The sequence below is a fragment of the Helianthus annuus genome, chromosome 13 (assembly GCF_002127325.2).
Source record: "Helianthus annuus cultivar XRQ/B chromosome 13, HanXRQr2.0-SUNRISE, whole genome shotgun sequence".
NCBI classification, from domain to species: Eukaryota; Viridiplantae; Streptophyta; class Magnoliopsida; order Asterales; family Asteraceae; genus Helianthus; species Helianthus annuus.
In genome coordinates, this window is record NC_035445.2 from 116,260,746 (window position 1) to 116,332,834 (window position 72,089).

At 38.4% G+C, this 72,089-nt stretch overlaps 2 protein-coding genes across 2 annotated transcripts; both read right to left on the reverse strand.

Moving 5' to 3' along the window:
* Positions 1–26,287: 26,287 nt before the first annotated feature.
* LOC110899083 (elongation factor 2-like) lies at positions 26,288–30,119 on the reverse strand. Its single transcript, XM_022145956.2, has 4 exons — positions 29,962–30,119; positions 29,216–29,267; positions 29,014–29,101; positions 26,288–28,902 (listed from the first exon to the last, which is right to left on the reverse strand). The coding sequence occupies exons 2-4, from the start codon at positions 29,216–29,218 to the stop codon at positions 26,462–26,464; spliced, it is 2,532 nt and encodes an 843-aa protein (XP_022001648.1). The 5' UTR covers positions 29,219–29,267; positions 29,962–30,119; the 3' UTR covers positions 26,288–26,461.
* Positions 30,120–37,146: 7,027 nt separating this feature from the next.
* Positions 37,147–41,091, reverse strand: LOC110899084 (elongation factor 2). The gene is made up of 4 exons (XM_022145958.2): positions 40,959–41,091; positions 40,049–40,100; positions 39,847–39,934; positions 37,147–39,736 (listed from the first exon to the last, which is right to left on the reverse strand). The coding sequence occupies exons 2-4, from the start codon at positions 40,049–40,051 to the stop codon at positions 37,296–37,298; spliced, it is 2,532 nt and encodes an 843-aa protein (XP_022001650.1). The 5' UTR covers positions 40,052–40,100; positions 40,959–41,091; the 3' UTR covers positions 37,147–37,295.
* Positions 41,092–72,089: the final 30,998 nt, after the last annotated feature.

Below are 72,089 nucleotides of genomic sequence, written 5' to 3' on the forward strand. Positions count from 1 at the left end.
GATTGATGCTGAGGAGATGGAGTTAATGGATATAAAGTGGTGTTTGGCTAGTGTGTTGAGAAGAGCTGAGAAGTTTAAACAAATCACTGGAAGAGATGACTTTCGTGATGCAAATGTTTCTACTTTAGGCTTTGATAAATCTAAAGTTACTTGTTTTCGTTGCAGGGAAAAAGGGCATTTCAAGCGAGAATGCACAAACCGTGAAGCAAGTGGAGCTCAAAATCCTTTCGGAAACAATGATTATTATTGGAAAGCGATTTATCATCAAGTTGCTCAACAGCCGTATCAACAACAACTACAAACTTCACATGCTAGGAAAGAGATTGAAGAATCAAAGAAAGCTTGTTATGGTATAATAGATCAAGAGGATGAAAGATTGCCAGAAGGTTTTAGCTGGGACAAATATTGTCCGGATGAAAATTTCTTAAAGGCTAAAGCATTTGTTGCTCAAATCTTCGATGATTCAACTGCTGAGGAAGATAGTGTTGATGATTATTATGAAAGAAGAATGAAAGAGCACTTAAGATTACTAGCCGAGAGAGACGACAGTGATGATGAAAATGTCTGAGTGATAAAAAAGCAGGTCAAAGAAATTCCAGCTTTCAAGATTGAAAAGAAAGCTGATGTAGAAAAGGTGTCTGAGAAATGTGAAAACTGTGAAACTATGAAAAATCACAACAACGAGTTGATTCATAACATGAACAGACTGAAAGAATCATATGATGTCTTAAACAAAGCCATGAATCAATATAACGAATCAAGCAGTGAACAAGCAACAGTTATGAAGACACTCAATGGAGCGTACATGACAAAGCAGAAAGTCATCAATAATTACATTGAGATATGTGCTGAGCTTGAACAAAAATTGGAAACTCAGAGGATAGAAACTGAGAGAGTAAACAGGTTATTAAAAAGTTACTCATGTTCTTCTTATGTGATTGACAGGATTTATCCTACAGTGGAAGGCATGAAAGCGTTTGAAGAAGAGAAACGTGAAGAAAAGAATTCTGGTAAGAAACAAAGTGTCAGTTATAACAAGTGTCCACCTCCTCTTGAAAATGAATATTCTCCGCGAAATCCTAATTCAGAAAGAGTCAAAAAGGCAACCAACTTACAGTGGGAATCTGAGCATTCAGATAACTTCCTAGACAACATTGATATCACTTTCACATCATCAGACACTGATCATGAGTCCGAGTTAATAAAGAAAGTGGTCGATCAGGTGTTGGATAAAGATGAAACGGAGGAGTCAAAGTCAGAGTCAAAGCCTAAATCTGAAAATTCGAGTTCATCAGACAAATATTCGAGTTCAACAGTCAAAAAGGGAAAACGGGTTTACAATAAAGATTTTCTGTTATCACAAAATAATTTGAATGATGAAACATTCAAAGTTGCATACACTTTGAATGATTCTGACAAATTATATTCTGATGAAGAATTTCCAATAAGAGGTGCTAAAACTGAAATGATCAACAAGGTTTTCAAACTAACAGAAATTAATATTTCTGAAATAAAAGATGTAAATCTTTCTGAAAAACCTAATAAATACACCTTAAGAGTCCAACAAAGGTTAAACAAGAAAAAAGGTTACAGTTCTGGTTCGAGTTTTCAAAAGAAACCAAACCATAACGGTAATTTCAAAAAGAAAGGTTTAGGTTTTATTCCACCAGAAAATCATAAAAATGAAAAAGTTTATAAACCAAAAACTGTTTTTGTTTCGGGAACATCATCTGAAGAAGAAAAAGAGCATTTATTCAGGAAGCATACAAACAAAGAATTCCTTGCTAAGAAGCAAGAGGGGATGAAGAAGGAAGTTGATTAGAAAAAAGAGACAAGAACCTGTTACGAATGCAGAAAAGTTGGTCATATTGCTTTGAACTGTCCAAAGGCATCCAACACAAAACAGGGAGTTTCTCTTAAACTGAAAGAAAAGATGGTTGATAATGAACCACCAACCAAACAATTTAAAGTGTTCAAAAATTCAAAATTTGAGGTTGGTGAGTGTCCAAAAAGTTTTTACAGAAGAAAAGTAAATCTTAACAACCAAAAGTGGGTTGTTAAGAAATCAAACGTTAGTTCTGGCGATGAATCTGACTCGTCAAAGTCAGAAGAGCCACAAGTTGGGCTAAAAAGTGAAAATTCAGTTCCAGCCATTGGATTATGCAAACTTTCCACCATTGCGGACTGAAAATTTTAAACAAAAAGTTGGAAAAGTTGAGATTTCAAATCAATTTTTTTTCTGAAAAGAAAGAATTTGATGTTGAAAAAGCCTTTAACTCCAAAGTTCAAAATATCTTCGGTAAAATGGTTGATGGGAAGGTAAAAGGAGTAAAGGAATTTTATGAATTGAAAAAGAGTAAACCAGATGAAGATGGTTCACCCATGTTCGTATCGTCATGGGATAGAACCTATCAAGAGTAAAATCCGGACTTGCCGGAACTCCCAGGTTGGTAATTGGGGAGTATGAATCGGCATCTTTCTTGAGAAATTCACGAAAGTGATATTTCGACCTACAAGTGGTAGTATTCTTGAAAATTGTCATATTTCAATTTACAAATGATATTGTTGATAAGTGAACCTACGAGTGGTTAATCAAGGTCATTAAGTTGAACTTGATTTAACTGTCATACAAGTGGTTGAGAAAACAAAATGATGAGTTTATCCCCAGTCTTACAAGTGAAATCAATAAAACTAATTTTCCGAAAAAACCATTTTGATTAAAACAAACTTAAGTATTTTGAAATCATAATGGGAAAACAGTTTGTTGACAGGGGGAGTTCTGATTGTTTACGCCAAGTGGATGATGAATTGAAGCAATTCATATCAGTTTGTCGATTTATTTTCTACAGTTTATTTTCAAATTTTCCTTGAAAATCAAAAATTGAAACATATTTTTGATTTTAGGGAGAGTAAAAATTTAGAAATTTCGAAAATTTGAAAAAGCCAAAAACATGATAAAATCTAAAAATCCAAAAACATTGAAAAATCAAAATGAGTTTTGTTGTGAAAAAGAGGAAATGATAGTACATCAGTGGACTATCACAGCATGCTAAAGATTTGAAAAGCCTAATGTGATAAACAGTCTCACTGATGATATGCCAGTAGGTTTTTACTCATTTAGTAGATTGTTTTCGAGATATAAACCTAAATATCAAATACTTACTTATCTCGTGGGGAACATCTCTCGGATATATAGGTAACCCCTGAAATCTTGTTTGAAAGATTTTCTATTTCTGACATACTAGGTCTTTGTGCGTGATGATATCTGGGATATTATACCAGGACTTCTGATTTTGCGGGAGCAATAGCCTAGTCCTTGTATAATGCTCTGCACTGCTTTAATCATAAAGCCAACCCTCAGCATAAAAAATGATGAAACATTGAAAAATGCTAATCATGTGCTGTTGAAGAAAAGATCCCCAAATGGGACACACCTAAAGTCGAGCCATCATCTCTCTGATTGAACAGAAGTTCTAGCCTGAGCTCTCATGGTCTCGCATTACCCGTTTACAGATATCATTAGTGTACATTCACCTGTAAGGCTGAATATAGAAGACTGGATACGGGAGTATATTCTGAGGTGGGACACGCGAATAAGTTTAAGTGCTTAAAACACTAAATCTCGTATCTCGAAACAATTGAACTTTGTGTGAAAATTTAAGTGGATTAGTATACTGACAATCTAAGTGAATCGTTTAGAACTTAAAATGATTTAAGCTTAACGGTGTTAGTGATTTGTCTCATAAACTAATATGATCCTCTTACACAAACTCACAAAAATATTGTTTGTAAATATTCTTTACAGCTTTTCATTAAAAACAAAAACCCAAAAAGATTGTGTTTTAGTATAAAATTTTGAAAAAATACAAAAAGATTTTCGACAACTGATGATTGAAAAGCTGATTTTCAAAATTCCGAGTGCTAAACATGATGAACAACAGGTTTGGGAGAGTTTGTTTAGAAATGAGAAAAATGATATTCTCACATGTGGTCATCATAGATTATAAATGTAAAATCATTTTGGATGATATCTATAAATGATGGTTTTAGTTTGATTTTACAAGTGGTCTCTAAATTTGTCAAATTTTTTAAATTTATGAAATTTATTTTGAGGTAGAGTTTGTGCAGGCAGAAGCAGCCAGATTTCAATTCCTGAATATATGTAGATACAAGCCAGGTTCCAGATCCTGTAGATACGGAGAGCAAGGTTTCGATACTAGAACGAGAGCTATTCCAGACTGCGATCCCAGTTTATCGAAAGGGGGAGTCTGAAGTCATTAAAGCCAGTTTCTGATCCTGGAAATGTGTTCAAGCTAGAAGCTGCTAATGCTGAAAGAGGATAGAGCCAGGATTGAGATTCTGGGAGAGAAAGAGGAAAAGAGAGAGATAGAGAAAGATTGAGTCTTACAATGGAGAATACTTTGGAGAGAGCAAGAAGACTGATCAAGACTGAAGACTTGTCATTCTGAAGACTCGACACCAAAGACTTCGTCAACATCCAAGGGGGAGTCTGTTGGTGCAAATGTCCGTCGACTTCGTCTTGTATTGAGTCTTGTAATAGATTTGATACATCAAGTCACGTAGTATGAATGAAACGGGAAACTGAGCTGAAACAGCAACTTCACACGAACTGACCAGTTCGTGCGAAGTGGCCAGTTCGCACGACTGGTCATGGCAGTTTCAAGCAAAGTGGAATGCCTATATATAGTGGTCTTGATCATTTCATTTGTAACGTTTGGTTTCCAGTAGCGAAGCTCTGCCGAAGTGTCTCCAGCATTGTAAAACGATCTGAAATCAATACAAGAGACAATTAAAGTGATTCTAAGTGCAAATCAGCTGAAATAACTCCAATACGTCTGATTCCGCCTTTCGTATTGGACGAGATCTCTTCTGATCGACTCGTTTGGGTCATACAACGATCCTACACCCCGCGCTTATTTTATATGGCCATTACAATTAATGAGTCGGGACGCCCAAACACGTTACTGTTAACCCCCAAGTGTTTAATGTTATTCAAGCAAAATGGATTAAACCGGGTTATTACATTTATGAAAGCATTTGCCCATTTTGCAACATCTGCTCCAAGTGGCTAGTGCCATATCCCAAGTTTTATAAACAAAATATGCTAAGAGTATTTATCTTTGCTAGCTGTATAGAGTGTATTTGATTCTCGTGGCAAAGTCGTATTCAAAGGATATTAACTTAGATGCGATTATTTGGGGGACTCTATATGTAACAACCCGCGTTTTGAAGTCAAAGTCAAAGGAAGAAAAGATTGCTAATTCGATCTGTCATTCCTTGCTTAATTATTGATTGTACTCTTTGACTTGTTAATCGATACTTTAATTTATGTTACTTTAATTGTATTATGTGGAGTAAATGTAATAATCGCAGTTTAATCGCTAATCTATTTAACGCAAATATCATCGCAACTTGAATCGCATGTTCTGGATATTGTTTTATGTGTGTGTGCTATTATGTGTTACTTGTGCATGTTTATTATATGTTTGAGGTTGTTGGTGCATGTTTTGTGACAACAGCTTAATAGTTTGTTTATTTAGTCTTTGGATATTTTGTATTGGGCTTAGCAGTATTGGTTAGGGAGTTATTTAGTGTTATGGGCTTGGAGAATGGCCTGGCCCAGACCAAAGCCCATGTGCAAACCTTGTCCTATATAAACAAGGCTTGTCATTAGGGTTGAGGTTAGACATTGTACACATCAAGAGGAATTGAGGGAGAGTTAGAGAAATCTACAGAGATTGGCTGAGAGATTTCTAATGGGTCTTGAATTGATTGTAAACTTCGTGTTGGATAATCAATAGAAGACTGGATTGAAAGTGTATGGTGTTCTTGATTCTTGTTCTACTCGTTTTCTGTGAAATCTGATCTAGGGGATTCCGCACTCTAGGTTAGATCGACGATTCTGTTACGATCCGCACGGGTTAGGGGGACCTACAATTAGTATCAGAGCGTTCGGCTCTAGTTTTGCTCGGTTCAGAATCGTTTTCTGCAGAAAATCTGGGTTTTTGGACGTGTTTTTGAGGCTGTTCTTGAGTTCTGCTGCTGATTTCGGAGAAAATTCAAGCATTTCGGATCATTCCTGATCAAAAAGCTTGGATTTCGGATCATTTCTGATAAAAATCAAGAATTTCGGATCAATTTCGGATTGATAGCTTGAATTTCGGATCAAAATACTTGCTTTTCGGATCAGAAATCAAGAATTTCGGATTATTCAGCATCATTTCGGATACAGATCTTGCATTTAGGATCCATTTCGGATTAAAATCAAGCATTTCGGACCAGGACCCTTTGAATTCGGATCATTACGGATCAATAGGCTGCATTTCGGATCAGAACAAGTTGAATTTCGGATAAATCAAAAGAATTACTGATCATTTCGGATTAAGGTTGCCCATTTCGGCTTATTAAGCCTCATTTCGGATCAGCATAGTCCATTTCGGACCACAAGTTGCTCATTTCGAATCATTTCGAATAATCATTTCGGATAAAGGACCATTACGGACCAGTTTTGCTCATTTCGGAAGGGGTGGAATTTTTCCTGGCTTGCGTAAGAAAAATTTCACTGTTTCGTGTTTAGAGAACTATCCGTAACTCATCTGGACAAACCGTTTACACCGCTGGAAAATCCCGAAATAGGTTTTTGACATTATATATCATTGGAATCGTAATTTCGAGACGAATCTAATGGTATACTTTGGTAAAAACAGTTTTCGGAAAATATTTTGTACGGTTTTATCAGTTCGCTTACGGTAAAAGCTCGACAAGGACCAATAGAGAAGTTAGATTTGGATTTTGACACAGGTTACCAAAATCCATTTAAACTTGTACGCTGTGTGATGGCTAAGATGGATAATGGCAGTGATGTTAAAAATTGCCCAAAGCTTGTAAACGTCAAAAATTATGTTGACTGGAAGGAGAAGTTTGAGGCATTTGTGAAAAGAGAAGATACGAGAATGTGGAGCTGTATGATAGATGGATATGTTGCTCCTACACGTCGTGTTGAAGGAAGAGTTAAGGTGATTTCTTATGAGAAGATGGATGAATCTGAGAGACAGGTGGTTGATGCTGAGAAGAGAGCTTTAGCAGTAATCAAGAAATCCTTACCTGAAGGCATTAAGCATACCTTCAAGAACTATGGGAATTCTAGAGATCTGTGGGAAGCCTTGGAAAAACGTTATCAGATCTCATCAAAAGTAACTACTTGTGATCAAGCATTGGTAGCTGAGCTTGCAGCTGTGAAGATAGGAGAGGAAGCTGCTGAGGTAGAAGAGAAGAGGGAAGCAGATGAGGAGAATGCTGAAAAGAAGAGTGCAGAAGTTTCAAAGGGCTTGAAAGATGTGAACGGACTTACATCAAAGGTGAAGGTATCATCAGAATCTGTAAGTCATACATGTCGTAATTGCACTGAACTACAAGGTAAAGTTGACAAACTATCGGAGCAAAACAAAATTCAGTTAGCTGAGTTAGAAAAGTTGAAAGAGTTAAATGTTCTTTTGATTAAAAGAGAGTCAAACTGTTTAGAAAAACTCAAATCAAATGAAAAAGAAAAGACTAATGAGCTTTCAGAAAAGTGCACAGAATTGGCTGATTCACAAGCCAAAATTGTAGAACTTCAGGGGAAGTTAGACAATTTTGGAAATTCTTCGTTAGTCAGGACTCGAATTCAAAAAGGTTTAAAAAGGAGTAATGATAAAACAGGGGTGGGGTATACAAAAGCTTCATCTTCTGGAAATCAAGAATACTCATTTTTACCAACTGAAGATGAGCTAGCTGATTTTGTTGCCACTGCACAAGTAGTAGTGGATTCGATAGCTGTGGACTTGCCAAATAGTCCAGTTTCTTTGAAAGAATCTGTTGCGTCTAACAGTATACCTCATAAAGTGGATGAGGATACTGAAGACAAAAAGGCCAACACATTTAAAAAGGGATCAAACAAAAAGAAAAGTTATAAGAAACGATCCTGTTTTAAATGTCACAACAAAGGGCACGTGGCGAGTTGCTGTCCTTTGAAGAAAGGTAAACAAAAGGTTGATGAGGTTAAGGATGGGAATCAGGTTGGGTCAAGCAACAGTGTAAAAACAAGTTGTCAAACTAAGAAACCTGAATCTCATTCAAAACCTTCAACTTCGAAAAGATTTGATAAACCAAGAAATATTTCTCCGCAATTTAGTCATTATAATGGTAAATCAAATCGTTTTCAAAGTCAAAATAAAAGTTTTGGATATCAAAATCGATACCAGAACTCTGGAAATCGAAATTTTCAACGAAGAAACGGACATAGGGGTTTTAATAACTCAAATGTTCAACAACATCCAAAATTTTTTCAAAATTCATGGTATGGAAATGGTAGAAGAAGGTATCAAGATAAGCAATCCAAGACTCCATTGAGGAGTGATGGATATTGGATGGATGTTCCTGTATTGGATGAATTTGGAAAACCCATGACCATCAGGGCTTGGGTTCTCAAAACTAACTGAGTTGTTGAGTGAATGCAGGATGACCAAGAAGGACTGTTGATGTGTTCGACAGTGGTTATTCCTGTAAAGCATTTGAGGTGAATAGTCGGTTAACATGGGTAACGAACTATTTACTTCTGCGATTGTTTTGATTATTCTATACTTTAAACGTGAAAAACTTTTGTCAGATTTAAAGTGGGGAGTCTGTTTGTGTTTAAAATTTGTGTTTTTAAAACTTACTGCAGAAAAACAAAAATTTAGGGGGAGAAATTCCTCTAAGCCAAAAAGAGTTTAGATAGTGCGTGAGTTTAGGGGGAGTAAGTTGTAAAATTTTAAAAATGAAAAACATAAAAAAAATAGAAAATCAAAAATGAGTTTTCATGGTGTAAAAAAGAAGAAATGATAGTACATCAGCAAGTAAGACTGTCACACTAAAACTGACCTAAATTGCTTAAGTGTGATAGCAGCTTCATCATATGATGTACCAGTAGGCAAAAAGCATGAAATAATCAACTTACCAAAGTGATATAAACCTAAATGCACTGAGTATGAGTGGGGAACACATCAGTGGTGTATGGTTTAATGACCTTAAATCTTGCGTTGATAGATTGCCAAAATCTGAGGTTTTAGGTCTTTATACTGTTATTTCATCTGGGGATATCAGGGGTGTCCTTCTGCTGCATCCAGATACATGCTGACCTAGACACACCCAGGATATCTTAAAAGAGTTAAAAATGCCAAAACCCTAAAAATGAAAAAGCTCTCATTGAGAGTCATTCAATAAGTGCAAAATGCACAATTCGTACCAAAAATGGTATCTGTCTTAGCCCTCGATAAGATATTTTGGTCTCTCTGCTGTACAGAAGTACTGACCTGTTCACCAATTATCTATCTTTGAAATACAAAACGGATGAATTCAGTATACTCATCTACTACGATGAATCTTTGTGCATACCTTTGTCACACCCCCAAAATCCACCTGCGGAAAACACCCGCTTTGAGGGCGTGACTGACCAGGATCCAGCCACCAATTATACTGAGCATTGAATTAATAGTAGAAATATTTAATATCCAAAGTAGTTAGCAACATCATAGTTTAAGTTCGATAATTAGTTTAACAAAACAGCGGAAGCATAAACCAAGTAGATTTAAAGATAGTCCTTAGTTCAAGATAGTTAAACCCAACACACGGGTTTTGACGAACACTACACATCCCCAAGCAGCAGCTCCTCAGTCACGGGTTACCTGCAAAGCATGCAGTAAGGGGTCAACAATAATGCTGAGTGAGTTCACTGGTTGTCCAGTTTTAGTTTACCAAAAACTTAGGTTGTTTAGATAAAGCATTTATAATCACGTTGTGGGGAGCTACCCCATCTGTAAGCTCACTAAACTGTAGATACCAAAACTGTTGACGGAATATAAATTCGTGCCCCGAGTTAATGTCTATCGTCATTGACCATGTTGCAAGGTCTACTAGTTCACGCCCGATCTCCCCCGGTCACGGTGTGAGGTTGTCAAACCTAATAGCGCTATCAACTAATAACCCGTTCGCCCCCGGCGATTAATCGGTACTGTAAGCAGGGACTTAAGGTGATAGAGTTTCGTTTAGCATGGCTAGTTGTGATTTATAAATAGTATCCAAACGTATCTCCCCCGGAGATAGTAATTACCCATTCTGTTTTCCCCCGGAGTAATGGGTCAAAAGTATTTTTCCCAAAGTTAGTAGTTTGTTCGTGTCCCTCCACGGGACGCATGCTTTTAGTGTGTGAACTCACCTTGGGTTGCTCGGCAGATTAGGTTACTTGTCAAACACGTTGGTCACCACGTCCTAACATGGTTACCGGTATAGGTCAGGTTTGGTGTACAAGCAATCACGTAAAATCTACACATAACTAACACGTTGCATGCATGAAATCAAACAGTGGGTTATTGGGCCGGCCTTAACATTTACACAGTCAAACAGCAACACATAATCCAGTTAACAGGTAGCCCATATTACACATATCGGCCCAATAACCAAAATGGACAGCCCAGTCGCAACCAGGTGGTCTCGAGTCGCAACCAGGAGGTCTCGGCTTGTCACGCTGTGGTTGCGAGTCGCAACCATCGTAGTCTCGAGTCGCAACCGTCGCGGTTTCGAGTTGTCATGCTATTGTTGCGAGTCGCAACCGTGTGGTCTCGAGTTGTCTTGCCATGGTTGCGAGTCGCAACGGTGCGGTTGCGAGTCGCAATGCTGTCCCTTTCATGTTCACGTGATGATTCAGATACATCAGTCCCATTAGTACAATGTAATCAGGCCCAAATCGAGTAATAGCCAATAAGGTTCAACTAACAACTTTTCCTAATCAGTCTATTAGTAAAATTGGATCAAAAACATTGCCTTTTTGAAATCTTCAAACCACATTCAACAAGTTCATCACAAGTTCATAGTTTTCTAGGGTTTTCACCTTAACATAATCATACATTTGGACCGAAAATCACATATTTCTAACAAGATTATTATGCAAGAACAAGTAAAACATACACTTTGTAGCCGAAATCTTGTGTTTAACAACCTCATATTGCAAGAAACAATGAAGCATAGATTGGTTGGCCATGAACACTCTTAAACTACCATTTTCTAGCCATTTTAAACATGTTATCACATATTTTCAAACTTTACAAATCAACCTAAGAATCATGCATAAAACTACTAACCAAGCATTTCATAGTTCATTCAACACAACATAAATCCTATGCATATAATAATAATTAACACTAACCGGTTGTGAAGAAGAAGAAGGAGCCGAAACAAAGGAAAGGAACCGAGAAAGTAAAGTGTCCGAATGATGGTGATCTTGTCCGAGATTCCTTGACCGAGATCCTTGCTTGATCCGAAAGTTGGAAGAGAAGGAAAGTGGTGTTGAGGGTTTTCTAGTGAGAGAGATTAAGGAGTGTGTTTGTGTGTTGTGTAAAATGAAGGAAAGTGGGGAAAGGTGGAATTTTATACAAGGTTCAAAATAGGCTAAGGGGTTTCGGCCCAAACCGGTTACGGCCCAAGAGGCCCACTCGAGACCGAGTGGCCCACTCGCAACCGGGTGGTTGCGAGTCATGGTCTCGACTCACATACATATATATATAATACATACATACAACACCTATAATGCAAAAAGGATCACGTTTTCATTTAATAACATATATATACACAAAAATATTACAAGGTGCTCGTTCGGAAAAACCTAGAGTGTCACATTATCCCCAAGTTTTAAGAACTTTCGTCCCGAAAGTTAAGGCAGCCACTGCCAAGCTAGCGTGTTTCAACGGGGTGTCACATCATCCCCCCGTTAGTTTGGGATTTCGTCCCGAAATTCAGTTGTAGCTTCAGTGCTGGGGGTTTCGTTTGGGAACAACTGGGGATACTTGGACTTCATCTGGTCTTCCCGCTCCCAGGTAAACTCTGGGCCGCGCCGTGAGTTCCAACGAACTCGCACAAGAGGTATCTGGCTACGTTTGAGGGTTTTGATCTCTCGATCCGTGATCTCAATCGGTTCCTCGGTAAAGTGTAGCTGTTCATCGATAGTGAGTTCCTTGAAAGGAATTATGAGTGTTTCATCTGACAGACACTTCTTCAGATTAGACACGTGAAAAACATTGTGCACTGCACTCAGTTCTGCAGGCAGGTTCAATCTATAAGCAACCTTACTGATTTTCTCGGTAATTTCGAATGGTCCAACATATCGCGGATTCAGCTTGCCCCGTTTGCCAAAACGAACCACACCCTTCCAGGGTGAGACTTTAAGTAGAACCCGGTCCCCGACCTGGAATTCTAGCGGTTTCCTACGCTTATCAGCGTAGCTTTTCTGACGGTCACGAGCTGCCGCCATGCGTTGTCTGATCTGGGAAATCTTTTCCGTTGTATCTACCACCAGTTCTGGGCCTGTGAGTTGACTATCACCGACTTCCGCCCAGCAAAGAGGTGATCGGCATTTACGATCGTACAATGCCTCAAAAGGTGCCGCCTGAATACTAGTGTGGTAGCTGTTATTGTAGGAGAATTCCACCAGCGGTAGATGCTTCTCCCAGTTCTTGCCAAAATCGATCACACATGCTCTAAGCATGTCTTCCAGGGTTTGGATGGTGCGTTCAGACTGTCCATCCGTTTGTGGGTGGTAAGCGGTGCTCATGTCCAAACGTGAGCCAAAGGATTTGTGCATAGCTTGCCACAACTCGGAAGTAAAACGAGCGTCTCGGTCGGAAATAATAGAAGTTGGCACCCCGTGCCTCGAAACTACTTCCTTTAAGTAAATTTCCGCCAAGGTAGAAAACTTGTCTGTTTCCTTAATGGCCAGAAAGTGTGCAGACTTAGTCAATCGATCTACTATCACCCAAATAGTGTCATTCCCGCGTTGGGATCTAGGTAGCCCCGTAACGAAATCCATGGAAATTTGCTCCCATTTCCACTTCGGGATTTCGGGTTGCTGGAGTAGGCCCGCTGGTTTCTGATACTCAGTCTTGACTCTTGCGCAGGTCAAACATTTGCTAACGTAAGCTGCTATGTGAGCTTTCATGCCAGGCCACCAGTAAGTGGTCCTTAAGTCGTGGTACATCTTATCTGAACCAGGATGTACTGAATAACGGGACTTATGGGCTTCGTCCATCACAAGCTCTCGTAGATCTCCGTAAAGTGGGACCCAAATGCGCCCTGCCGCATAGTAGGCGCCGTCTTCTTTTTGCTCTAGTCGTTGTCTCGATCCTCGCAGGAACTCAGCCCTGATGTTTTCCGGTTTCAGAGCTTCAATCTGAGCATTTCGAATCTGGGTAGGGAGGTTAGACTGGATGGTAAGTTGTAACGCCCGCACGCGCTTGGGCGTAGTGTCTTTTCGGCTGAGGGCGTCTGCCACGACATTGGCCTTGCCCGGATGGTACTTGATGGCGCATTCATAATCATTCAAAAGTTCGACCCATCGACGTTGCCGCATGTTTAATTCCTTTTGCTTGAAGATATGCTCGAGACTCCTGTGATCGGTGTAAATGGTGCACTTGGTACCGTACAGGTAATGTCTCCATATCTTAAGCGCAAAGACCACTGCTCCTAGTTCCAAGTCGTGCGTAGTGTAGTTCCTTTCATGAGTCTTGAGTTGTCGAGAGGCGTAAGCAATAACCTTGTCGCGTTGCATTAACACACAACCGAGCCCATGGATGGATGCATCGCAGTAAACCACAAAGTCGTCAGTTCCTTCAGGTAACGAGAGAATAGGAGCACTACAGAGGTTATCCTTTAGTGTCTGAAATGCGGTTTCCTGAGCTTCACCCCATTTATAAACCATACCCTTCTGAGTAAGAGCCGTGAGAGGCTGAGCAATCTTTGAGAATCCCATGATAAATCTTCGATAGTATCCCGCTAGTCCCAAGAATTGGCTGACTTCGGTCGAAGTCTTAGGGGTAGGCCAATTCTTTATAGAGTCGATCTTTGCAGGGTCGACGTGGATTCCATCCTTGTTAACCACGTGCCCAAGGAAATGGACTTCTCGAAGCCAGAAGTCGCATTTCGAGAACTTGGCATACAGTTGCTCATTGCGAAGGAGTTCGAGGATAAGGCGTAGGTGCTGTTCATGCTCTTCTTGACTTTTTGAGTAGATCAGGATGTCGTCTATAAACACGATCACAAATTTGTCGAGGTAAGGTTTGCACACTCGGTTCATGAGATCCATGAATACCGCGGGCGCGTTGGTCATTCCAAAGGGCATAACAAGGAATTCATAATGACCATAGCGAGTTCTGAATGCAGTTTTGGAGATGTCTTCATTACGGAACCTTAGCTGATGATAGCCCGATCGCAGGTCAATCTTAGAGTAGTAGCTCGATCCTTGCAACTGATCGAATAGGTCGTCGATTCGCGGGAGAGGGTAACGATTTTTGATGGTAACCTTGTTCAGCTCACGATAGTCGATGCACATTCGGAACGTGCCATCCTTCTTCTTAACAAAGAGTACCGGTGCTCCCCAGGGTGATGAACTAGGGCGGATAAACCCTTTATCCAATAGTTCCTGTAGTTGAGTAGAGAGTTCCTTCAATTCTGCGGGGGCTAGTCGATAAGGTGCACGAGCTATTGGCGCTGCTCCGGGAGCTAGCTCGATTTGGAATTCGACCTGACGGTGGGGAGGGAGCCCAGGTAGTTCCTCAGGAAATACCTCGGGGTAGTCACGCACTACTGGAAAATCTTCAATCCTCTTTTCCTTTTCCTGCGTGTTGGTGACAAGTGCTAAGATAGCAGTGTGCCCTTTTCGTAAACACTTCTGGGCTTTCAAGAACGAGATAACGCCGGAGATTTCTCCACCTTTGCCACCTTGTACAATGAGGGGTTCGCCAGAACGGCGGGGAATACGAACTGCTTTCTCTTGACAGAGGATCTCAGCGCGATGCTTGGATAACCAATCCATACCGATAACGACGTCGAAGCTTCCAAGTGTAACAGGGAAAAGATCGATACTAAATGTCTGACCTGACAACTCTAGTTTGCAGCCTTTAATAACATGTGAAGCCTCGATGTTTCTACCATTAGCTAACTCGACGATATGAAGAGAACTTAGTAACGAAAGCGGACGCTTAAGCTTCTTACTAATACGTAGGGACACATAACTAGCATCGGCTCCAGAATCAAATAATACAGAAACATAACAATCCTCGAGTAGGAACTTACCCGCCACGACATTGGGGTCATTCCTCGCTTCTCCAGCTCCAATCACAAAAGCCCTTCCTCTAGCACCATTCCCAGCATTGTTGTTCTGATCGTTGTTTCCATCTCCCTGATTGTTGTTGCGGTTCTGGTTCAGTTCAGGGCAATTCTTCTTATAGTGCCCCTCAGCTCCACACTGGAAACAACCCTTAGCGTTCCCGTGATGTTGTTGCTGCTGGTTCTGCCCCATGGGACGTGGACTCCTACAGTCCTTGGCCTCATGCCCCATCTTGTTACATCGTTGACACTGACTTTTCCCACAAGGCCCACTGTGATGTCGATTGCACTTGTTGCACTTGGGGTGGTTACCGCGATAGCCACCCTGTTGTTGAGTGCCCTTGTTGTTTTCAGTTTTCCTTTGCTGTGCTGGGGCCTGAGTGGGGTTAGCATCCTTGCTTTGATTTCCTTCCCACTTACGCTTGTTGTCACTAGAACTCCCGACAGTAGCACTGATCCTTTTGGGCAACCTACCCTCTTCTACGGCCTGATCAGTAAGTTTGTGAGCAAGTCGAACGATTGGCTGAATGGTAGTGAGGTTGGCTGAAGTTACATGGCTTCGAATTTCTGGAGCCAAACCCTTGACGTACAACTCGATCCTTCGATACATGGGTCGAGACATGTTTGGGCAAAGGGCAGCATAGTCATTGGACAGCTTGGTGTAGGTTTCAATCTCTGACCCAACCATCTTAAGCGCATAGTACTCGTTCTCAAGCTTGTGGATGTCATCCCGGTGACAGTACTCCTCCTTAATCATGTCCTTAAAATCCTCCCACGCAGTAGCATTAGCAGTGTCCAAACCAAACATCTGAATTTGCGCCTTCCACCAAGAAAGCGCGTTTCCTTCAAGCGTAGCAGTAGCAAACTTCACCCAATTCGCAGGGGGACACTCACAGATAGCAAAGACAGCTTCAACTTTCTCAATCCAGTGCAGAAGACCTATGGCACCCTCAGTGCCGTTGAAAGGGAGAGGCTTGCAATCCATGAAAGTTTTGAAGGTACACACGGGTGGTTGCGCAGGTGCATGCTGACCTGTTCGTGAGAAGCGAAGCGTACAGATTTAGGGATAAAAGGCGATGTGGCGGTAGGATCTAAACATCCTAGGATATCGAGTTTACCTCCAGGGTGAGCTGCGAAAGCTGCAGCCACCGTGTTAAGCAGGTTAGTGAATTGAGCCTGAGTCATGTTGATGTTTCCTCTTCCACGTCCACTCATTGTCTTCATAACCAGAAAACACAGTATGAGTGTGATGTTGTAATGTAGCGAGAATGAGATAGAAGAGAGAGGTGTATCTATCTAATTTAGGCACACTAGTACGTATAGCAGAACAGGAAACATAAGGTAAGCAAACAAGTAAACACTAGTCCGAGCTATGAGGTCAAATGTGTCGAGCCTTGCACTTGGAGTGTAGTGTCGTCGCGAGTCACAGGTTATAGTCTGGTTTTTCTCAAAAAGATTTTTCCCCTTTTTAAAACCAAGTTCACTATAACCAATGGCTCTGATACCAATCTGTCACACCCCCAAAATCCACCTGCGGAAAACACCCGCTTTGAGGGCGTGACTGACCAGGATCCAGCCACCAATTATACTGAGCATTGAATTAATAGTAGAAATATTTAATATCCAAAGTAGTTAGCAACATCATAGTTTAAGTTCGATAATTAGTTTAACAAAACAGCGGAAGCATAAACCAAGTAGTTTTAAAGATAGTCCTTAGTTCAAGATAGTTAAACCCAACACACGGGTTTTGACGAACACTACACATCCCCAAGCAGCAGCTCCTCAGTCACGGGTTACCTGCAAAGCATGCAGTAAGGGGTCAACAATAATGCTGAGTGAGTTCACTGGTTGTCCAGTTTTAGTTTACCAAAAACTTAGGTTGTTTAGATAAAGCATTTATAATCACGTTGTGGGGAGCTACCCCATCTGTAAGCTCACTAAACTGTAGATACCGAAACTGTTGACGGAATATAAATTCGTGCCCCGAGTCAATGTCTATCGTCATTGACCATGTTGCAAGGTCTACTAGTTCACGCCCGATCTCCCCCGGTCACGGTGTGAGGTTGTCAAACCTAATAGCGCTATCAACTAATAACCCGTTCGCCCCCGGCGATTAATCGGTACTGTAAGCAGGGACTTAAGGTGATAGAGTTTCGTTTAGCATGGCTAGTTGTGATTTATAAATAGTATCCAAACGTATCTCCCCCGGAGATAGTAATTACCCATTCTGTTTTCCCCCGGAGTAATGGGTCAAAAGTATTTTTCCCAAAGTTAGTAGTTTGTTCGTGTCCCTCCACGGGACGCATGCTTTTAGTGTGTGAACTCACCTTGGGTTGCTCGGCAGATTAGGTTACTTGTCAAACACGTTGGTCACCACGTCCTAACATGGTTACCGGTATAGGTCAGGTTTGGTGTACAAGCAATCACGTAAAATCTACACATAACTAACACGTTGCATGCATGAAATCAAACAGTGGGTTATTGGGCCGGCCTTAACATTTACACAGTCAAACAGCAACACATAATCCAGTTAACAGGTAGCCCATATTACACATATCGGCCCAATAACCAAAATGGACAGCCCAGTCGCAACCAGGTGGTCTCGAGTCGCAACCAGGAGGTCTCGGCTTGTCACGCTGTGGTTGCGAGTCGCAACCGTCGTAGTCTCGAGTAGCAACCGTCGCGGTTTCGAGTTGTCATGCTATTGTTGCGAGTCGCAACCGTGTGGTCTCGAGTTGTCTTGCCATGGTTGCGAGTCGCAACGGTGCGGTTGCGAGTCGCAATGCTGTCCCTTTCATGTTCACGTGATGATTCAGATACATCAGTCCCATTAGTACAATGTAATCAGGCCCAAATCGAGTAATAGCCAATAAGGTTCAACTAACAACTTTTCCTAATCAGTCTATTAGTAAAATTGGATCAAACATTGGCTTTTTGAAATCTTCAAACCACATTCAACAAGTTCATCACAAGTTCATAGTTTTCTAGGGTTTTCACCTTAACATAATCATACATTTGGACCGAAAATCACATATTTCTAACAAGATTATTATGCAAGAACAAGTAAAACATACACTTTGTAGCCGAAATCTTGTGTTTAACAACCTCATATTGCAAGAAACAATGAAGCATAGATTGGTTGGCCATGAACACTCTTAAACTACCATTTTCTAGCCATTTTAAACATGTTATCACATATTTTCAAACTTTACAAATCAACCTAAGAATCATGCATAAAACTACTAACCAAGCATTTCATAGTTCATTCAACACAACATAAATCCTATGCATATAATAATAATTAACACTAACCGGTTGTGAAGAAGAAGAAGGAGCCGAAACAAAGGAAAGGAACCGAGAAAGTAAAGTGTCCGAATGATGGTGATCTTGTCCGAGATTCCTTGACCGAGATCCTTGCTTGATCCGAAAGTTGGAAGAGAAGGAAAGTGGTGTTGAGGGTTTTCTAGTGAGAGAGATTAAGGAGTGTGTTTGTGTGTTGTGTAAAATGAAGGAAAGTGGGGAAAGGTGGAATTTTATACAAGGTTCAAAATAGGCTAAGGGGTTTCGGCCCAAACCGGTTACGGCCCAAGAGGCCCACTCGAGACCGAGTGGCCCACTCGCAACCGGGTGGTTGCGAGTCATGGTCTCGACTCACATACATATATATATAATACATACATACAACACCTATAATGCAAAAAGGATCACGTTTTCATTTAATAACATATATATACACAAAAATATTACAAGGTGCTCGTTCGGAAAAACCTAGAGTGTCACAACCTTGATCGCGGGGGTACATCCTGAAGTGGGACACGCTCGTATTTCGGTATAATAATATTACCTTAACGTATCATACGGTAATGGTACTTGAAATGTTCATGCATTTTGTTTAAGTGGACGAACATACTGGTAATCGTCTTGAATTGCTTTTCACGAAAAATTAAATAAAGAATTAATTAATGGTGTAAAACAGTTTGATTTTGCTGATATGATCTTCTTGCACATGATCCTCACAAAAAGAAGTATTGTAAATATTTATGAGTTTAGTTTAGTTAGTTTAGTGTGTGTTGAAAAATATCAAAAATACCAAAAAATATTTCCTTTTAAAAGATCTCCCATTTTGAACTGACGGGTAGTTGTTTTTGCATGATAAGATAAAATATTGGTTTATCTTTAAATGTGAAAAAGGCAAATGGTTTTTCAAGATACTTGCTTGTGTTGCTAAACAGATTGATGTGATTATCAAAATGAAGTGCAGAATACAAGTCAAGTGCAGATTGAGAGTGAAAGTGAAGTGAAGGCGTGTGAAGATGCATGGTAGGATCCTTCTACTACATTGCAGAAAGAGAGAGATTTGGAAGAGTTGAAGATACTTGCTTAACCAAAGATTGCTAGTTCGCTGATCTACAACGAATGAAAGTTTTGGAGATTGGAAGCATCAGCTAAGGGGGAGTTTGTTGATGTCAGAAACTGTGTAGCTGACGCTATCCAAAGACCAAAAGACTGCAAGATGTTTGAAGACAAAGTTACACAATGAAGCTATTGTCAAGGGGGAGTTTGTTGGTGCATGTTTTGTGACAACAGCTTAATAGTTTGTTTATTTAGTCTTTGGATATTTTGTATTGGGCTTAGCAGTATTGGTTAGGGAGTTACTTATGTTATGGGCTTGGAGAATGGCCTGGCCCAGACCAAAGCCCATGTGCAAACCTTGTCCTATATAAACAAGGCTTGGCATTAGGGTTGAGGTTAGACATTGTACACATCAAGAGGAATTGAGAGAGAGTTAGAGAAATCTACAGAGATTGGCTGAGAGATTTCTAGTGGGTCTTGAATTGATTGTAAACTTCGTGTTGGATAATCAATAGAAGACCGGATTGAAAGTGTATGGTGTTCTTGATTCTTGTTCTACTCGTTTTCTGTGAAATCTGATCTAGGGGATTCCGCACTCTAGGTTAGATCGACGATTCTGTTGCGATCCGCACGGGTTAGGGGGACCTACAGAGGTGATAATCACAAACACAATCGCAACCATATCGCAACGCAATCTCGAATTGGAAATGAAGGTTTAATTATGTTGTTGTATGTTAGTTATATTAGTTGTGTAATTATTATTTAAAACTATCGCATCGCTTATTCGACACTCATTTAAACGCATCGCAACGCTCAACGCACGAAACAAAAGTCGAAAACCAACTCGCACAAACCATCCGATTGGATGGCCATCCGATCAGAAGGCCCTCCGATCGAACCACTCACACCGCCTTTCTTCCTCACCACCTATAAATACCACCTGTCACATCACTGTTCATGTGATGTGACAGCTGTCGTTCGACCAGCACGCTCTTGGCCTATTTTCTCTCGATTCCTCGCGATTCTTGTAAATTTTCAACTCAAATCTTGTACTTCTATCATCTACACACACTTTCTCATCATTTTCACCATCAAATCTCAACTTTTCACCATGAAATCACTTGATTTTGGGCTGTTCAAGGGTGACGTCATCACGGGTCTTCATGAACTCCGGTGAATGACTTCATTCCACCAAGAACAACTCGAACCTAACTGATTTCCACAATGTTTTAACACTGATTTTACCTAACTCTAAACATAATTCAAGTGTTTCAAACATTTCTTCAATCCTCTTAACTTGCTACTCAAAACCGATAGAATATAACTTCTTTCAGGCCTTCTACTCATATTCTAGTAAAGTGCCGGTTTGAAAACTGATTTCTATCGACGAGATAACCAACTTAACGGGTTGAACATGAAGTTCCGTCAAGAACAGTTAACTGGTCGGACGGGGTGATTCCCATTCGATCGGATGACTTGGACTTGGTGGAGTTTCCGTTGTTTGACACGTTGTCATACCGTCTCGGTTAAACCGCGAAACTTTTTAACTTAGCAGATTTTACAAGTTTTCAAAAAGAACAAGTTACTAAAGGATCGTCGTCCGATCGGTTAGCCATCCGATCGAACGACAATCCGATCGGATGACTGTGGCTTTTCAACACTTAATCAAATTTTTGCAAAACTTCAAAAGATAACAGCTTCCAACGAATAGTCATCCGATCGGATGACCATCCGATCGAATGACTATTCCAACAGGAGACTTGAATCTTAGAAACATCTCAGCTGGAATGGATCGCCATCCGATCAAACGACCATCCGACCGGATGACCGTTCTATCGGACGACCTGAAAGGTAGAGATACTTCTCTCATTTTAAAATGCTACAACGAAAACTTCAAAGTCACATCATACACAAACACATCCATCCCAGACGAATGACCATCCGACCGAATGGCCATCCGTCCGGATGAACATCCATCTGGTCTGACATCCGATCGAATCACTCGACATCGTTTAACGCACCGTTCATCCCTTATGCTATCGTTCTGTAATCAGGCTAACTTTCCAGCGCTCCCTTCAATCCCATCCAAGGCTGTGTTATTCATTTAACACGATCTGTGCATATACTCGAACCCTTTTTGCTTTACGCACTTTTGGGTGTTACATACGTTACCTATTTCAAATCACAATCGACACACAACGTAAACACTTTTATACGCTGACCGTTATTGCATGTTATACATGTTACTCGATGAATGCTTGTATGTTATGTTTACACAGTGATTGTTGCCTGACACCTTAGCAATGATAGTACTATAGTTTGGACTCAGCACTTGTCGTGGACAGGGGTTGTTAAGGGTTTTACTTCACGTGTCACGGTGGTGATATGTGTTGCGCATTCTACAACTCGCAGTTATGTTTGTGCATATTTCATTGTCGATAACCTGCTAGCTTCACTTTTCAACATGTTACATGCTGGTTATGCGTAAAATGCTTTTTGCTATCTATTATACTATTAAACTTGTATGCTCACATTTACACTATGTGTATTGACCTCTATTTTAACGTATGTGACATGTGTTTAAGATGCTAGGATTGCTGCTATGGAATCAAGTTAGGAGGTCTAGAAATGTCACATTAAATTCTGAGTTGTCGAAACAATTTATTTGTCTTTGAGATACTATGTCTGTAATAAATACTTTGTTGGATATGTTATGGTATGGGACGTAACTTTAAATATTTGGTAATGTTAGTTGTTATGGATTTCTTGAACGTAATTATGCACCTTCCGCTCTGTTGCAATCCTGATTACTTGCGACCTCGATAACTACAACCAATGTGAATGGCAATCGGGGAAAATTAGGGATAATCAATTATCGTTGATGGTGCGATTTGTGATTAATTAACTATAGAATAAACAATTTTGCAATTTCGTATTCGTGATTTTACGACTTGATTTTACAATTTGCTAGCCGATTGATATTTTTATAGGTTCCAGTATCACAAGGGCCCCGACTTTGTTGTTCGTTTAGGGTCTCCAAAAACGTTGGATCGGCCCTGATCCTTTTCATACCTCTCCTTCAACAAGTCTGAATTATGTGGAGAGTTTTTGACACGTGTCACGCTAGGATTTGATATAAATATTCGGGTTGTTACAAGTGTGGATCCCATTCCCCCATCTCCACATCATCTCCATATCACCTTCACCTTACAACCTTCCCCTTCATCCCTTCCATAATCAAGGGAGAATCCAGAGAGAGATAGAGATGTGTCATAAAAAGTGGAGCTCGAGACGGGGAGATTTCGCCGATGACACCGAAGAACACTCAGGTGGGGGGGTGGGGGTTCTCGTCGAGGCTTAAGGCCGCATCAGCTCCCCGATCCCTTTCCACACCCCATGGCCTAACAAGCCTTCATCTTTATCATGTTCGTGTGGTGTAGTCTATTTTTTTAAAATTTTTATATCTTCGTCGTGTCATGTTTCTAAACCACATCACGGATCTTCCCTAATAGATAAAAACGAATTTAGTTAGACAATTTATGCTAGACCATCCGGGGGAAGCAAGTACAACCAAATAGTGAAGGACCACAAAATAATTTTGCCTTCGTTAGTCATCAACACATGGACATCAACCGAGTAAGTACTTCACGTGTATAATCCTGTGTGTATTTTTAATATTGGTGACAAGATACCACTCGTAACGTGTTTGTGTGTGCCAATACTCTTTTGCCACATGATACAATCGTATCATATTATGGGCCCAATGTAATTGATTGTTTGTTTATTGTCCATACATTCCATAGGTTTTTTTTTCTTTATATTCCTTATCATCCCCCCCCCCCGGTTTCTTAATTCTTACTGTAGGGGTCAAGTGTCAACTAGCTCATTTCATGCATCATATGGGTCATATAAAAACATGGTAGGGTATACAAGTCACTAGATCCTAAAAAAAAATTATACTAGCCCCATTAAGCATAGTTACATATGTATACAACTTAATCTACCCCACGTGAATCATGACTATCATTTATCAAGTGTATACAAGTAATAAGGAGCTATTGTATTGTAAGTTAGACGCCAGAAGCTTGGACAAATTTGATGCGTACATGTTTATTTCGTTAATATTATCTTACCTGACGTCCTACTAGGGAAAACGTGCATCGCTTTCATCGTGAAATTATTCTAAAAAGATTGATCAAAGTCTTAAATATCATGTACTTTGGGATCCTATGTGATTTGTCAAATTACTATAAATTTCGACACAATAAAGTCTGTATATCAGTGTAACGCTTCATTTTTAAGAAAGGAAAACCATTCTGATGGTCTTCACAATGCGAGATCATCACTTGACAAACCATTGTTAGGGAAGACCATAGCTTCGGGAAGACATTCACATTGGAGGCTTCATCTCCGTCTATTTAATTCAACTAAAAAACACATTTTTCTCTACATTTTATTTATTTCTCAAGAACCTCTCACATACAACCCTTTATCTCTATATCTGTTATACTTACAAACACTTATTTTATTACTATTCTCTTTCCTAAACTCACAATAAAAATAGAGGGCTATTCTAATGTAGTAAAGGAATAAATGTATGACGTGACACAAACCTAAACAAGTTCATGTCAGTTTCTTAGTCAATTCCACAACTTAAGCAATTCGGTATTCTAGGTAAAACATGAATCACATCTGGTAAAATCGTATCTCATACCCAACTCGATACTCCTCAAGTATGTGTCACTTACTATGTATACCCCTTATATTAGAAGGCAAAAGATCAAATACAAATAAACTTAACCTACTAAATAAACATACAAATTGATGGAAAAGTCAAAAAGACAGGGTGACATTTTTGTAATTACCACTAACTATCAAAGTTACTATACAAATGTGAACTCAACCAAAAATACCTAAAAAGACAAAAAAAAATTAATATTTTTTTTTATAAAAAAATCGCTACATTTTGTTAAAAAAAAATTGCTACTAAAAGTAGCGATTTTTTATAACAAAATATTAAATATATATATATATATCGTACATTACGGCTTAACGCACTTTACGTACAACAACGTGCGTGATTTGTTCTATAACGTGCATGATTATTGTGTTTCAACATGCGTGATTTTGGATTTTTGAGTTATAACATGCGTGATTTTAAAGTGAACGTGCGTAATTACCTGTCGTACGTGATGTACGTTAAGCCGTAATATACATTAACCTTCCTATACTATATATATATATATATATATATATATATATATATATATATATATATATATATATATATATATATATATATATATATATATATATATATATATATATATATATATATATATATATATATATAGAGTAAGGTTAACATACAAAAAGCCTTATCATACATCACGTAGGAGACAATGGTAACCGTTGGATCAGGGGTATAATCACGCATGGGACCACATAAATCACGCATGGGACCACATAATCACGCATGGGACCACATAATCACGCATGGGACTATAATCACGCACGTTCTATGATAATAACGCACGTTATATTTTTTGTCATGTATGTTAATGTAGGTTAAGCCTTGAAGTACATTATACTTTCTCTATATATATATATATATATATATATATAGGGGGCTGCTAGAATGAGAACCACATCGAGTTGTAAGAACCGCGAGAACTACACCCCACGGGTGGGCGTTCACCATGATTTTTTTTTACAACTAGATGTGTGTATTATAAACACAGCCGTAAAAAAAAATTTAAACGCCGCGGCCGAGGGGGTAGTTTTTTACACCACAAGTTTGGTGTTTTTAATTTTTTTTCTTTTTTCTTTTTTTTTCACCAAACTTGTGGTGTAAAAAACTACCCCCTCGGCCGCGGCGTTTAAAAATTTTTTTTTACGGCTGTGTTTATAATACACACATCTAGTTGTAAAAAAAATCATGGTGAACGCCCACCCGTGGGGTGTAGTTCTCGCGGTTCTTACAACTCAGGGTGGTTTTCATTCTAGCTGCTCCCTATATATATATATATATATAGTGTTTTTTTTTTGTATTTTTAGATTTTTGGGGTTTAGTTTTAGCATTTTAGCTTGTGGTGGTGTGGGGGGGGGGGGGGGGGGGGAGGGGGGTTGGGTTGGGGTGGGGGGTTAGGTTTTTTTTTAGGTTTTTAGGGGTGTGAGGAGGGTTTAGTTTTTTTTTTTAGGGGGGGGGGGGGTGTGGTTAGGTTTTTTAATACATTTGTAGAGTAACTTTGAAAGTTATTGATAATTACAAAAATGACACCTTGTCTTTTTGACTTTTCCTTCAATTTGTATGTTTAGTATGTTAAGATTATTTATACAAGAACTTTCCCCTATATTAGAAATTACTGTTGTAACAAATAATAAAAACATGGTTTAGGCAAACACCTGGCAAATACCTATGTAAGTTTCCGACAAAAGGACCGCGTATCACTTAAAATCATCTTACCCGTCCGATATCTGCAAGATTTTTAAATTAATCCCCTACTCAGTCTCACAACCGAATATCCGTCCCAAATATTTCCAGTTTTCGGGTTGGAGTTCGGGTCCAGACACCATTCATAGGTATCCCCGGTTCCGAGTTGGCAAAACTTTTTGAAGACCTTCCATCCTCAAGCACTTGTTTTGTCCAATTCCAACCAGACCTTCCTATATTTTCTTTGTTCGTTAACCAGACCCAACGAAAATGGCTCAAAATATTTTTTAAACTTCTAAAACACCAATTAAATTACTTGGTAACTACAATTCCAATTGAAGTCTATTACTACTCAAAGATCCAAACATAATATCCAAAGCCTTTAAAGCACAATGACCAACAATATAATAAGATCAAAATGTCAAAACTAAAATAAAACCATAGCAAAGTTGTAAAACAAAACCAAACAAGAATTCTCTTTGTGACTTACAGCTTGTCCTCAAACTCCGAAAGCGGAGTCATCTGCTCCTTCAAACCCTTCCTCTTACGAATCTGCGTCACGAGTGTACTCGCCTGTGACCCAACTTCCAACGGGTCAGATGACATCATGTCCCAATGATCAAACACACATTGCGGGAAAGCTTGACCAGAAGTAGACGCCCTCAATGCGCCTGAAAACCCAAATGACTCAACCACAGGCAAGTAAGCCTTGATGTTGTACAACGGTGTGCCCGGCCTCTGCATTTCCTCAAACACGTGCCCACGCCTCTGGTTCAGCACGCTGTAGATTCCACCAAGAGCTTGTTCCGGCGCCTGAATCTCAACCAAATACACCGGCTCAAGCAGTCGGGGTTTGGCGGTCAGCTGCGACGCGTAGATGACACGCCTAGCGGTTGGGATCACTTGACCGCCACCACGGTGAATGGCATCAGCGTGGAGGACGACATCGCACACTTCGAAACAGATGCCCCGCATGTTCTCTTCGGCTAACGCACCTTCCTTTGACGCCCATTGGAAACCCGCAACGACCGAATCTTTAATTTCGTTCAAGTACTGCACTCCCTTACACATATCAACAACCATGTTCGGACCCGTGGTTTCCGGCCCAAAACACCAGATTTTCTTAGCAAGATCCTTATCCCAACCGAACTCTTCGGATAAAATTTTTCCACGAACTTTCGGGTCGTCACGTGGACCGACCCGGCCCTCGTCTATAGCCTCCGCTAGCCCTTCCTCCATCGGCCTAGCTTCCATGTACAAACGGTTGTGTTTGTTCGGGGACTTGCTCATAACAGTTCGGGATGATTTTTCTAACACGGTCTCACGGAAGGACACAACGGGATCAGAAACAACGATCTCGGCACCACCCATGAAATCGTCTTGCAAATCTTTCAAACAGATTTCGAGATGAAGCTCACCGGCACCTGCGATGATGTGTTCACCGGACTCCACGATGGTGCAAACAACCATAGGGTCAGACTTAGCTAACCGTTTCAAACCTTCGACGAGCTTTGGTAAGTCAGATGCGACCTTACACTGAACCGCAACACGAACGACAGGTGAGACGGAGAATTTCATGGCTCGAATCGGGTGTGCGTCGACTTCCTTCTCGTTAGTTAGCGTAGCGTTTTTGGTAATAAACTGATCCAAACCAACCATCGCAACTGTGTTTCCACAAGGAACATCTTCAACAGTTTCTTGTTTCTTTCCCATCCAAATAACAGTCCTTTGAACACTTTTAACGTACAGATCTTTCTTCTCACCTGGAACATAATTCGGACCCATGATTCTAACCTTCAAACCGGTCGAAACCTTTCCAGCAAACACACGACCAAAAGCGAAAAACCTTCCTTTATCAGAAGCGGGAATCATCTTCGACACATATAACATAAGCGGGCCATCGGGATCGCAGTTCCTAATAGCATTGGCGTACATATCATCCAACGGACCTTCATACAAATTCTCAACACGGTATTTTTGGGCCGTATGAGGAGACGGTAAATGAAATATCATCATTTCAAGTAAAGCAGTAGCAGCCGGAAGCCAGTTTTGCATAACGCGTTTCATCAAAGCTTTTCCCATTAACTCCTTCTCTTCGGACTTCATTGTAACACCGAGTTTGGTCAACATAGGCCAGAGTTTATCTTTCTGGTCGTTCATGCACGTGTTAATAATCATCTTGATGGGCTCGTAACAGAACTGAACGAAACCACGTTGGCATGAAGCAGAACCCGTATTCTTCGTCGTCCACTTTTTGGTTTTTGGGTCGAAAAAGTTCTCACCCCAGAGCCTTTCCATCATCTTCGCCTCATCAACACCAAACTTCGAAGCATACATTTTCGCAAAGTTGGTCAAAGTAAAAGCCCAACCGTGTAACCCAGCAGAGAAAGCAACGGTACCTTTCTCAGGGTAAACCATGACATCACCGAGAAGCGGGTCCTCATAAGTAGCCATGATGACATTAGCGTTTTCGATAACCCTTTGAAACGTCTGGTATGCTTCTTCTCCATCAACTTGAAGCTCAAGGAAACAACGGTCCATTTTGTTGACGGTCAACACGGGTCGAATCCTTTCACCGAGAGCTTGACGAAGGACGGTTTCGGTCTGGACGCAGACACCTTCGATACAATCAACAACCACCAATGCACCGTCAGTGATACGGAGTGCAGCAGTAACTTCGGATGAGAAGTCAACGTGCCCGGGTGAATCAATGAGATTGATGAGGTACTCATTCCCATTACGTTCTCCTTTAAAGCTCTTGAGAGCCTCATCAGTCATTTCATAGTAAAGTGATATCCCAGTTGACTTGATCGTGATACCGCGTTCAGCTTCATCAGCACGTGTATCGGTCATTCGTACATCACCAGCAACTTCTTGTGCGATAATACCAGCAGCAGCCACAAGAGAGTCGGTCAACGTTGACTTCCCTGTTATTATAAAAAAGAAACCGGGGATCAGATATAGCAACTAGCAAGTCTAAACGTTACAAGGTATGATCATAAAGACATAAACACAATGATAACTAAAAAAACACATACCGTGATCAACATGAGCAATAACAGACATGTTACGGATGTTATGCTTGTAGTCCATGATCCTGCGGAGCTCCTCCGCCGTAAACTTCACCTGTTGTTCGATTACAAAAACGATAAAACATAAAACAACTGTAAATAACCGAATACACAGATAAAACAAATGTTTCAGAATATGTGAAATAGCTTCAAAGTTCAAACATGTTACCATTTTGACTCGCTTTTGGAGTCAACAGTAAACAAACTATCTGTCACAGGTCCTGCAAAAAGAAAAACAACTGCGTATTATCTAAAAGATCACACTATTCAGTTATTCACAACATAAATACAAAAACTGCAACAACACTAATTCAATTATACTGAGTTCGATAAATTAATACTGATCATAAGTTACCGGAACAGCAAACAGTACTAAATAACAAATCAATCGAAAATTATAATCGCATGCTTCACAGCATAAATACAAAAACTGCAAAAACACTAACTCAATGAATCATAAGTTCATAACAGATCAATAATATTTATAATATAATAGCATGCTTCACAGTATATATTCTAACAATGAATCAGAGACTTCAATAGAACAAATATATATAAATCATCTTCCGTTGACTTCTGAAAAATTAGGTTAAACCGATCAGATAATAACAACGAGTATGTGTCACTGATCAAACACATATCTAAATGAAAACAATTAAACTACCGATCAAACACAGTTCTAAAGTGATTAAAATCAAAACAATTAAACCTAATCGCATGAAAAAAAGAACAAACAGGTCAAAAATCGCACGAAATGACGAGAAATCACAGCTCTAAAGTAATTAAAATCAAAAGAATCAAATCTAATCGCATGAAAAAGGAACAATTAAGTCAATAATCGCACTATATGACAAATGAATTACAAAAAAAAACTGTTGAGTTAATCATAGGTGATGAATCGGTGAAGATGTTTACCGGTCAAAATGAGGCGGCGTGATCTCAGTAACACTTGATCGGTGTCGACTGAGAGATATTGCGTGAGGAGGAGGAGGAGGAGGAGGAGGAGGCAGAAGCTCCATAAAACCCTATATATTACTAGGGATTAGGGATTTCGATGGGTGGTTTGTAAATTGGGCTGATTTTCTAGATGGCCCATTAGAAATCTAACCTCGAACAATTTGTTAATGAGGGTTTGTTTTCTTCTAGAGGTGCACATTGGTTTGGTTAATTGAACTAGTAGTTATTTTCTCATTTTTTGTTTAACTGGCTTGGTTAGAATCATGTGGTTTGGTTGTTTTTACACGTGGCATCCACATCATTTACGAAACCACTTGATGAAAAGGTGCAATAGTGAGACATGTAAAACCACTTGGTTTAGAATTGAAAAACAAAAAAGGATTAGGTAAGAAACTATGTTGGCTAGTTTCCTTGATTATCACAAAATGAAGCTCGTGGCCTCAATAGCGTGCACCGGCCAAGATTGCAATACAACGAGAAGTGGGGATGGTATTTTGCTCGTGGTTGCCTCATGGTCCACCCAACCATAGGCCACTACGGAAGGTCTTAATAATCTCACTTTAAGCGGTTCGGTTGATAATTATTTTTTTAGTTAACTGGTAATCTGGTTTAATCTGATTACAAACCAAATAACCACTAACCAGCTAGGAACCAACAGTTAAAAATAACTTCAAACTGGTTACTAGTCGAAGGTTATTAACCGGTTCTGGTTTTGGTTAACAATCAGTTCCGGTTAATAAACCGTTTATTATGTGCACCTCTATTTTCGTCTATATAGTTTCGTCGAAGATGTTAATTTTAGTTTTTATATCTTTTTAATAACTTTTTTTGGTTTTTGTTTATTGTCATTGGAGTCATCGAAACTCATTGTCACATTTATTTTGATGACATATGAGACTATCATTTTACCTTAGGGTACAAACTACATTGTGCTCCTGGTTTCATTTAAGGAGAAAAGAGAAGGGATTTGGAATGAAGGGAAAATCATGTTCCAAAGGGATTTTTTTTTTTTTAGAGAGAAAAGAAGAGGGGAGAAGAGAAAGGAAGGGTTTTTAGGCTAAAATCCATCTTCCAAATTGGAAAGAAATAAATGGAGAGAAATGAAAGGAAATGAAGAGAAGATAAGATAAGAGAAAATAAGAGAAAGGGAGGGGTTTAAAGGCTGAATAGAAAGGAAAACAAAGGAAGAGAAGAGAAGAGAAAAGGACAGATTCCTTTCTCTTCTTCCAAGGATCTGTTTAATATGGGGTAATGAAATGGACTACCGAATGGAAGAGATGAGATAATGGAATTGACAAATGAATAAAATGGATCATTACCATTTCATGATCTTGTTTGGTTACCATGTGAGAAGAATGAAATGAATCGTTACTTTGTATTCTTTGGTAGGCTAGGAAAAAATAAGAAACTAAATCGACAATGGGTGGCGGTGCGGGGGCAGTGGTTGGTGGTGGTGGCGGTGATCCACGGTGGCGGGTGGCAGCGGATGGCGACGGCGGCGGGTGATGGCAACGGTGAAGGTGACGGCGGCGACGCTGGGCGGTGACAGTGGCGGTAGGTGATGGTGGTGGGTGGTGATCGGTGATGGTGGTGATGAAGGGTGAAAGAGGGAATGGGAAAAAACACGAGGTGGATGGAATGAATTTAAGGTTTTTAGAAGGAATGGAACGCCTCGAGTAATGGATGATTCAATTACCTCGACCAACCAAGCAAATTTTTTTCATTCTCTTGCAGTAATCCATTCCATTCTGCCCATCATTCTTTCATACCAAACACTGCCTAAATGAAACTCGGGAACATAGCGATGCAAAGGGTGTAAGATCATTTTTATAACTAATAATATAAAATGCACCAAAGATAACACCAAAACAAGAACACAACCCCCCCCCCAGCTTCACTAATTCCATCTCATCCCTTTATCGGTTATTACGAACGCTTAATGGTATCACATGGATTGCTCTAACTGAAACATGGTGAAATCGAGGATGTTGTAATTCTTCAACTCCCACGTTCATAGATTAATAGTTCATAAGTTTTGATCTGGATTAAGGCTTCTCTTAGATAAATACATGATGCACGTACATTTAGAACCAGGAATCGTATTAGGTTGAAACTATATGTTTATTGTAAAACACTTTTGAATTTCATCTAAGCAAAACCTTCATTCCAATATAATTTAGGTTTTTCTTCGATATTGGCGCAATTAATTGGAACTGAAGCGTTTAAGTAAGACCCGCGCATTGCGTGTGTTAAACCTACAAAATGTCATGAATTTTATTAACATTAGGACAATCATTTAAAAGGCTTTATGCGGCATTCACAGTACACAAATTATAAATTATAAATTATAAATTATAAAAAGTTGTCAATACCAATAAATTACTATTAAGGAAACTTTATCTTCACCATTTAGTATGTGTCCTCAAGCTAGAAACGACTTGTTCAATCAGATAAGGAGAAGTCCGCAAGAGATTGTCTCTGACGTTAAATCTAGGGGTTATGCTTGGATTAAAAATAGGTCAACTTGTAAATATATCAATTGGAATGAGTGGTGTAAATATCCGATGTATATGTTGTAATCTGGTTGCCCTTTGCCAGTTTGGGTCGAGGGTTCTTTGTTTATTGGCCTTTTGCCCGTTTGGGTCGGAGCTATGTTTTTAATGAAGTTTAATTTTCAAAAAAAAATGTGTCCTCAAGCTTGTACCATAATGACTTACATTTCCAATTCCAATAGTATCCTGCCAATTGTAGAGGTGCACATACACGATACACAATATAAAAATACTAAAATGGTTTCCGAATTTTACTTTTACCTCTAATGAATACCATTTGACTGAAAGTTGCAACTTTGTTGAGAGTTAGAGATAAGAGAGGCATCTTTGTTAGAATAAAGATTAAAATTTAAATTTCTATCAAAGCTAAGAGTATAAGGAACATACCGTAAGTGACTTAAAGAGGGTTCAAAGCCAAATAACAACACATATGGAGACCTTCCACTTAGCACAGACGTTGGTGTCATGTTAATTAAGTAAGAAGCTGTCAAAACACATTCTAACCAGAATCTTAAAGGAAGATTAGCCTGAAAAAAGTAAAGCTCTAGCAACATTAAGAAGGTGTCTATGTTTTCTTTCAACCACGCCATTTTGTTGTGGTGTATACGAACAAGAAGTTTGATGTATTATACCTAGAAAATTAACTAATCCAATCATTCTTTAATTAACAATTTCAGTACCATTATCACTTCTATTAACCTTGATTTTTGTAATAAATTGTGTATCTATCAAGTTTATAAAAATATTTACAATATCAAACACTTCAGTTTTAGATTTTAGAAGATACACTCAATTAGCCCTTGTATAATCATCTACTACAGTTAAAAAATATTTATAACCTTTTACACTAGGCACCTTAGTCGGGCCCCATACATCAAGATGTACTAAATCACCTAACTGTTTAGAGTTGTGATCACTCAAAGGAAATGTAACCCTATGTTGCTTAGCCTTATGGCAAGTTTCACACGGTTCTATTTCTAATCCACTAGTGTCTAAGTTTAAAACTTTTAACACTTGATGTGCTGGATGCCCAAGCCTAGAATGCCAAAGCTTCACATTTTTAGTCTTATTGCCACAACATATAACAGAACTCATTGCATTACCAAAAAAATATAAACCTTCAGTTTGTCTACCAGTCAACACAAATCCTGAATATAACAATTTAATTCATCAATCACAACTCTTAGTTTATTATCTTTTGCAAGTTTGTGAACTGAAATGAGATTAACACAGTATTCAAGAACTACAAACACATTATTCAAAATAACAGACTCATTTATTTTTAAACAACCTATTTTAGAAACTTTTGCATTTGTACCATTAGGATGTTTAACACTTATGTTAAATTCAGAAACACCAACTAAGTTTAACATATTTTTATCTGACATTACCATGTGTTGATTTGCACCTAAATCAACTATCCAACCACCATCAAATTTAGAGAATACATTTAAATTTAAACAATATATGTTGTTATACCAACCAACTAAGGAAAACACATTACCTCCTACATTAGACTTGGATGTATCCTCAGCCTTTTTATCATTCAACACTCCTAACAGTTTATTTAATTGTTCAGTAGTACGAGAGTTTAAAGAATTACTTGATTGATGCTTAGGCATATCACTAGTGGAATTATTTGAAACACTCAACTTATTCCATTGACTAGTATTTTGACTTGGTCTTGGTCTATAATTATGTGGATAACCTATCAACTCAAAACATTTGTCAATACTATGACCAAGTTTATTGCAATGTGAACATTTCAAAGATGAATTTGAGTTTCTATTAAACCTTCTTCGATTATCATTAAACCGGTTAGTTTTAGTTGCAAACCCAGCACTAGGTGTTTTAGATGATGAACTAGAACCTCTGTGAGATTCTTCTCTAGATATTATTGAAAAAGCAGTTTTAACAAATGGTAAAGGATCTCTTGTTAAAAGATTTGTTCTCACAGGTTGGTATATATCATCCAACCCCATTAAAAACTGATTCAGTTTAATTAAGTGATTAAAATCATTATACTTGGTAGATGCATTGCATGTACACGACGGAAGTTGTACCATAGCATCAAATTGTTTCCACATTGCATTAAGCTTGTTATAGTATTCAGGCGCACTAGATCCACTTTGAGTATCTAAGTTATTTTTTTGAAACAAACTAAACACAACAGACCCATCAATCTTATCATATGTTTCTTTTAAATCCTCCTAAATTTCAAAGGCCAGTTTTGAATACACTTGACCCACATATAAGTCCTCAGATATTGAATTTAAAATCAAGGTCATGACAACAGAGTTACACCTATCCCATTGATTTGCTAAAACTTGATTATCTTCCTTTTTTACACATGTTTTATCTATAAACCCTAGCTTGTTTTTGGCCATTAAAGCCAGTTTCCTAGCATTTGACTACACCGTGTAATTTTCAGTTCCTTTTATTTTGATACTCACTATAGTTAGATTGCTAGAGTCACTAGCATGTAGGTATAATGGGTCACTAGCATCTAATTTGCTGACCAGAGTTGCACTTGGATCATCACCCATTTTACTTACACTTAATCAATACCAGACGGATACAAACACACCAAAGACAGTTAACAGTCAAGAACTAACAACAAGAATTATCAATCAAGAACACTTAACACATAAAACAGTCAATCACAACAGATAATAACACGGCGAAACTACAACAAGAACCAGATCAGGGGTTCATCACTCAAGGTGCCACCGCAGGCCTTTGTAACGCTTCGCTTTTTTACTTTCCTTATTTAGAAAGTATAACTGTATTTCTATTTATGAAAACTAGTATTCGTATCATGTTCGTATTCCATTTCCAGTTTTGTAATTCAAGACTTTGATCTTAATGGAATTCATTTTATACATACTTGTTATTCGTACAATCGATCGTTTAAATACGTGTTTATATGCAAACCAACACTTGTTATACGTGCAATTATTCATACATACGTTCACGATACTCGAATTTTTTTTAAATTTCTTTAATTTCTTTAATTTTTTGAATTTTTAGATTTTTTTATTTTTTTATTTTTTTATTTTTTTTTTTTGATTTTTTGGTTTTTTAGATTTTTTTAATTTTAGATTTTTTAGAATTTTTTTATATATTTTTTTTGAATTTTTTTTTTGTATTTTTTGACTTTTTTACAATGTTTTTTTTTTATTTTTTTAATTTTTTTGTATTATTAGTATTTTTTTAATATTTTATAGAATTTTTTATGTTTTAGAATTTTTTTGATTTTTTTTGGTTTTTATAAAATTTTTTTAATTTTAAGATTTTTTTTAGATTTTTTACTTATTTTTGTGGAAATTTTTTGATTTTTTTGGATTTTTTTTAATTTTTTTACTTTTTTTTTATTTTTTAGAATCTTTTTGATTATTTTTAGTTTTTTTTTTAATTATTTTTAAATGAAAACGACGGGTGAGTACTACAGCAGAGTCACAGTTGTGAAGAGATATCTACGAGTAGTAATTAGTTTAGTGATTTTATTTCATACCCCTCCTGACTTGCTTGGGTTTTATCTCATACCCACTCTGACCTACTCCTTTTTTTTATCCACCATTTCATAACCCATCCTAACCTAGTGACTAATTTTGTTTGGTCCATTTTAACCCATCTTAAAATTTAAAATACCCATATCAATCCAAAATGAAATAGATGAGCTTGTTTTGCCAGGTTTACTTCTCACATACAACCCTCTATCTCTATCTATATAGAGGTTATATTTTGTTTTCTATAAATCTTTCTCTATTATAGATATTCTAGTGTAGTAGTGTTTTTGTTGTTTTCTATATTTTTTTACTCTATGTTTTATAGAATATATGAATAAAGAGTTTCCAATGTGAGTGCTCTTAGATAACCATCATAAGTAAAGGAGTAAATGTATGACGTGACGCAAACCTAAAAATATTCGTGTTGGTTTCTGGTAAATTCCATAAGTCAGGTTCGAGTCAGTCTACATTCTGTTAGCTTACTCGTTTATTTTATACTGTTTATTAGAAATGTACTTAATACCACAACTTAAGCAATTCGGTATTCTAGGTAAAATATGAATCACGTCTAGTAAAATTTTCAGATCTCTCAATAGATAAACAATACATAGGTTTAAGACAAGTATTGACAAACAAGTCTCATATTTGATGTAAAATCGTATCTCATACCCAACTCGGTACTCATCTATGTGTCAATTAATTACCTACCATGTATACCACTTATTAGAAATTACTATGGTTCAGGCGAACACCTATGTAAGTTTCGGATAACAGGACCAAGTATCACCGGATATCTTACCCGTCCGATATCGGCAAGATTTTTAAATGAATCCCCTACTCAGTCTCGCAACCGAATATCCGTCCCAAATATTTCCTAAAGGAATCCCCTACTCAGTCTCACAACCGAATATCCGTCCCAAATATTTCCTCGGGTGTGGAGTTCGGGTCCACACACCATTCATAGGTAACCCTGGTTCCGAGTTGGCAAAACTTTTTGAAGACTTTCCTATCCTCAAGCACATGTTTTGTCCAACTCCAACCAGACGTTCTATATTTTCTTTGTTAACCAGACCCAACGAAAATGCTCAAAATAACTTGGTAACTACAATTCCAATTAAAGTCTACTACTCAACTCGAAACATAACATCCAAAGCCTTTAAAGCACAATGACCAAAGAAATATAATAAGATCAAAATGTCGAAACCAAAACAAACAAGAATACTCTTGTGACTCACAGCTTGTCCTCAAACTCCGAAAGCGGAGTCATCTGCTCCTTCAAACCCTTCCTCTTACGAATCTGCGTCACGAGTGTACTCGCCTGTGACCCGACTTCCAACGGGTCAGATGACATCATGTCCCAATGATCAAACACACATTGCGGGAAAGCTTGACCAGAAGTAGACGCCCTCAATGCGCCTGAAAACCCAAATGACTCGACCACAGGCAAGTAAGCCTTGATGTTGTACAGCGGTGTGCCCGGCCTCTGCATTTCCTCAAACACGTGCCCACGCCTCTGGTTCAGCACGCTGTAGATTCCACCAAGAGCTTGTTCCGGCGCCTGAATCTCAACCAAATACACCGGCTCGAGCAGTCGGGGTTTGGCGGTCAGCTGCGACGCGTAGATGACACGCCTAGCGGTTGGGATCACTTGACCGCCACCACGGTGAATGGCGTCAGCGTGGAGGACGACATCGCACACTTCGAAACAGATGCCCCGCATGTTCTCTTCGGCTAACGCACCTTCCTTTGACGCCCATTGGAAACCCGCAACGACCGAATCTTTAATTTCGTTCAAGTACTGCACTCCCTTACACATATCAACCACCATGTTCGGACCCGTGGTTTCCGGCCCAAAACACCAGATTTTCTTAGCGAGATCCTTATCCCAACCGAACTCTTCAGATAAAATTTTTCCGCGAACTTTCGGGTCGTCACGTGGACCGACCCGACCCTCGTCTATAGCCTCCGCTAGCCCTTCCTCCATCGGCCTAGCTTCCATGTACAAACGGTTGTGTTTGTTCGGGGACTTGCTCATAACAGTTCGGGATGATTTTTCTAACACAGTCTCACGGAAGGAGACGACAGGGTCAGAAACAACGATCTCGGCACCACCCATGAAATCGTCTTGCAGATCTTTCAAACAGATTTCGAGATGAAGCTCACCGGCACCTGCGATGATGTGCTCACCGGACTCCTCAATGGTGCAAACAACCATAGGGTCAGATTTAGCTAACCGTTTCAAACCTTCGACGAGCTTTGGTAAGTCGGATGCAACCTTACACTGAACCGCAACACGAACGACAGGTGAGACGGAGAATTTCATGGCTCGAATCGGGTGTGCGTCGACTTCCTTCTCGTTAGTTAGCGTAGCGTTTTTGGTAATAAACTGATCCAAACCAACCATCGCAACAGTGTTTCCACAAGGAACATCTTCAACAGTTTCTTGTTTCTTTCCCATCCAAATAACGGTCCTTTGAACACTTTTAACGTACAGATCTTTCTTCTCACCTGGAACATAATTCGGACCCATGATTCTAACCTTCAAACCGGTTGAAACCTTTCCAGCAAACACACGACCAAAAGCGAAAAACCTTCCTTTATCAGAAGCGGGAATCATCTTCGACACATATAACATAAGCGGGCCATCGGGATCGCAGTTCCTAATAGCATTGGCGTACATATCATCCAACGGACCTTCATACAAATTCTCAACACGGTATTTTTGGGCCGTATGAGGAGACGGTAAATGAAATATCATCATTTCAAGTAAAGCAGTAGCAGCCGGAAGCCAGTTTTGCATAACACGTTTCATCAACGCTTTTCCCATTAACTCCTTCTCTTCGGACTTCATTGTAACACCGAGTTTGGTCAGCATAGGCCAGAGTTTATCTTTCTGGTCGTTCATGCACGTGTTAATAATCATCTTGATGGGCTCGTAACAGAACTGAACGAAACCACGTTGGCATGAAGCAGAACCCGTATTCTTCGTCGTCCACTTTTTGGTTTTCGGGTCAAAAAAGTTCTCACCCCAGAGCCTTTCCATCATCTTCGCTTCATCAACACCAAACTTAGAAGCATACATTTTCGCGAAGTTGGTCAAAGTAAAAGCCCAACCATGTAACCCAGCAGAGAAAGCAACGGTACCTTTCTCAGGGTAAACCATGACATCACCGAGAAGCGGGTCCTCATAAGTAGCCATGATGACATTCGCGTTTTCGATAACCCTTTGAAACGTCTGGTATGCTTCTTCTCCGTCAACTTGAAGCTCAAGGAAACAACGGTCCATTTTGTTGACGGTCAACACGGGTCGAATCCTTTCACCGAGAGCTTGACGAAGGACGGTTTCGGTCTGGACGCAGACACCTTCGATACAATCAACAACCACCAATGCACCATCAGTGATACGGAGTGCAGCAGTAACTTCAGATGAGAAGTCAACGTGCCCAGGTGAGTCAATGAGATTGATGAGGTACTCATTCCCGTTACGTTCTCCTTTAAAGCTCTTGAGAGCCTCATCAGTCATTTCATAGTAAAGTGATATCCCAGTTGACTTGATCGTGATACCGCGTTCAGCTTCATCAGCACGTGTATCGGTCATTCGTACATCACCAGCAACTTCTTGTGCGATAATACCAGCAGCAGCCACAAGAGAGTCGGTCAACGTTGACTTCCCTGTTATTATAAAAGAGAAACCGGGGATCAGATATAGCAACTAGCAAGTCTAAACATTACAAGGTATGATCATAAAGACGTAAACAAAACGATAAATACAAAACACATACCGTGATCCACATGAGCAATAACAGACATGTTACGGATGTTATGCTTGTAGTCCATGATCCGACGAAGCTCCTCCGCCGTAAACTTCACCTGTTTATCGATGCCAAAAACGACAAAACATAAGACAACTGTAAATAACCGAATACACAAATAAAACAAATGTTTCAGAATATGTGAAATGGCTTCAAAGTTCAAACATGTTACCATTTTGACTCCCTTAAAGAGTCAACAACAAACAAACTATCTGTCACAGGTCCTGCAAAAAGAATAACAACTGCATATTAGCTAAAAGATCACAATATTCAGTCATTCACAACACAAATACAAAAACTGCAACAACACTAATTCAATAATAATGTATTCTCTTTCTTATGAGTTCGATAAATTATTACTGAAACAAATATCAAACTTCCTATAAACATAAATTTAGATCATAAGTTACCGCAACAGTAAACAGTACGAAATAACAAAACAATCGAAAATTATAATAATATGCTTCACAGCATAAATACAAAAACTGCAAAAACACTAATTCAATTATCATGTATCATCCTTCTTACGGAATTGGATAAGTTACAGAAACAAATATTAAAATCTCTATAAACATACAGTTAAATCATAATTTATAATATTATAGCATGCTTCACAGTATATATTCTAACAATGAATCAGAGACTTCAATAGAACAAATATATATAAATCATCTTCCGATCAGATAATAACAATGAGTATGTGTCACTGATCAAACACATATCTAAAGTAACTATAAATGAAAACAATTAAAACTAATCGCATGAAAAACAGAACATATAGATCATAAATCGCACTACATCACGAAAAAGTCACAAATAACAGTTAAACTACCGATCAAACACAGTTCTAAAGTGATTAAAATCAAAACAATTAAACCTAATCGCATGAAAAAACAGAACAAACAGGTCAAAAATCGCACGAAATGACGAGAAATCACAGTTCTAAACTAATTAAAATCAAAAGAATCAAATCTAATCGCATGAAAAAGGAACAATTAGGTCAATAATCGCACTATATGACAAATGAATTACAAAAAAACTGTTGAATTAATCATAGGTGATGAATCGGTGAAGATGTTTACCGGTCAAAATGAGGCGGCGTGATCTCAGTTACACTTGATCGGTGTCGACTGAGAGATATTGCGTGAGGAGGAGAAGGAGGAGGCAGAAGCTCCATAAAACCCTATATATATTATTAGGGATTTCGATGGGTGGTCTGTAAGTTGGGCTGATTTTCTAGATGGCCCATTAGAAATCTAGGGTAAAGTTCTTGTACAAATAATCTTAACATACTAAACATACAAATTGAAGGAAAACTAAAAAAGACAAGGTGGCATTTTTTGTAATTATCAATAACTATCAAAGTTACTCTACAAATACCTCTAAAAAAACCTAACCACTCCCCCCACCCCCAAAAAAAACCTAAACCCCCCACCCCCCACCCCCCCCACCCCCAAAAACCTAACCCCCCCCCCCCCCACCCAAGCTAAAATGCTAAAAACTAAACCCCCAAAAAACCTAAAAAAAAACCTAACCCCCCCCCCCACCCCCAAAAACCTAAAAAAAACCTAACCCCCCCCACCCCCAAAAACCTAAAAAAACCTAACCCCCCCACCCCCAAAAACCTAAAAAAAACCTAACCCCCCCCACCCAAGCTAAAATGCTAAAAACTAAACCCTCAAAAAACCTAAAAAATCTAAAAAAATAAAAAAAACACACACAAATTATTTTATTTTTTTAACATTTTTTATTAAAAAATCGCTACTTTTAGTAGCAGCAACAAAAAAAAAAAAAAAAAAAAAAAACAAATTTTTTTTTTTTTTTTTTTGCTAACGAAATGTAGCGATTTTTTAATAAAAAATGTTAAAAAAAAATTGTGTTTTTTTAGGTATTTTTTGTTGTAACTTTGATAGTTGGTGGTAATTACAAAAATGTCACCTTGTCTTTTTGGGTTTTCCTTCAATTTGTATGTTTAGTATGTTAAGATTATTTGTATTTGATCTTTTGCCTAGAAATCTAACCTCAACAATTTGTTAATGAGGGTTTGTTTTCTTCTAGAGGTGCACATTGGTTTCGGTTATTAAACTAGTGGTTATTTTCTCATTTTTTGGTTTAACTGATTTGGTTAGAACCTGTGTAGTTGTGAACAATGTGATTTGTTGTTTTTTGACACGTGGCGTCCACATCATTTTATCAAATCACTTGATGAAAAGGTGTAGTAGTGAGGCATGTAAAACCACTTGATAATTACATAGCATTAGAACGTTAAATTAAAGTTTAATTATTTTAAAGGGACAAAAAAAAGTTTTAGTAAGTTAATTGAAACAGTTAACAAAACTGATTACATTTCTATGACATTTTCCCTTTATTATATACAGTTGTAAAACCAGTAACAACAAAAGCCCAACATCTCTAGTTCCAGGGAAAAGCCGTTACCCAAAAGTCCATTTTGGTAAAAGCTGGATGAGATCAGATTTGAACTTGAGACCTGTGGTCTTCAACTTTAAATTTTTACTTCCCCTCCAATGTCAGTTAACTTATATCTCATTAACAAAAATATTTGATTATATATTAATCAACTAATAATAATAATGACAAACCTAAGAAAATTAATAAAATTTGTAATATAAAATTAATAAGTAATAATCATAATTGTAATAATAATGATCCAAATATTAATAGTGAAAATCTAAAACAACATACAAGAAGATAGAGTTCAATTTTTGACATTTGATAGATTATGATTAATAAGGTGTAATTTACAAGTACGGGGAGAGTAACATTCACTATTTAAAAAATATTTTTTTTTAATTTTTTGATTAAAATGTTTATTTATTTAAATATCAAGAAATTAAGGTTTTATAAGTTTTAAGACATAAAATTTATATTTTTATACGACAGAGACACATTGTATATATTTACATGGATTAAAATACAAATAAAAAAGGTCGTGTGAGCATGTCAATAGAGCCGTATGGTAGTAACTTAAATGTCTAAAAACTAAAGTAAATTGCCAAAATTGTCCCTGAGGTTTGGGTATGTTTGTCATTTTCATTCAAAACAACTTTTTTTGTACAGTATAGTCCTTCACTTTTGGGATTTTTTGTCATTTTCATCCAAACATCTAATTTGTTTTATTTTTTCTATCAAACAGTTGGATGAAAATGGCAAAAAATCTCAAATCTCAAGGACGATTTTGGTAAAAAAAAAAGTCAGACGTTTGAATGAAAATGACAAAAAATCCAAAAGTAAAGGACTATATGCTACAAAAAGTTGTTTTGGATGAAAACAACAAACATGCCCAAACCTCAGGGACGCTTTTGACAATTTACTCAAAAAATATTTAAAAGTAAACTTAAAAATAATTTAGTGTAAACGCATTGTTTTTTTTACAAAGCTTGAAATTGCTTTATATATCTAAGCTAGGTTATAACTCCGTGTATTACACGGGTTGAATAAATGAATTTTATATACTAAATAATAAAACAATGTATTTTTAAAAACCTCCTTTACTGCACGGATTGAATAAATATCATTTTTAAATATTAAGTAACAAAAAATTATATCTATATGAACCATATTGTACGGGTTGAATAAATGTAATTTTATATACCAAATAATAAAAAAGTTATATCTTTAAAACCAAGTGTATTACACGGGTTGAATAAATGTAATATTGTTTACCAAATAATAAAAAAGTTATATCTTTAAAAAATCTCGTGTATTACACGGCTTGAATAAATATGATTTTATATACCAAATAAAAAAAACTAATGGATATATTCGGTACGCGATAGATATGGTGATTGCGGAGATGATTATTGAAAAGAAGATACAGTGGTCAAACATGTTATTAAAGAAGTAAATAAGCAGCCATTTGAGTGATAAAATATAAGTTATATTTAAAAAACTCGTAATAAATCTAATTTTATATATAAAGTAATATTGAAAGTTATATACAATTTGTTAAAAATTAAGTAATAAAATTGATATAATATTTTTTTTAATAATGAAAATGAAAATAAATAATATATTAATACAAAGTTTGGTTTTGGTGATAAATAATTTAGTTATTTAAAAATATGTTAAATTAATAATATTTTGTAGTAGAGTTATCTATACTTAATTAGAAGAGATTAAACTAAATAAAAATTATCTATAAGATATTAAACTAAATAATATTTAGTATGAGGGTTATCTATAATTAATTAGAATAGATTAAAATAAAACAATAATTATCTATAAGACATGGCCTAATATGATGACAAGTGTCCCTCAAATGGTTTCTTTTATTATATAGTACTAGCGGTAAGACCCATGTGCAAACACGGGTCGTTTCTTAGAAAATCATGCATAACACATATTGATAGAACATATAGATACATGTATAGATATTGTACCAAAACATGTCATCTATTATAGCTAAAAGACAACTATAAGTACATATAAAAGATGTCTAACAAAGTTAATAAAAGATGTCTAAAAGATGTCTAACAAACTTAATAAAATTCATCAGTTACATATGATTATTTCCATTCTCTTATTCAAAAAAGAGAGTATCCACCCATTGACAATGAACATAAGTATATATAAAAGATGTCTAACAAACTTAATAAAATTCGAATACAACTTAAGTTTTAACAAACATTAACTAAGAACATACGATCACCTGCCTAAACAACACACATCAAACCTCAGTCAAGAATTTGTTACGCAGCAACATCTCCTTCGTTACATGTTGGGATCTGGTTAAATATGCTACTGGAGACAATGTGTCAGCTGCAAATCCAACAATCTCCCTATACAACAGATGATACGAAAAGCCTTCTTTATTACTGATTTTTATTTCTCATCAACATCTCCCTGATTTGTCCTTTGAATTATAGTTCAAAGTCCATGGAGAACATGTCTTCTTCATCATCCCTTTCAAGTTGAAGGTCCAACAAATTTTGGAGATCGTATGCATTCAGATTATATGCACTATCCATTTTAATCTCTTCAACACTACCATCTGATCTGATCAAAGTCAATACTTGGGTTTTTGAGCATGAATTCCACTTTACTATTTTTAGATCAGTTGGTTTTCTTGGACAAAGAATTATTGAAGATGAGTTTGGTGATTGTGGTCTGCTAACTAAATTTGCAATTTGTTCAGACAAATCAGATGATGAGAGAAAGTTTTTCGGAGTATAGATTTTTAGAGACAGAGCAGCAGTTGTAGGATAGACTGGGTTTTGAAGAACATTCGAATCTTCAGCTCTAAGTTCTTCCAGCTTTTTGTAGGTCTCAACTATCTTCAGTTTAGACCATCTGGCAATGGATCTAGCTGGACCATAACCAGTACCCACAAGCTCTGTTCTCATTTTTTTAAACTTCAATGCCCCATCTGATTCTACTGTTTTGACTTTCTTCCAATTAGGTGGAGTTGGCTTTACCAGACGATCATTGTGCATTTTTTTTTATTATATCGATCTCTTCTCTAAGAGCATCTGCTGACCAATTTTTGAATTGATCTTCAATTGCGTTATATGGTTTGTACTTCATAATGTGTGCAACATAAGCATCCCTCAGTTTCATATGAAGTTCAGGAATTACTGGCCTCTCAGACATGGATTTACTCACGTCCCTAGCATAGTCTTCAAGTTTTACGACTTTGCTAAGCTGAAATGATAAAAACCTCTGGTATTCCCTGTCATCTATCCCTATGTTTTTCTCTCTTGCTATAACCTCAGCCTGTGATAATTTTAATTTCAGACACTCATCTAAGTTTTGAGGCTTCTTATAGCCATAAAGAGATGGGAAGGATCTTTTAGATGGATCCTCTATTGTGAAGAATGATTCAATTTCACCTTTAACAATGACTAATTCCAGTGGATATTGAGTTTCTAGAGGAATGACTGATGGTAGTGTAGCAATTGTAAGAGATGAAGTAGGTTCTATGGGTGGAAATGACGAGCATGGACTGTTTTGAATGGAGGCAGATGATACAGGGATTGCTGATTTAATCTCCTCATCATCTTCTAACACAATATGAGTTTTTCTCTTACGTGTGGAGATGATTTCTTGTGAAGGAGAATGTTTTGGTAGTGAAGATGAATGTATGGAAGATCTTTGTGACGTTGGAGGTGGTTGGTGTAGTGAAAATGATCATGGCAGATGTTTGACAAACTTCTGCTGAAACAACTGGTATCTCAGCAGCTGTTTGGTAAGCATCTGCTGATACTTTTGTTATATCAGCATCTATTGACAGAATGGGTGATGATGGCGTTGAAGCTATTTTATCCTTCTTTTGTGGTGGTTTTTTTGGAGAAGGGTTGGAATTAGGTTGAGCAGGGGATACAATTTCTGTAGGATTAGCTTTTGAATTTGGTGGCAACTTTCTCAGTGAATCTTTCTCCCCCTTTTTGGCATCATTATTATCATCATCATCATCATCTTTCTCAAAGATTGATGTAGGGGTGGTGCCAGAAAGTTTCAACAGATATTCCTTAATGTTCATAATGTCTGCTTGTGTGTCTTTATACCTGGCATCAACCAAATTTCTGATAAATTACAAACTGAAATTGCGGTTACTTTCAGCCAAATTTCTCTGAGCTTGAAGGATGGGTTGCATAGAATTCCAAAGCTCATTGGCAATCACCTATGTTGTAGGTTGACTTTTAGAAAGCTCTATCAACTGCTTAATCAATTCTTTCATTTCAGCAACATCTATTTCAATGGTAGACACTCTAACCGTCAAATCCTTATAATTTAATTCATCACCTACTTTAATAGGATCATCTGAATTCCCACCTGTAGTGGTTGTATTTGTTTTGATAATAGGAGAAGTCTCCATATCATCAGAAACAGTGTAACAATCCTAACTAAACCGACACCGTCGATTATTTTCCCGACACCTAATATATTTTAAAATATTCATATATGTCTTTAAATATACCCGTATTTGAAAACTGAGCCTGAAATGCAATATAACATTAAAAATAAATTAAAAACAAGTTTAATTAAGCTGAGGCGGGCCGCGTAGACCCACCCCAACCCTTTACGCGGGCGGTATTAAGGCTAAAGCCTGAATTCGTTGAATTATAAGTTTAGGCGGGCCGCGTAAGCCTTAGCTTACACTTAAGCGGGCCGCGTAAGATAGGAAAGATGGTGCAGCCCGGTGCGGCCACGTGGCCCAACACCCGGCGACCCTACATAGTGACTCGGACTAGCTATACGTTTGACCAGGGTTGACGCAGGCAGCGTAACCCTTGTCTTTGTTTTACACGGGCCGCGTGAGGACCAGAATCAGGCCCTATATAAGAAGGGCATCGGCTTTCAGTTCCGATCGCTCACAATCGTTTCTCAAATCTCAATTTCTGATAGTAGGCTTATTATACGCGGGTATTATACCCCCTAAATAGCGAGGTTCTGCTACGATGTAAGTATCATAAGCCCTGGAGACGTATTAGATACTCTGCCTGATTGATCTAGGGTTCCGTAACGGCTGTCGTGGTTCTGCCCGACGTAGTCATTGGAATGCCGTCTCGGGGAGGGTATTACTAATGTTAAAATGGGTTATTATACTAACATACGTGCATTTTTTGTGTAATTTATAGATTATTCCCAGGAAATCCTTACTGAAAACCCTAAAACAACAATGTGAGTAATCCTCTTTTTGTTAAATGTTTTTACAAAACCTCACTTAATTAAATATATACTAAGCAGTTATTGAGTATTTGTAAGAATACAATTATAGTGGGTATGTTGGGGTTTTGTATACAAAATTTGTTACTGGCGTAGTAACATTCCACAAAGTTGAGTATGACAGTACCACTGATGTTAATTGTTATATCTTGGAAACAAATGTAATTGCGGATGCGCCCTCAATACTGTAAAATGATTGGTATTTCAACTTGATTAAACTGGGATTCACTCATGTTGGGATTGAACCCTATCAGAGAAACAGATAATTAAAGCCAAAAATGGATCAGGGCAGTGTATCCAGAATAAGCAGATGTTATGCTTCAAATCTCTCCCCTTGAAAGTGGTTTCAACATCTGCTGATCTACAACTGCTGCCCAAGACAAAGGCTGATGATAGACTAAAACTCTGCTGTTCAATCTACTGCTATAAGTCAAGCTCTGCTGGATATGCAAAGCACTGTTGGGTTCACATCAGTGGAAGGATGCAGCAGTCGTTTAGTTCACTTTATGAATTGTATTGTAATAGCAGTTGTTAGCATAGCAGTGTTTGTAAAGGTCATATGTTAGAGTTTGTTAGGAGGTTAGATGTCACTTTCATGGTGACGTCAGCTTAGATGCTTCAGTGGTTTGCTCATGCCTATAAATAGAACAGTGCTCTGTACTGTTCTATCAGCTCTTCACCATCTTCTTCCTGCATGAACAAATTACTGAGCTCGGGCTGAGGGGGAGTTTGTAAGCATACATGCAAGTGTAATCAAAGTTTGAAATAAATTTAAGCATTTGGTTCTCTATTGAAAATGTATGTTTGAAAGCATTTCTCCTGTTTGATTGTGAAAAGTTTGTTTCCACTTAATTTCCGCTACACTGCTCTTTCATTATTCATCTTATATCAAACACAAATCACAATCAATCCAAGCTCAGATCCTAACAATTGGTATCAGAGCTTGGACAGTCAAATTTGATTTAACAATCATTTTGACATAAATAGTTCAGCTCGCAATCATTGATACTGATAGTTTGTTCGTTTTGTTGAAAAACAGAGCAAGGTTTAATCACCATTAAAGTTGATTAATCAGTGCCTGTAAAACAACCAGGATGACGCCACAATCACAAGATGATAAGAATAACATTGGCTCTCTTTTCAAACCACCCATGCTTAAACGTAATGAATACAACATCTGGGAGAGAAGGATGGGTCACATCCTTGCTCAACAGAATACTGGATGTTGGAGGTCTGTTGTTTTTGGTCCCCATGTTCCTATGGTGCCAAGTGCTGAGGATGCAAAGAAGTTCGTACCTAAACCAACTGAAAATTATACTGAAGCTGACTTTCAAAAGTTCGAACTCGATGCCAAAGCATTTAGCATCATAGCATCTGCATTACCAAATGAGACCTATGCTGGACTGTTACATTGTAACAGTGCCAAAGAGCTATGGGATGCACTGAAGGAACAGTTTGGGGGAACAGAAGAGGTTATTGAAAACAACAGGGAAATTCTGAATCAGCAGTACGAAACATTCTGTCACATCAAGGGTGAATCATTGACCCAATAGTTTGAACGATTCAGTTGTCTCATTAGTGAGCTAAGACTTGTTAAGGTTACATTTCCAAATGCAACTCAAAATAGCAGGTTTCTTAGATCACTACCTGAAAAATGGGACACAATTGCTTTTGTCACTAGAAATTCAGCTGAGTTCAAAGATCTGACCCTGACCCAACTCCAGGTAGACTCCTGACCTATGAAAGGGAGTTAAACCAGAAAAGGAAGTTGCAAGAGTCTGGTAAAGTTGCTGATGACTATTCATTTGGCAGCACAACTCTTTTTGGTCAGGAAGAATCTGGTAGCAGTAGTAAGGATCAGAGTTATGATCATTTTATTGACATAACTGCTGGTGGAAATTTTAACAACTCTGATTCTCACTCTGCAAATTATGCTTTCACTGCAAACTGTGAAAACCAGATGTCAGATAACTTGTGCTTTGAACTCAATGATTTGCAACATTTTGATCCCACTGACTTAGAAGAGATGGACATTTTGCATCAATTGGCTTTGCTTAGTGTTAGAACAAGCAAATTCTACAAAAGAACAGGGAGAAAATTCCCAGGGCTTCATGGGAATTTAAAGGTGGGGTTGGATAAGTCAAAAATTAAGTGCTACAAGTGCAATAGGCTAGGTCATTTTGCTAGGGAATGCAGGAGTCAAACCACTGGTCCAATAATTACTCATCCCAGCTCAAACCCTAGACCACAATAACAAAGCACTGTGCACTATACCCAATATACCCCTGCAGCACATGTTAACACTGCTCACTATGCTGCAACCCCTGTGCCTGTGCATTATGTTCAAACCACTGTTCCACAAATTCGGTATGTTCAAGCCCCTGTTCCTTAGGCACAAGTGCAACCTGTTGCACCTCAACAAGCTGCTCCAACAGTGGTACAACCAGATCAGCAAAGCTTTTTCACTCAAGGCTTTGTTGATTGGAGCAGCATGCCTGATGAACTTGGTGATGAAAATTTTGCTCTCTATGCTTCTAATGATACTTTTGATGATGAATTTTGTTTAATGGCATTAGAGACAATACCAGAAGGGGTAGAAACTGAAGGTGAACAGCTAAGTGCTGAAATAGTGGATGAAGTTGCTGAAGCAGTTGTTACTGCAGTTGCTGGTGAACTACTGCTGGGTGAAAATTCAGAAACCTTGATTGAACCACTGTCAGACCCTTGGTCCAAAGAAAACAAAGAAAATGAGGAAGAGAAGAAAACAGGTGAGAAAGAAATTAGAGCTGATGAAAAAGGTGATCATCAATGTGATTGTGCCATGATGGCTGCTGCTAAGGTATCATCTCAAGTTCTTGAAAAACTGTGTTCAGATAAATGCATAATTGCATTTGCTAACATTAAAGAGGTAAATGAAAACCTTAGGGATAAGGTTTTATCTGATGAAGTCAAATTTGAAAAGTCATTAGAAGAACTTAAAAACAAATTGGCTGAAAAAGATAAGGAAATCAGCAGTCTCAAAGAAGAGCAAAGCATAACCAAGACTCAACTCCAAACTATGGTAGAAAAATACCAAGTTTGCAAAAAGGTGTTGGAATCCACCTAAATTACTTGTGAAAAATGGGTGGAATCTTGCAAAGATTATGAGGTCATGCTTGAAAAACAAATTAAGAGCAATGTAAAATTTGGTCTTGGTTTTAGAAAACATGATGAAATTGAAAACAATGCTTCCAAAGAATCTGTTCAAACCATTGTTGAAGTTATTCCCACAAACAAGGATGGCCAAGAGGTTAAAATAACTGACAAACTTGGTAACAAAATTACTCTGGAAAGATCTATGGGATCCTCAACTTTTGAGGAGATTGAGAAATATCAATTTAAACCCACATGGTCTGATGATTGTGACATCCTGGAAAACTTCAAACCAATGGATTCCACAACCACTGATGGTGTAAAAGCTCCAAAAGCAAAGGTCATTCCTATCAAAGATATCCCAACAGTGGTTCAAAACTCTGTTGCTAAGGAATCTGAGAAAAGGAAGAAAAGAGAAAAGATTAAAAACCTGTTTTGTGATTTTTGTGAAAAGAGAAATCATCTAACAAAAGACTGTTTTCATCTAAAAGCATATGATCTAAACAAAACATGTGTCATTGTACCTGCTGAAAGCTGCACCATCTGTGGTAAGAATAACCACAAAACTAAGGAATGTGTGTATCTCAAAAACTTTGGTGAGAAAAAGAATGAATACACTGCAAAAACATCCTTAAGTTCATCAGCATCATCTGTCAAATTCACCAAGAAACAACCATTGTTTATCCCTGTCCAAACAGATGTCACAAAACAGCTGAATCAAACATCTGTTCAAAGAGATGTTCAAGTGACTGATGCACCTCCTGCCAATCAATTCAGGAGAGGTAAAGGACAACCATCATACCAAAGGATCCCACATGTTTATGAGGCTTACAAAAAGCCCTCTAAACCAAGAGTGAACAGGCATCCTTTTGGTTATCAACAGGTGATTGGCCAAGACCCCCAACAGTGGTTAGAGAAAAACATTCCCAAAAATGTTCAAACCCCTGAGCTAACCACTGTCCATGCATCTGCCACCATCCCAGACACTGTTGAGACCCCATCCAAAGCCTTATTGGCTTTGGAGACCTTAATGAACTAATCCTTTTACTTCATGTGTAGGGAGCTTCTGCATGCTTAGATAGTCTTTGGTATGTAGATAGTGGAGGCTCCAGGCACATGACAGGATGTAAAGCCCTTCTTCAAGATTTCAAAACTCATGGAGGGGGTGATATATCCTTTGGTAATAATAGTAAAGAGAAAGTTCTGGGGTCTGGTACAGTGAAATCTGGTAATGTAAAATTTGAAAATGTCAACCTTATAGACAATCTAAAATTCAACCTCCTGAGTGTTTCCCAAATGAGTGATAAGGGGTATGGATCATTCTTCACAAAGGAGTATTGTAGGATTGTTGGACCAGAAATGGTTGAAAAGATTGAAGCAATAATAAAAAATGGTAAAACTAAACTTGTTGCTCAAAGAAGTGGCAATGTTTATGTTGTTGATATGTCAAAAGAGTGCCCCAGAACTGATGCCTGCCTGTTCTCAGCTGCATCAAACAAAGAGACAGAACTATGGCACAGAAGATTGGGGCACACAAATCTTAAGACAATCACTGCCATTTCAAAACAGGGGTTAGTAAGAGGTTTACCTCAAAAACTGTTCACTTGTACTGAGCATTGTGTTTCCTGTCTAACAGGAAAACAACATAAAAGCTCCTACAAATCCATTGATGAGTCCAAAACAACCAAATGCTTGCAAATGCTTCATATGGATTTGTTTGGCCTAGTTAAAGTCATGAGTCTTAAGAAAAAGAGATATTGTTTGGTTATTGTTGATGACTTTTCTAGGTTTACATGGACTTACTTTTTACACTCAAAAGATGAGACTGCAGGCATTCTGCAAGACTTTGTGAAACAGGTTGAAAAGCAGTTTGACCTTCCAGTAAAAATCTTCAGAAGTGACAATGGCACAGAGTTCAGGAACAAGGAGTTGGATGATTTCTGTGTGTCAAAAGGAATTGTGAGGCAATACAGCATTCCAAGGACACCAGAACAAAATGGGGTTGTTGAAAGAAAGAACAGAACTTTGATAGAGGCAGCCAGAACCATGCTTGCAGATTCAGGTTTGCCACTAACTTTTTGGGCAGAGGCAGTAAACACTGCTTGCTATGTCCAAAACAGAGTTTTAATCAACCCCAGGCTTCAAAAGACTGCCTATGAACTACTGTATAAAATAAAGCCATTAATCTCATATTTCAAAGTTTTTGGCTGCCCATGTTTCATTTTAAACTTAAAAGATTCTATCTCAAAGTTTGCAGCCAAAATTGATTGTGGTTATCACCTGGGATACTCAACCACTGCTAAGGCCTACAAAGTGTTTAACACAAGGACCAAAACAGTGGAAGAGACTTTGAATGTAAAGTTCAATGAACTTTCATCACTGAAAATTCCAGCAAATCCTGCAGATTTGTTTGATCTTGATAAATTCACTTTTGAAAATACTGCTGTCAAGACCAACAGTGTAGGTCCATCTGAGAATTCATCACCAGACTATGGGTATGAGATCATCATTCCTCAACAAAAGTCTGCCACAATGGGAAGAGCAGCAGGTGTTCAAAACAGTTGTCAAAGCTCAACCACTGCTACCTCAACAGTTGTTGACCAGAGTAGCCCCTTAACCCCTGCTTCCACATCATCAAACACTGTTGATAAAAGTCCTCAAACAGTGGCTCAAAGTCAGCATGTGTCCACACCTTTACCTCCTATTCCACCACCTTTGAAGCCACTGCTCGATCATCAAAGTCACCAGCAGTGGCTAGCTCAGATGATTCACATCTGCAGCCCTCACCACTTAATGCCATTGTTCCATACCAAGGAGAGTTAATCTTCTTGAAATCTCATCCACCAGATCAAATTATTGGCAACATCAATGAAGGGGTGCTCACAAGAAGTCAATCCCAAAACATTTGTCTTTTTGCTGGTTTTCTATCTCTCCATCAGCCAGTTAAGTACCAAGAGGCACTGAAAGACAATAGCTGGGTAGAAGCCATGCAAGAGGAGCTCCAACAGTTTAAAAGACAACAAGTATGGGAGCTTGTACCACTGCCAGAGAATGTAAGTCCTATTGGCACAAAGTGGGTCTTCAAAAACAAAACTGATGAAAGGGGCATTGTTGTCAAGAATAAGGCCAGGCTTGTGGTTCAAGGTTACAGACAAGAAGAGGGCATTGACTATGATGAAACATTTGCCCCTGTAGCAAGACTTGAAGCTATCAGATTATTTCTGGCCTTTGCTGTCAACCACAACATCAAGGTGTATCAAATGGACATTAAATGTGCATTCCTCTATGGTAAGATTCAAGAAGAGGTTTATGTTTATCAACATCCAGGCTTTGAGGATGCATTTAATCCAGATCATGTCTACAAGCTAAATAAAGCTTTGTATGGCCTGAAACAAGCACCAAGAGCCTGGTATGAAACTCTTTCCACCTTCCTACTCTCCATTGGTTTCACTAGAGGAAGAATTGATAAAACATTGTTTTTAAAATGGAGAGGGAAGGATTTGATGATTGTCCAAATTTATGTGGATGACATCATCTTTGGAAGCACATGCAACAAAATGTGTGAGGAGTTTAGGCAACTCATGACAGCTGAGTTTGAAATGAGTGCAATGGGTGAACTCCAATGTTTTCTTGGTCTCCAAGTAAAACAACTGCAAAATGGCACTTTTATCCATCAAGGCAAATATGCCAAAGAACTTTTTAAAGAAATTTGATATGGATGATTGTAAGCCATGCAGTACACCCATTGCAACCAATAAATTAGTCATGTCTGATGAGAAGGATGATTTGGTTGATCAGACCTTATACAGAAGCATGATTGGGTCCTTATTGTACCTAACTGCATCTAGACCAGACATCATGTTTGCAACATGTGTCTGTGCAAGATCCCAATCAGCCCCTAGAAAGTCAAACCTTATTGCTGTAAAAAGGATATTCAGATACCTCAAAGGTGCTCCCACACTTGGTATCTGGTATCCAGCTGATGGTAAAATTGAGCTTTCAGGTTTCTCAGATAGTGACTTTGCTGGATGTGACAAAACAAGGAAGTCCACTTTAGGAGGGTGCCAATTCCTAGGCAATTGCTTAGTGTCTTGGCAAAGCAAAAAGCAAGCAGCTGTTTCCACATCCACTGCTGAGGCAGAATATATAGCTGCTGCAAGCTGTACAGCCCAACTGCTCTGGCTTCAAAATCAGTTGCTGATTTTGGTATCACTGCCTTGAAGACACCACTCATGTTGGACAACCAGGCAGCAGAAAATATCATCAAAAATCCAGTTTCTCATTCAACCACCAAACACATTGACATTAGACATCACTTTGTGAGGGATTGCTATGAAAAAGGTTTGATTTCTCTACATCATGTTCCAACTAAGGATCAACTGGCAGATGTGCTGACCAAAGCATTAGACACATCCACCTTTGAAAGCTTGATATCTAGGATTGGCATGCTAAACATGGAATAACAGACAAAATCCTGTTTTTCTATGAATAAAAGCACTAAAATGTTTTCAGAAAATCAAAAATCCATCCTTAAAAATAGCTAAAAATGAATTTTTCATTAAATCCTTAAAAGTCTGCCATAACCACTGATGAGTTCAAAAGTCTGTCCACTGCTGAAAGTCATCCCCTGTTCTCTTATTCCTTTGATAAGCACTGTTGTTCAAAATCAGTGTTGTATCCACTGATGTGCTATCCACTAATAGTAAAAATTATCCACTGTCTTGATTACCGTTGCAACCACTGCCTTCATCAGCAGTTTTCATAAAAGTACTGTCCTTCACTTCATCAGGGGATGGCACGTGGACAGTACATAGTGGTCAGACCTTTTGTAACCGCTGCCACGCCAGCATTCACTTTTCTGTCGAATTAAATTATTAAAAATTCGCTTCTCAAAGCAGTTTTCATCACATTTCATCAAATTCCTTCACAAAATTTCTTCAATCGTCTTCTCCAAAACTGACCAAATCGAAGTCTTCCACAAAATCCACCACAAAATCATCTTCAAAAGAAGCCTCTCAAAAGGCGAAACCCACAGAAATTGCACACAAACCTTCTCACAATCTTCTGGGTCTTCTCACAAAACCCGGCACCACAGATGCTTTCGATTCCATCCTCGATATGATCACTGCTTCAAAGTACAAAACTTTGTTAACAACAGATGCACCAATTTATTTGACGACCCAAAGAGAGTTTTGGAAAAATGCAACCCTTGAAAAACAAGGTGAGACTGTCACTACCATTAACTCTTCTCTAAAGGGTAAAGCTGTCAAAATCACACCACAATCCATCTCGGAAGTCTTTGAACTCAATGATCAAGAAGGTAAAAATTCTTTTCCCAAAAATGAGTTAAAAATTGACTTCATTGAAAGAGGGTATGCAGATACAATGATGAAGAGGGATACCTTACAAAAATGTTACTTTCCTCCTGCAACAAGATTTTTATTCCATACCCTGCTAATGTTCGTTTCAAATAAAACAACTTCTTTTAATGAAATACCATTAAAAATTCAAAATTTGGGATATGCTATTCTTCAAGATGAAGATTTCAATTATTCTCAGGAAATTTTTAATGATTTAGTTAAAAATGTTGAAAATAAGTCATTCTTACTGTTTCCAAGATTTCTAAGTTATTACTTTGAAAAGAAATTTAGTAAGGATGATATTTCTGCAATAAACCAAGGTGAATCTTTTCAAATGCACAGCTTAACTGCTGAAACTTTTACAAGAATGTCAACACCTTGCAAAACACAAGCAGAGGTACCTGAGCAAAATTTAGCAGCAAACACTGCTCCTCAGGTATCTGCTGTTGAGCCCACTGCTCAAGGTGATCAAAGCAGCAGAACAACTGCTTTGAAACCCACACCTACAATTCCCGAAAAGCCAAAACAAAAGAAAATTCAAAAACCCCCTAAACCTATCAAAAAGGCAACTCTGGAGGATGAGATACCAGAGCAACTGCCAGTGACAGCACAAAAGTCACTAGAAACCACTGCTGCTACTTCCTCACAGCAGTTGGTAGAAATATCTCAACCCATGGCTGAAACTCCTCCTGTTTCTTCTAAAAAAGAACAAGTTGTACAAATAGGGACACCACAATATGATGCCCTGGAATCACTTGTTTCCATCATCCACAGCCCAATGCCCGGGGCAAATTCTCTTTCTACACCTACCCTCACATCCACAATTCCACCAAATACAAAGATTCTGTTGGATGCAATTGATTTGAACCAGGCACAAACCAGTCCTTCTCAATCACCTATCCATGAGAATATGCTTCAACAAATGACTGGGCCTGATGTATCAATCCTTGCTAACCCACCAACACAACCTGAGGAGGTTACACCCCTTGAGTTACAAGTAACTCTTGGTGGTAATCCAAGTGAAGCAGCCACTACAAGTGTTGAACCCACTGGTTTACACTTGGACAGTGGTTACATCAATAAGACTTCCTTGGAGGTAAGTCCATCTATAGCACCTCTGATAACCACTGGTGAGTTTGTTTTAACCACTGGTACTATCCAAAGGTTATCAAGTGCTGAAGGAAGAAGTCCCCAGTACCAAGAAAAAGGGGCATCAGTGGATAATGCTTGGAGTACACTCCCTGTATCAACCACTGATACAACCACTGTTAATGGGAAATCAGATGATCCCATTCAGTTGGGTGATGGTTTAAAATACCAGGAATTGACGGCTAGAGTTGAAAAACTAGATACTTCTGTTGCAGAAATCAAAGAAATGTTGCATCAGTTGTTGAAAGTACCAAAGCTGCAATCCCCTGCTGTTCCACCTCAAGCACCTACTCCACCACAAGCATCTGCTGCAAATGAGATATGGAACTTATTTCAACCTTTTCCTCCAACAGCAAAAGCAAATGGCTGATCAGCAACATGCCACACATGTACAAGAGCTGAGAAACATGATGGAGTCCAGGTTTAGAAACACTCAAGCTGATATTAAGGCTATCAAGGCCCACATATTGGAAACCACTGGCACTGCTCCTCCCACAGTTCTCTTCATCGATCAACTGCCCCCAGATAATGCCAAAAGGGGGAGAAAATTCAGGAGTGGAAAAAGAAGAGTATAGATGATGGTTTGTATGTTGAACCTGAAAAGGATGCTATGACCAGAAACATTCCCTTGCCAGATGGTAGTAAAAAGGTTGATGTTACCCAAAATACACTTGATGAAGCTGTAGCAAGTGTAAAAAGGGACAGAGCGGCAAAGGATATGTCAAGGTGGAATGAGGAGAAAAGAGCTTTCATGGAGCTGAATGCGTAGGGTTGTTCTGAATCAGAGGATGTTCAAAATCCTGTGTTAAAAAGAAATCCCACTAGAAAAGTGAGGGAACCCAAGTCCATACCATCCAGACTCACAAAGCATACTCCAAAACCACCATCCAAAAGCCCCCAAGATCAAACTTCCACCAAAACAATTGTTGTAACACCTGCTGTGTCAACAATTGCTGACATTTCAGTGGTTTCAACAACTTTCAACCAAACACCTGCCATCACTTCAACACACACCACTACAACACACACCACTACCACCAAAAATCACTTCACCACCAAAAACAGCCAATCTCTCATCACCTCCTGCCAAAAAGCAGAAGACACCAGATGTTACAACATCTGTTGTAATGACAACAGTGGTTGAGACACCAGTTGTTTCAACAACTGTTAGTCAATCACAAATCACTGCCACCAAAATCACTACCACTGCTCCACTCAAAACATCATCAGTCTCTCCTCAACCAAAAAGGAGAAGGCTAATTTTGAAAGATGATGACATTTCACCACCACCAACATCTTCAAAACCTCTATCACTTGTCACAATTCCAAATCCCATTCCTCTCTCTTCAGCTCAAATTCAAAGGCCATTACCTCCTGCAGGTGTTCAATTTCCTCTGGAACTCATAGCAGTTAGAGAAGAAATCAAATCTTTCTATTATGAGGATGACCCTGCTAAAAGGAGCTTGCCATTAGTTGAAGGATATCCCAGGCCTAACAATATTGAAGAATATTTGAAAGTCAAGGCTAAGCAAGCAGAGAATATCTCAAAAAGAAATACACAAGGGAAATCTGATAGAGAAATTCAGCAGAACTATCGGTTTCTACTTACACAAGTCAGTGCTTTGGAGCGATTTGCTAAAAATGTATGTCAACAAATTTCAGAAAGGGCAGATGAGACCTTGAGAAAAGACTAAATTGATAACATCATGACTTATAAAAAATACAAAGGAGAGAAATACATGTATAAGGACTGGACCATTCCTGAGCTTGAAAGTGAAGCAGCCAGGATTCAAGAAATGATAAAAAATAAGGTCAAACATACTCCTCCTGAAAAATTCAAAAAGTTTGTATCTGACAAGGCTTTAGATTTGAAGAGAATGAAAGAGGAGCTGATAGCAGCTGACTATGGGTCAAAGAATTCTGTGTCAAAATGGGGAGAAGACAGGGTCAGGGCCACCTACAAAAGGTTGGAGGAACTTAGAAAGAAGGATCCAAAAGTTCCACAAAAACCTGACTATTCCAAAGCAGAGGTCTCAACAAGACCACCAAAGCTGCAAGTCAAAAGAACCACTGCTCCAGCTGGTGCTGCCATCTACAAAAGAAGGAATCAAAACCAGCTGGGTGCTGAAACAATCCAAGAATTAATGGCTGGTGATGACCTTGTAAAAGTGTCACACCCCGAAAATCCACCATGCGGAGTACCACCGCTTGGAGGCGTGACGTGACCAGGATCGAGCCACCAATCATATTGAACAACGTAATTTAAGTTAATAAAGCCAATCGCAATACAATTGGTGACCAAAAGATAAGTAACCGACTTTAGTTTAACAGCGGAAGCATAAAACATAATCCAAATCATAAGTTCATAAGTTTAACAACCAAACATAAGTTCCATAAGTTCATAAAGTTTATTTATTAGGCACAGGACATAACAGTCCCTATTCCACAACGACCTCCTCCTCGCGCAAGCTCCATAAGTACCTATCGACCTGCAAGGCATGTAACAACAAATCAACAACAAAGTTAAGCGAGTTCACATTTGGTTGTTCAGTTAATGAGTTCGTATCAGGAATCGTAAATTCGTTTCATAACCATGTATTACCCATTATCCTTGATTCCCAAACCTTTACGATATTTAGTGGGAGGGGGGCTTCCCATTATGTATGTTACTAGACTAGGTGTATCCATAAGTGTCCTTCCCAATCCGAGGACAGTGGTGAGTATGAGTTTACGTAGGTTTTACGTAAGTGCCCTTCCCAATCCGAGGATAGTAGTAAGTATGTGTTACGTAGGTTTTACGTAAGTGCCCTTCCCAATCCGAGGACAGTAGTAAGTATGAGTTACGTAGGTTTTATGTAAGTGCCCTTCCCAATCCGAGGACAGTAGTAAGTAGTCTAGTAGTGTTGATAGTATAAGTAGTTATTTAATCCCCTTTCCCAATCACCAGGAATCCCATGCCTTAGTAAGGGTGTGAACTCACCTCGGTTTGCTCGGTTAGACTCTCAAATATAGCTAACAATCAAGGTCGGTCAATCACGTCCTAATATGATTACCAGTTAGTCATTTAGTGGTTTCAAATAGAGCACAAAGTTCCTACATGTATCTATCATATAACATGCATTACTTTAACAGTTTATGACCATGTAACCTCCCCATCTATTCCCATTCACAAATAAACATACAACATTGCACATAACACTTTTATCGACACATAACATGTTAGATCATTCACAGATAACATATTCGACATTTAGACACGCAAATCACTACTTATGTCGTTTCAACTTAATTATCCGAAACTGGGCTGTTTTTGAGCATTTTAATAAAATAGTTATCTTATTTAAAAAATTCCCAACTTTTTACAAAAAATGCTAAACGACCGAAATATTATTGGGTAAAAATCTCGGGATCTAATTCATCGCCAATATTTTATTAAAAATCATTTTCCGGACTAAACTCTGATTTATCTTTTTCTGACCACAGTCCACGGAACAATTTATTAAAAATTCATCATAAGTCCGATTTACAAAATTCCAGTGGGGTAATTACAAATACATCAGTTTTCATCTACAGTACAAGTTTCATGATCCAACTCTACACAGAACTTAAGTTATGACAGAAAACAAAACGCATATTTTCAGCAGAAAAATGCAGCTCTAGCTGCTGTTACAAAAAGACGCTTTAAAAATAGTAAACGAAGTCCAAAAATTATGATTCCGATGCCATTAGAACCGTATTTCATAATACATAACCCTAGACTTCAGAAAATACATTTCTCGTTAAGTTATGGTTTGTTTACAGCCAACTGAAGTTGGCTGTAAAGCTTGGACAGATTCTGTTTTTAGTCTTTAGCTTTCTAGTTTGTGTTCGCTTGATTCCGTTAATCATGTTTAGTGATCACAACAACATCAAACATCAATATTAACCAACAAATCATCAGAAAATCAACAAGAATCATAACAACACAAGATCTACATGATTTACACACATAACTTCTCTTTATCCACACTTTAACACATTATGTTCAAGACTTGTTCATGAGCTTTAAAGTTTCTTAACTGTTTATCATTCTAACATCTATTAACCACTTAAATAACATAAAGAATGAACGGATCTAAGTTCTTACCACTAGCTCAAGGCTAGGGAAGTTCGAGTGTAGAAAAGTGATGGTTAATAGCGAATGGAGAAGGTCCTTCCACTTCCGAGAGCACCAAGCTTCGTTGTATGACCCGTAGCACCTTTGTATGTATGAGGAATGATTGAACAAGAGCTTGATGATGGTGGTAGTATGGTGGAAGGTGGCTGCCGAGATGAAGAAGGAAGGGCGAGAAGTGTTGTGGTTTGAAGTGTGTTGAATGTGTAGGATGGTTCAAGACTTAAGGTCCTTCTTATAATTTCCCAACATGGTATTATCTAGTGGTCCTTGTGTCTCTTGATGATCCAACATAATCAAATAAACAAATTAAAGAAATTAAGAGGTGTCCCTCTTGTCTCCTAACCGGTTTGGGGGGGGGGTTGGTTTAGTTGAAATGTAATGGTAACTAGTTAGTTTAGTTAGGAGGTAAGTAGTTTAGTTAAGGGTTTAAGTGTGTTATGTGATATGTAGTGTGTTAGGGTGTTCGGGGACCCTAACTAGCTTAGAAAAATAAAGACAAAGCTTCTAGCATCATTTTGGTATTCCGGGTGAAGTCCGGTTGTTCGGTTTGACACTGTTCCGTTAAACTGCTTAATTAATCCGTAAAGCGTCTTATATATATATTTTTGTAACGTTTTTAATTTCTAACACTTAGGAAATCATAACGGACTATTTAATGACTTTATAGTATACTATTAGTACGTTCACAAATACATGTAAGCATAACACAGTAACCAGAGAGCCGTTAAATGATTCAGCACAGTCATCAAGCACTTTAATTAACATTAATAGATTGTACAGTTACATGTAATTTGAGGGTTGTCACAAAAAGAGGGCATTAAGATAATGATTAAAGAAGATATTGGATTGGAACATCTGCAAGTACTGCTCAGACAGTCATGAATAGGCCTGCATCACCAAACACCTCATCCAATAAAAATCTCCCAAGAAACCCACCAGGCTCAAAAGTACTAAAGTGGAAAACTGACAAACAGACCCACGTACTGACAGTGATCAAGTCTAGTGGAGAAGTCAAGAAAATATCAAGGGAACAAGCTCTTGTCCTGAGTCTTGAAGATTTGCAGGATCTCCTTGATCTTCCACTTAGCAGGGATGATGACGACACAGATGCCTTAGCCTTTGAACTTCAACTCAAAGGGCAAATAAGGGAATTGTTGATGAGGCAATAAAGATCTTCCAATAATGAAGAGTTTTGGCATTATCTGTTCCAGGGGGAGATTGTTGGGATTGAACCCTATCAGAGGAACAGATAATTAAAGCCAAAACTGGATCAGGGCAGTGGATCCAGAATAAGCAGATGTTATGCTTCAAATCTCTCCCCTTGAAAGTGGTTTCAACATCTGCTGACCTCCAAACTACTGATCTCTACTAAACTGCTGATCTACAATTGCTGCCCAAGACAAAGGCTGATGATAGACTAAAACTCTGCTGTTCAATCTACTGCTATAATGCAAGCTCTGCTGGATATGCAAAGCACTGCTGGGTTCACATCAGTGGAAGGATGCAGCAGTCGTTTAGTTCACTTTATGAATTGTATTGTAATAACAGTTGTTAGCATAGCAGTGTTTGTAAAGGTCAGATGTTAGAGTTTGTTAGGAGGTTAGATGTCACTTTCATGGTGACGTTAGCTTAGATGCTTCAGTGGTTTGCTCGTGCCTATAAATAGAACAGTGCTCTGTGCTGTTCTATCAGCTCTTCACCATCTTCTTCCTGCACGAACAAATTACTGAGCTCGGGCTGAGGGGGAGTTTGTAAGCATACATGCAAGTGTAATCAAAGTTTGAAATAAAATTAAGCATTTGGTTCTCTGTTGAAAATGTATGTTTGAAAGCATTTCTCCTGTTTGATTGTGAAAAGTTTGTTTCCATTAAATTTCCGTTGCATTAGTCTTTCATTATTCATCTTATATCAAACACAAATCACAATCAATCCAAACTCAGACCCTAACAACTCACCAGTATTTCCCACTGACAAAATATTTTTAAAACGCGTTTCAGGTAACAAAATGTGAAAGCCAAATAGAAGCCAGTTGGACAGCACTAAAGGCTTGGAAAAGTGGCAATAAAGTTACCTAAAAGAAATAGATGTTTTTTTTTTAAATAAAATAGGGTGTATCCCTATGAAGATATATGTAATGAAAAACTTGGGTTTTACCCATGTGTTTAATGATATGGAAATGTGGTATTTTACTCTGATAAAATATTTCCTAACTACAGTCCTGATGAAAATTTCCGCTGCCAAATTGGAAAATAACACGATACCACCGAAACTGGCTCGCGGCCGCCCGTTCCTGGGGATTAGGGATCGGGGGTTGCGACAGAAGGTGGTATCAGAGCTATGCCACTGATTCAGCCACAAAAGTGTTCTGCTGACATCAAAATTCGAAGTGTTAGGAAATAAATTACGGAAATACGTGCATAATTGTATTTTCTTGTTATGTGTTATCTGACTATATGTTAGTTTACAGTATGAGCGACCAAGGACCATCTGACGCGTATCGTCAATTGTCTGGTTCCCCTAGCAGCGAAGGTGCCTCTTCTCAGCCTGCCCTCTCGGGGTACTCTGCTGATACAGAAGAAGGAATATTCGTATTTAAGGCTCAATCTGAAGAGCCATTTCCTCAGAAAAAGAGGGGATGGTTCAGTAGGGGAGCACACGAGCGTAGAAAGCGTATGAAAAAGTTACAAGACCAGAGAGCACTAGCCGCAGCAAAACGAGAAACTGATGCATATGCCCAGGATATGCTTAATAGGGGTATAGCCAATATCCATATTTTAGCAACCACTGCAGCTGACCCAAACCTGGAGCAAATGCTAGCACCCCAACCACAACCACAAATTCCTGATCAACCCATGGAAATAGAAAACCTTGGAAATCAAGTAGAAATGCATGATTTCAACCCGGAGGAGATACCTAGGGTACCTGCACCAAATCCCCTAGACCCAAATTACGACCCCTGGTTGGATGATATTAGGGACTATGTGCAACGCTACCTGATTCAGGAAGATGTGCCAATGCCCAACCTAGGAGCCTATCAAGGGTTAGATACTCTAGATCCCTATTTCAATAATGATGCATACATTAGGGAGACCTTAGAAAATCCTTACCCATACCAGGCCCCTATACCTCCATATCAGGAACCCGCACCCCAGATTCCTAACCAAGTCCTAGAACCTGCACCCCCAATGAGTGCAGAAAACGTACAAGAACTTAGGACTTTCGGTGAGGAAATTTTAGAAAGCAGTGAGAGAATGCGACAGGTGGGAGAACGTCTCGTATGGAAATACGATGAACGCAATATGGATTTTTGGATGAATCCATATCCCTAAATCGATGGTGGAAAAGGTAGAACTAATAATAATAATATAATAATATATGTGTGTATGTGTTTAAAAAAAAAACTACGGATGCCTACTACTAGTAGTGTAGTTTTAAATTTCAGTCGGTATTGTAATTTTTGTTTCAGTTCTAGTGTGTAATAGACGCATACTATATGAATAGAGTAAGTCGCAATGATCGACGCTTTTGACCAAAAGTGTGTGACATGTGATTGGCTATATTCAAATATTATTGGTGATATTAATATTTGGTAAATGTTTAAAATTCAGATGGACAACGAAGTGAATCAGGAAAACCAGAATGATAATATTCAGAACGACAACCACTCGAATAATGATAATCTGAATAACGAGAATCCAAACAACAATAACAATGGAAACCAAATGGATAATAGTGACGTTCAACACATAGTGGCACAAGGAATCATAGATGCAATGCCATTTATTATTCAAACGGTTCAAGAAGCGAATAATAAAAGTAAGCATAGCAGTAAGCGACCAATTGAACCAGAACACAGCGTGAACAATGGACCCGTACTTCAGGTGCCCATTCCTAAAAGAAGAAGAAACATGCCATATGGTTGTTCTTACAAAGAATTCTGGTCCTGCAAACCAATAGAATTCTCGGGCAATGAAGGACCCATTGCAGCTCTACGCTGGATAGAGAAAACTAAGGCTGTTCTAAAAATAAGCAAGTGTGCTGAAGAAGATAAGATAATGTTTGCTTCTAATTTGTTTAAGAATTCAGCCCTAGAATGGTGGAACACTATCCTCCAGTCAACAGGAAGTGATAGGATATACAACATGGAATGGGAGGAATTAAAAAATATGGTAGAAAGGAAATTCTGCCCTCCCAATGAAAAGGAGCAGATAGCAAATAAGTTTCTGAACCTTAGAATGACCGGGGTAGATAGTAAGGGGTACACTACTACATTCTTTGAATATGCTAGAATAGTGCCAACTCTTGCATCACCTGAACCGGTATTAATCTCCCGTTACATCTGGGGATTAATCGGGGAGATTAGACATGTAGTCAAGGCAGCTAGACCCCAAACCATAGAAGAAGCTGTAGAACTAGCCAATACATTGACAGATGAGTTAATCCGTACTAGAGAAGAAGACCAGAGGAGAAACCTAACCCAAAGGCTTACCCAAGAATTCCTTTTTGGGAATTCCAATCGTAGGAATATAGGTTCTACCTCTGCCCCATACTGCAAAACCTGCAGAAAGAAGCATTTAGGAAAATGCTCCACTTACTGCAATTTCTGCAAGGCCCCAGGACACAAGGAAGAAGATTGCAAGAAGAAATCCAGTAATGGAATGTGTTTCAATTGTGGAGAGAAAGGTCACATCAGGACAAATTGTCCGAAATTGGCTCCAGCTGCAAACAACAAGAATCCTAAAAATGCTAGAGCATTTGTCTTAACTGCAGATGAAGCCAAGATGATCCGGATGTCATAGCTGGTACGTTTTTAGTTAATGATATTTTTGCTAAAGTATTATTTGACTCTGGTGCAAACCAAAGTTTTATTAATACTTCGTTTTGCAAACTTCTAAATCAGTCAATAACTAAACTACCACAAGAATGTATAGTAGAGACCGCAAATGGAGAAACCGTTAGGATTTCTGAAATCTTGCAGGGAGCAAGAATAGAAATTTTTAATCAAAAATTTATTGCAAACCTTTACCCAATGAATCTGGCAGGATTTGATGTTGTGTTAGGAATAGATTGGTTAATAGCTAATATAGCCAATATTTTATGTGATCAAAAGTCAATTCAAGTAAATTCACCAAGAGGTGAGAAGATCACAATTAAAGGAGATAAACCATCTAGATCCACTAAATTCATCTCTGTGATGAAAACTGCAAGTTATATAAGAAAAGGATCTATAGTGTATTTGATTTCTATAATCACTACCACTAAAGGAAAAGAACTAAAAGACATTCTAGTAGTGTCCCAGTTTTCAGATGTCTTTCCAGAAGAATTACCAGGGTTACCGCCAGACAGGGAAGTTGAATTCAGAATCCACCTGCTACCAGGAACAACATCGATTGCCAAAGCACCTTACCGTTTGGCACCCGCCGAAATGCGGGAACTGAAGAAACAATTAGACGAATTGTTGAAGAAAGGATTCATACAGCCAAGCTCATCACCATGGGGAGCACCGATACTGTTTGTCAAAAAGAAAGACGGATCAATGCGTATGTGCATTGATTACCGTGAATTGAACAAGGTCACGATTAAGAATCGGTATCCATTACCCATAATCGATGATCTGTTCGATCAACTGCAAGGAGCTCGATTTTTCTCTAAGATCGATTTAAGATCAGGATATCATCAATTAAAGGTACATGAAGAGGACATTCCTAAGACTGCATTCAGAACAAGGTATGGCCATTATGAATTTACTGTCATGCCATTTGGTTTAACCAATGCCCCAGCCGCATTTATGGACATGATGAACCGAATATGTAAGCCATATTTGGATAAATTCATAATTGTCTTCATAGATGATATTCTCATTTACTCTAAAAGTAAAAAAGGAGCATGCAAAGCATTTGCACTTATTTTTAAGTCTATTAAGAAAGGAAAAGCTTTACGCGAAGTTTTCCAAGTGCGAATATTGGATAGAACAGGTACAATTTCTTGGACACTTAGTCGATCATGAAGGAATTCATGTGGATCCAACAAAGATCGAGGCGATTACCCAATGGAAAACCCCTGAGTCGCCAACTGAGGTTAGAAGTTTCTTAGGATTGGCTGGTTATCATAGAAGGTTTATTTGAGATTTCTCTAGAATAGCCATTCCCTTAACCAAATTAACTTGTAAATCCATTAAGTTTGAATGGGGACCAAAACAAGAAGAAGCCTTTAGAATCCTTAAGCAAAGATTAACCCATGCACCCATACTAGCGTTACCAGAAGGAACTGAAGACTTTGTAGTCTTTTGTGACGCTTGTAAGTTAGGTTATGGATGTGTGTTAATGCAACGTCAAAAGGTGATAGCTTACGCCTCTAGACAACTTAAGAATCATGAAGAGAATTATTCAACCCATGATTTAGAATTAGGAGCCATAATTTTTGCCCTTAAGATTTGGAGACATTACCTTTATGGTAGTAAGTTTACCATATTTACTGATCATAAAAGTTTAAGGTATGTTTTTGGGCAAAAAGAGTTGAATATGAGACAAAGATGTTGGATGAAATTACTTAGTGATTATGATTGTGATATTCAATATCATGAGGGAAAGGCAAATGTGGTGGCTGATGCTTTAAGTCGAAAGTATCACGAAAAGCCAAAAAGGGTACGTTCTCTTAAATTAAATTTACAAGTAGATTTAAATGATCAAATAAGAGAAGCAAAAGAATCAGTAATCAAGGATGATGCTGAAAAATTGAAAGGTATGATTAAGGAATTAGAACAAGGAACAGATGGAATTTGGAGATTCCATAAAAAGAGAATGTGGATACCTAAATTAGGAGACCTACGTCACCGTATATTAGAAGAAGCTCATAAGTCTAAATATACGATGCATCCAGGAAGTGATAAGATGTACCAGTATTTAAGGAAAAAATTCTGGTGGATAGGAATGAAAAAGGATATAGCAGCATATGTTTCTAAATGTTTAACTTGTTCTCAAGTCAAAGCTAAACATCAGAAACCCTCAGGTTTGTTGCAACAGTTAGAAATGCCAGTTTGGAAATGGGAATTGATAACAATGGATTTTGTTACCAAATTACCCAAAACAAGAAAAGGTAATGATATAATCTGGGTGATTGTAGATAGGCTAACCAAGTCAGCTCATTTCCTACTAATGAAGGAAACTTTTAGTATGGAACAGTTAGCCAAATTATATGTAAATGAAATTGTTTCATTACATGGAATACCTTTATCAATTGTTTCTGATAGGGATAGCCGTTTTACCTCTCATTTTTGGGCAAGTTTCCAAAAAGCAATGGGTACGAAGCTAAATCTAAGCACAACTTATCATCCTCAAACGGACGGACAAAGCGAAAGGACAATTCAGACAGCGGAAGACATGCTTAGAGCTGTTATAATTGATTTTGGAGGTAATTGGGACGATCACTTACCTTTAATAGAATTTTCTTATAATAACAGTTATCACACAAGTATCAACGCTGCACCATTCGAAGCACTTTATGGACGAAAGTGCAGAACCCCAGTCTGTTGGGCAGAAATTGGGGAAAAGCAACTATCTGGATCTGAGATAGTGCAAGAAACAACCGACAAGATCATTCAAGTCAAGGAACGACTGAAAGCGGCACGTGATCGACAGAAGAGCTACACTGATAACAGACGTAAGCCGTTAGAATTCCAGGTAGGTGATAAGGTATTGTTAAAAGTCTCTCCTTGGAAAGGAGTGGTAAGATTCATCAAACGAGGGAAGCTAAGTCCCAGGTATATTGGACCTTTCGAGATTATTAGAAGAATAGGACCTGTAGCCTATCAGCTACAACTGCCAGAGGAAATGGCAGGGATACATGATGTATTTCATGTATCTAATCTCAAGAAATGCTTAGCGGATGAATCACTCGTAGTGCCTCTTAAGGATATAGAGGTAAATGAACAACTCAAGTTTGTAGAGAGGCCTCTACAGATTGAAGACAGGAAGGTTAAGAATCTCAAACATAAAAGATTAGTTCTGGTCAAAGTGAAGTGGAACTCCAAAAGAGGACCTGAATACACATGGGAGCTTGAATCTGAAATACAAAAGAAATATCCACATTTGTTTCAGTAGATCTCGAGGACAAGCTCTAAAATAAGGTGGGGAGAATGTAACAATCCTAACTAAACCGACACCCTCGATTATTTTCCCGACACCTAATATATTTTAAAATATTCATATATGTCTTTAAATATACCCGTATGTGAAAACCGAGCCCGAAATACAATATAACATTAAAAATAAATTAAAAACATGTTTAGTTAAGCTGAGGCGGGCCGCGTAGACCCACCCCAACCCTTTACGCGGGCGGTATTAAGGCTAAAGCCTGAATTCGTTCAATTATAAGTTTAGGCGGGCCGCGTAAGCCTTAGCTTACACTTACACGGGCCGTGTAAGATAGGAAAGATGGCGCAGCCTGGTGCAGCCACGTGGCCCAACACCCGGCGACCCTACATAGTGACTCGGACTAGCTATACGTTTGACCAGGGTTGACGCGGGGTGCGTAACCCTTGTCTTTGTTTTACGCAGGCCGCGTGAGGACCAGAATCAGGCCCTATATAAGAAGGGCATCGGCTTTCAGTTCCGATCGCTCACAATCGTTTCTCAAATCTCAATTTCTGATAGTAGGCTTATTATACGCGGGTATGATACCCCCTAAATAGTGAGGTTCTGCTTCGATGTAAGTATCATAACCCCTGGAGACGTATTAGATACTCTACCCGATTGATCTAGGGTTCCGTAACCGCTGTCGTGGTTCTGCCTGACGTAGTCGTTGGAATGCCGTCTCGGGGAAGGTATTACTAATGTTAAAATGGGTTATTATACTAACACACGTGCATTTGTGTAATTTATAGATTATTCCCAGGAAATCCTTACTGAAAACCCTAAAACAGCAATGTGAGTAATCCTCTTTTTGTTAAATGTTTTTACAAAACCTCACTTAATTAAATATATACTAAGCAGTTATTGAGTATTTGTAAGAATACAATTATAGTGGGTATGTTGGGGTTTTGTATACAAAATTTGTTATTGGCGTAGTAACATTCCACAAGTTGAGTATGATAGTACCACTGATGTTAATTGTTATATCTTGGAAACAAATGTAATTGCGGATGCGCCCTCAATACTGTAAAATGATTGGTATTTCAACTTGATTAAACTGGGATTCACTCACTAGTATTTCCCACTGACAAAATATTTTTAAAACGCGTTTCAGGTAATAAAATGTGAAAGCCAAATAGAAGCCATCTGGACAGTACTGAAGGCTTGGAAAAGTGGCAATAAAGTTACCTAAAAGAAATAGATGTTTTTCTTAAATAAAATAGGGTGTATCCCTATGAAGATATGTGTAATGAAAAACTTGGGTTTTACCCATGTGTTTAATGATATGGAAATGTGGTATTTTACTCTGATAAAATATTTCCTAACTACGGTCCTGATGAAAATTTCCGCTGCCAAATTGGAAAATAACACGATACCACCGAAACTGGCTCGCGGCCGCCCGTTCCCGGGGATTAGGGATCGGGGGTTGCGACAAACAGATGCCCTTTTTTCTTGGTTCTGGGGACTTCCCACTGAAGTAGAGATTACATCTGTTACCTCATTAGTGGTTGCCTTCAAGGGAGTCTTAATGATGTAACCACTGTCCAACTGATTGGTGATGGGTTCAACAGTTGTAGTGGCTGCTCCACTTGAACCACCACGAAGAGTTTCGTAATACTCAACGGGGATAACCTCCTCAACTGTTGGTAGGTTAGCAGATTGAATTGGTTCAGGCACAGTCATTTGTTGCGCCCTACTCTCAGTAATGTGTGCATCAGAAGTTATATTTTCTTTCTGAAATTCAATTGCTTCAAACAGAGGTAATATTGTTGATGGAACTTGAGAAGAGGGTTGTGGTGTAGAAAGCGTGATTGCCCTGGGAGAGGGACTTTTAAACATACTTTCATATGAAAGGTCTACTTCATGTTGTGGTGTCCCTGTGCTTACAACATGATCCTTTTGTGAGGATACGTGAGGAGTTTGGATGGGTTGAGATCTTTCCAACAAACCAGAGGAAGTAGCAGCAGTCATTTCAAGTGACATTTGTGTTGTCACTGCATTAACCTCTGGGATCTCATCTTCTAGAGTAACCTTTTTATTTTGTTTGCTTTTGGTGGGCTTTTTGGATGTGACAGATTTCTTTTGCGTTTTCCTTGTGTGTGTTTCACAACACCGGTTGTGGTGTCATTATCACCAGGAGCAGTTGGCTCAACAACAGATGTTTGAGCAACTGATGCGGACGCATCTAAAACAGGCTCATCCCCCTTTGTTTCCATTGTTGAAACTTTTGACTCTTTATCTATAAGTTTAGTAAAAGTTTTACTTGTAAGACTATTTATTTGAAAAGCTACACCTTGTTCAAAATCTGTTTGTGACACTTGTTTTCATAGGTAGTAGCTTAGAAGTCTTGGATACAACAGAAAAGCATTACTACGAGCACCTTTTTTCATTTTTTTTTCACATTTTTCACATTATTCAACAAATCAGAAAACAATGCTTGTGATAAATTGTAATCAGATTTTGTTAAAATAGCATAACCCAAATACTGAATGTTCAAAGGTATCTCATTAAATGAGGTGGTCTTGGCTGAGAGACAAGTTAAAAGAGTATGAAACAAAAATTTCATTGGCGGAGGAAAGTTTGGTTTGTAGATAGTAACTT

Coding starts and splice junctions, on each gene's coding strand:
- LOC110899083 (XM_022145956.2), bottom strand. Junction 28,903..29,013: donor TATTGCTCATGTTGATCACG/GTATGTGTTTTT, acceptor TTATAATAACAG/GGAAGTCAACGTTGACCGAC.
- LOC110899084 (XM_022145958.2), bottom strand. Junction 39,737..39,846: donor TATTGCTCATGTGGATCACG/GTATGTGTTTTG, acceptor TTATAATAACAG/GGAAGTCAACGTTGACCGAC.